This window comes from Gasterosteus aculeatus, chromosome 14 (assembly GCF_964276395.1).
Source record: "Gasterosteus aculeatus chromosome 14, fGasAcu3.hap1.1, whole genome shotgun sequence".
Classification (NCBI taxonomy): Eukaryota; Metazoa; Chordata; class Actinopteri; order Perciformes; family Gasterosteidae; genus Gasterosteus; species Gasterosteus aculeatus.
The window spans coordinates 15,345,875-15,406,822 of NC_135702.1; the positions used below are offsets into that span (position 1 = coordinate 15,345,875).

Consider the following 60,948-nt stretch of genomic DNA (forward strand, 5'->3'; position numbering starts at 1 on the left):
CACTAACCTCTTCTGTGGTCAGGTTCCAGTGGAACCCTGCTGCCGACGCTGCTTTCTAACACCTCAAGAAAGCATTCACCACTTCCCCGGTACTTACCCTCCCGAATCCTAATCAGCAGTTTGTGGTGGAGGTTGACGCCTCAGATGTGGGAGTGGGAGCGATACTTTCCCAAAGATCCGAGAAGGACAACAAGCTGCATTCCTGCGCCTTTCCCTCCCGGAGCCTTTCACCTGCGGAGAGGAACTATGATATTGGAGACCGGGAACTGCTAGCCGTCGAAGTAGCCCTGAAGGAGTGGCGGCACTGGCTGGAGGGTAAGGAACACCCATTCCTGGTTTGAACGGACCATAAAAACCTGGAGTATCTGAGGACAGCTAAGAGACTTATCCCCCGTCAAGCCAGGTGGGCCCTCTTTTTTAATAAATGTAACTTTTCCCAGTCTTATTGCCCAGGCTCTAAGAATGTGAAGCCATACTCTCTTTCCTGGCTGTTTGACCCTGTTTCCCCGCCCAGCCGCCCCTCCCACATTCTGCCCTTGTCTTGTCTAGTTGGCGCCGTCACCTGGGACATTGATATTGTACATATTTGATGGACTGTGAAGAAAAACAATACCGTTCAAATAAGTAGTCATCTGGAAATGACAATATATCTAATCGGGGCCTCATTATTCTCTCCTGACGTGTTTAAACACCCTGCGAAGTAAAACCGCTTCTTCATCAACAGGATCGTCCAGAAAAGGACGTGCCATGTTCTAGAAAACACTTTAGTCTTTAACGTAACAGAGATCTGTGCTGTGTGATTGGCTGGGCTGCTGTCAGAGGGAGGAGACTGAAAGAAAATCCAGGTTTATTGAAGAAAACCTGCTCCCGACCAGATTGTGATGTTCACAGGCTCCCAGGGCTGTGCCAGGGTAAATGCACGTAAACGTCATTTACGCACCTCTGGAATTTTGGAAATAGCGTTTACGGACCTCTAAATAGCGTTTACCCACCTCTAAGTGGCGTTTACGCACCTCAAAGTTCATGCGCCTTGTATTCCTTGAACAATCCAAAATAAACTTGGTGTAATTTTAAAACAGCTAAGACTACGTTTCCTATTGTTGAACATATAAACGCCGTAGTCTGAATCATTTTCATCTGCGCTGTATTATGGTATTGTGACCATCCAATCAGTGCCTTGCGGCTGCAGCAGCGACACCAATCAGGATCCAGGAGGTATGTAAACACATACACGTTGTGGATTAGCCCAGTGGTCCCCAACAAACCGGTTCGCACAACATCGCATTAAGACAGGGACAAACGCTATTAATAACGTGCTTTCAAATACGATGATGCAGGTAACAAGCCAGCCTTCCCGGACCCATCTGAATAGGCCTAATAAAATGAGTAATTATCCTCACGCATATTGCTGCAGATTTGGCTAATTCATTGAAAAATTGTCGACAGATTATGTGCAAGACTGTTAGACATAGCTAAGAGAAATGCTAAGTGAAATGTTTTAGTTTAGCTATAGAATCTTCCATTTTCGCAGTCAAGGTCAAATATATTAGTTTTTTACTTGATGACAGGTGAGGCTCTGCCTCCCCTGACCGCATGTCCTGCTCTCGCATAGAAAACGTGAGCGGGGAGCAAAACTGTTGCTTCACTAAATAGGGCTATATGCTTAATCAATTATTTGAAGTCATGAAAGTTGTAGAGTAGTCTGTAAGCGAAATACACTGTAAACATAGACTAGAAAACAAGTCAGTTCTCAATGTGAAAAAAATATGCTGTATAGGCTATTTATGATGACATAGGTACATGAGTGTTCCTTTAACTTATGTTGTCAGTGTAATTGACAGGCTGCTTAACTGGTGTTCTCAGCCCCACAACTCTTAAATTCAACTTATTTTTTCAGGCAGTGATAGGACAGGCAATGATGCAGAGAGCACGGGGAGAGGAGAAACACCAGGTCGAATAGAGAGAGGAGAAGCACAGAGGAGCCATGAACCCCAGAACACGTGTACTGGGGTTCATGGCTCCTCTGTGCAAGGACAGCCTTACAGAGTCGCAACGCTTTGTGTTGCGTTGCTTCGCATCGCGGTCTGTATGATCACAAAATTCCCATTTTGTTTACCCATCTCTAATTTTACCACTACAGCACTGCAGGTTCCGTTACCATGGTGACTGATCCTGAGCTTTAGTTACCTCACTTTGTGAAACAGACAAGCCAGAGTTTCCCTCATCTCAGGGTCAACAAACTGTTTCCACTAAACCCGCTTCTTGAAACAGACCCCTGGTGGCATCAGTAACTGACCTTCTTCTGTTCCTCACCTATCTCATCAACAACGCTCTGTTATCTGGCTGTTTTCCCAATTCTCTGAAGGAGGCAAGAGTCAACCCCCTCCTGAAGAAACCTACCCTCAACCCTTCTGAAGAAAACAACTACAGACCGGTCTCTCTTCTTCCCTTTTTGCCCAAAACCCTTGAACGTGCTATCTTTAATCAACTCTCCTCTTATCTCCACTGTAACAACCTCCTTGACCCCCACCAGTCAGGTTTCAAGGCAGGCCACTCCACAGAGACTGCTCTCCTTGCTGTCTCAGAGCAACTCCACACTGCTAGAGCCGCCTCTCTCTATGGTTGAATGCACTTATTGTACGTTGCTTTGGATAAAAGCGTCCGCTAAATGACATGTAATGTAATGTAACCAGAGCCCAGGGGATACTGGGAACGGCCACATTTCTAAATACAACCGCTATCCAGAAAGGCGCCACTTTGGAACATTCGCACATAGCATGTAGAAAAGTGTCAAATTTTTTAATACATTTCCAACATTTATTATCTTGAACTATAAAACGTTAATCTAACTGATATCGCTCCTTCATCAATGAGTAAAAGAGCGCCCTTTTTTCCGGGGGAGCGGCAAACTAATCCAGCTGGCTCAAATGATCCTGAACCGGAGCAGGTTCAAGTTTTACGTAATTTTATCCTGAGAATTATCCAGCTATCTCAGTTATCCACTTACGAGGAACGGGGCACTGGTCTCTGCTGTTGTTTTGCACTCGAGTCTCTGTACTGCCTCTCAGGACCTTCACACTCAATCCAAATACTTACGTCCCTAACTCACTACGTACACGATACAGTGCTGCAGTGATTGAATGGCTTATGTGTCATCTTTCTTTTCTCCTCTTAGTATGGTTGACAGGTTGCTCTAAAATGTGTGGTGAATGATTACAAAGTCAAAATAATCTTGCAGTACGGCATTTAATGAAAAATGCCTTAAATTCCAAAGTATGAAATGCTCCCCTTGGAAAAAGGTGTAAATCACCTTACTTGTTTTGTACTAAATAAAGATTTAAGACGGTCTACCTGAAAAAATGTCTTTCACACTATTGTTCTCGGCAGGTATTTAGCCTTTTTTAAAAGTTGTTGATGAAGCACACAAGAAACCACTTCAGCAGGTTGGTTTTTATTTGGTTCATAAGGTCATCGCTGTGCAAGGGACATATCTATTACAGGTTGGGTGAAGATTATGTACCGAACACAAACATTTTTAAAGGTTTTTGAACGTCTTGTCAGGAACAAAGTGACGCTGTTGACAGGAAGCCTCCTTAAGAGCTCTTCTTCTCCTCAAACATGATGTTTGCTGTGGCTCTTTTGGCTGTGGACAAAACACACACACAAATATAATAATATTTTGAGAAGAAAGATGTAATTTTGTCTCGAATAAAAATGGATTTTAGATAAAGATGATTTCCTTTTGGAAGTCTAGGTCAGTAATTCAGAATTTGCTATCTACATGCTAAACCTGGAATTACAGTTTAATGTCATCACCATGTGAAATAAATATGGTTTAAACAACTCTCGCTAGGAGAGCACAGCTAACGTCACAGCTTGGTTACATTGTAATGTGTTAAGGCCCCTGTTCAATGAAAATAAGTGTAGCTATACAGAGCTACGTAACGTAGCTAAATTAGGACGTTCTCATGATCTTATAAAATGTGTTGACCATCTCTAATAAAGAGAAGAGAATAAAAGAGATCCAGTTGTTTAAAGGAGATTTCACAACAAATTAATACTAGAGATGAGCAACAGATTATAATACATCATTAAATCACTCATGACTACATTTATTTTAATTCATGAACAAACTTTCATTTTCTAATCATTTGAATTCTGTATTTAAAAAACAGGAAAACCCCTCTATAAATAAAATAAAAAGAGTACAATTAACATTTAGAGTTTACTCAAGTAGTTTACCAACTTCAGAGCAGTTGAAAGGATTTTTGGAGAGTGGTAATAAAAAAATATATTCTGGACCAGCTGCCATAATCAAACACCAACGAGTTCTGTATCTGCCGATACCGATCATCAGTCAATTAGTACTAGCGGGAAAAAACATGGTGAAGGATTTCTTAAAGTCACATTTGTTTCCTTTTTTCCTCTTGGGCTGAACCAGTCTGTGACTTTTATGACTGGTTGCACCTCCAGAACAAGAACATTTGCAACATACACAACATGAAAAGTGCCAAAATTGAGCCCTCCGCCTGCATTTGCTTTCAACTTCAAATAGTGTCTTCAAATAAAGTATATATGGCTGATATATAATGATTTTTCTCCATTTTCTAAAAGATAAATAAAAAAAGACGTTCTTTTTCTTTGTTGATGTTCTCTTCTTCTCTACAGTAAACACTGAGAGCAAAACACTCGACTAGATCACGACTCTTTGCTGTCCTTGCGCCGAAATGGTGGAACGAGCTCTCTGAAGACACCAGGACCGCAGAGAGCCTTCACATCTTCCACCGCAAACTAAAGACACACCTCTCCAGACTCTACTTCGACTAAAGACTAACAAATTGTAGCACTTAAATTGTACTTGTAACGTCACTCATCTATAGCAAATTGTAAATTGGCTTATTTGAGGAAATTGCACTTTCTTGTTTCTAGTTCTCCTTAGTTTGTACCCTATGGTTGAATGCAGTTATTGTACGTCGCTTTGGATAAAAGTGTCCGCTAAATGACATGTAATGTAATGTAAACAATACCAACAATACTCACCCTCATCTTTGATCTTGTCAGCAGCTTCTGATGCCTTATCCTGGAGTGTCTTCACCGCATCATCAATCCTGGTTTCATTCCTCAGGAAAAAGGGTCGAATGATGCGGGTATAAATCTGGATTGATCCGTTGGAGGACATCGGAGCCATGCACCAAACCAAGAAGGCACACTGAGGAAAAAGGAAAAAGTTCTATCATGAATGTCTGCTCAAGGACCCACTGAGCTACAGCAACGCTCTGGTTATTCCTGCATTGATGAGTTAATGACTAATGTTGCAGCTGGTAATCTACTTTACATACTCAACCATAAATATGACTTAATACAAGATTAGTTTATTAGCTGAATTCAATATTTTATTAAGATTGACAATCTGCAAAGCAGCCCAACTTTTAACTACTATTGCCAAACAAATGTGTTGAAGTTTACAGCACAATATTTCCCCTAATATGTAGACTAGAATCACTGGTGAAGTACATTGAACTCTTTGGGATTCCATGCCTTCATGTGCAGAGGCACTCAACCCAAAGCTGTGGCTGCTATTTTCTGCCCTCTCCATATCAGGTTATTTGGGTCATTCATACTGGTCAGCACAGTACTAGCCACTCTGCAGGGTACCTCATAAGCCGTATCTTGTATCTACGTATACATAGAAACAACAAAGAGAGCATCTGGACAACAGAGAGATGAGAGACGCTTGTGTTGAGTCTCCAGGGACCTGTTCTTTATCCATTTTTTAGCACATGACACATTGTTTCAAAAATCCCTTTGAGTGTTAACAGGATGGGTAAATATACAAACTAGGGCAATCGATAGAAAAAAATCACTAATTAATTGCACAATTTGAAATTCATTGATTGCGATTATTGAACATTTTGGATTCAATGTTGTTGTTAATGAATGTAAGATGTAAATCTTACGAGTAATCACTTTAGAAAGCGTGTATTTAAGACACTGTGGTCGAATTGTTTATGTTATTTTAAAACACAAAACTACACACATTTGATCATCTTGGAGGCAGAATTCCACCATGTGGAACATGTTGAACTAGCACCTCTTCCTGCTGTGTGTGTGTGTGTGTGTCTCTCCATCATTGGACGGCTGTGTTTAGTCACACCGTGGTGGTCCTCTGCAGACTGTGTGCCGCGCAGGGTAACGTTAGGCTAGCTTAGCATAGCTCACCCCCCTTCTGTTTGACATGTGGAGCAATTCCTCTGCAAAGTTCTCTGCTGTATCTTGTGCCTCTGTTTGTTTTACTTCAAATGCAATTTTGTTTACTTCCGGAAGAGTGAAAGTAAACAAAGTTGCGTTAACTGCGTTCAAATATTTAACGCATTAACCATGGCCACATTAATTGCATAAATGAACGTGTTCATGGTGACGGCCATAATACAAACACATGACAAGCTAGAAATAAGTAAGAAATAAAGAGGAATTCATAGCAAGAGGCTGCTGATACTCATACTGAGGGGTGAATTGGGTGGAGTACTGCTTAGTCATACAGTGTGGTACATTCACTCCATCTGGAGTTAGGTCCAGGTCCAAACAGAAACTCATTTAATAAACCTCAAGTCTCTTTACAAGATGAAGAGCCAATTGGTGAAAAGGCCTCGTAGTCTGAAAGTAATCCTCCTGTCAACACATACCAGAGGACATATTATTCAGGTAAAGACTTGTGCCACATTTGCTCACAGATTACCATGGATCATGGTTCTATCTGTACCCTGGTCCTGCCATCGCCCTGCTTACACCTGTTGCTGCTATTACTATCATCAGGCATGAAAACGGGTCAAGGGTGAAAAAGGTGAGAAGGATATTACCCCTCTCGGGTAGGGGTTTTCAACTGGTTTTGTCCCAGCGATTTCTTCGAGTCATTTGTTGACGGGGGGGTAAGATAAATTCACCTCCCGACCGTGTCTTCGGGTCAATGATTCGTTCATCGTAGTTTGAAGTCAAATGTGTAACAGGTTGGCAGGTCTGCTTATTGATAGAACGGTGGACCACTTTACCTTCTGCCTCGTCAGTCCCCTCACCTCAAAATCTACCTCCTCAAAAACGGTAGCGTTAGCTAATCGTTTTCCACCGGAGCTTTAGCTAGCTGGCCAACGTCGCGTTCTCTCCTGCTGTGTTAAATGGCTCAATTCATCAAGCTGTAGCTAACGTTAGCTAAGTCTATGTCAACAAAGCTCCTGGGTAACTTAACTTGGATATAACTCAGAAAATATTAAAACCATCACTCACCCTGTTCGCAATTCACTGAATCTCACGATCCCTTCTGACACGCGCACCTGTTCGCAGTTCACTATATATGAATACCCCCCCCCCAAAAAAAATTCATCGAATCTACACGATTGACGTAGGTCACCTGTTTTGGTTTCAAAACGGCAAATTTCGCCAAAAGGTGAGGGATTTTCATGCCTGTATCATGCTATTATTATTGGTAACATTAGCATTACTGTCATGATAAACTAATGTTACAGGCTTCTTTCCTGAATTTTTTGTTGTGCTTTCTCTCCCCTGCAGGTTTCTGTGGCTGGTGGTTATACCTGATGGTTGAATTTGTTAGTTGGGTTCAGGCATGATGAATGACATGAGGTTAAGAATATCCCGGTAAATAAATCCCAGGCAGTTTAGGGCCAATCAGAGGTCATACTGTCACCAAGTAAAGAATATGCCTGGGACAGGACGCACACTGCAGCTTCTGGCTCACTGGTAAGATATCAAGTCAGCTTATTCTTAGTTTTATGAAGGAATCAACTTTTCAACACAAAACATTGATTTTAAAAATTAAGCAAGCACAACAGAGACGGCTGGATTACCTTTCCGATGTAGTAGAATGGGAACCAGGAGAGGAAGAGATCAGCAAAAAACTCTGCCACACTGAAGAGTCCATAAACCACCCAGTAAGTCAGCCATTTAGTATCGTCATCCTTGGTAGCACTTTCAATGGCCTTAATCCTGGAAGAGAAAAGATATATAAAGTTAACATTACTCCTCTGTTCATTTTCCTGTCTGTTTTTCTCTCGCATTCCAGTCTCTCTCTAAAGTCATCAAAATGACCTGAATGGCAGAGTAGTCGGTTGGTGTCCTGACATCACTCATACGCTCATACGTCGCCTCTAACCCAAAGCGTCACTTTACGCTGGTTCACACCAAAAGCAAAGCGAATCATTTGAGCGGGTAAATTCCATGCATGCATGCAAAGGTTGCAAACGACTCAATTCTTCAACGAGCGGTACGAATGAGCCAAATAAACCAACCACGAAGGTGTTTGTGGTTCCGACGTTTGTGTAATTTCTAAAACAGTGGAAATAGTAACTGTCCACGCACCCTTTACGGTGAGAATAACAACCAGTTAAAGCGTTTTGGTTTGAACGCAGCATTTAGAGAGAGCAAGCCATGGATAAAAATGGCTAAAAGGTCAAACACCAAAACACAATCAGCAACTTTCACAATCATGAAACATAAAAAATTGTACACGTATGGAGCGGGACGTGTTGCTTGGCCTCCCCAAAAATCTCACTGTTTATTCAAAAGGGAAATGATGTTGAACATTTTTACTGTCCACATACAGTACTCAGTGGGGCCCCGGTAATACACCAGCCCAGTTTGACATACATGTATTGAGCGGCATGGACAAGTCTCACAGCGGTTCCTCAAATAGTCACTAGTTTCATGTACTATTTGTTTTTTTTTTTGTGTCCCTCTGCACTACTTTTTTATTTGGGATGCCGTTTTGTTTGGACTTTAAGTCTCATTTAAGCAACAAAACCATCATCAGTTGGGTTTGATAAAAAACCCAACATAATCACATTTATGAACAGTTGACGTGAACAACACTGGTCTTCTTGTTGAAAGTCATGTTTGTTCCACATACCAAAAATCATCTTTATGGATATTTTAAAATACGTCACCCGCTCTAACTGTTGCTCAGTCATGTGGATGGATTTAATCTGTGTATCCACCACCAACGAGGCCCCTTATTGTCTTTCTATTAACATTATTAAGCTGTTCATTTGACCTTGACGTTTGTTTGCAGTAGAAATCTTTCTCAAAAGTATTTCTTCTCAGTATAAAGGTGTGTTTGTTTCAGTCACACACATCCTGCTGTTTTCCTAGAGCAGCTTTAAAAGTCCAACAACCAATGCTGACAAACACCAACATACTGGGAGGAAATGTTGGTCATCAAGGTGCTAATGTAGCTACGTCTCCGCTGCCCTCCACATTTTGGATAATTTATTTATATATATATATATATATATATATATATATATATATATATATATATATATATATAAATAAAATCATTTTTTTATATTGATTTCCCCTTTTCTTTTTTGCTTGCAAATAAAAAAGAAAGTGAGTTGTTGGCACTAGTGGCACTAGTACACAACACAGAGACAAATAATTTAAACGGTTTCCATCGATGATGTTTGAGTGTGCGCGCGTGCGCATGTGTGTGTTGGGCGCGGTTGCTGCTCAGGCGCCTCCTTTGCTCTAAGAATAATACACTCACGATATGTAGGCTGGATAAAGGAACCCGATGAGGTTACACAGGAGGGACGCTCCGTAGCCGACGACCAAGTACACTGCAATGATCCCGACGACAGCTGCAGAGAAAGCACACCGCAGATGTTACGTCACTGCTTCTTACCACAGCCTCTCCCGTCACTGCTCCACTCACCCAGGGCTTCATAGCACAGGCCCTCCCGTCTGTGCCCCACACAGCCCGGGCTTCTTACCACAGCCTCTCCCGTCTCTGCCCCACTCACCCCGGGCTTCTTACCACAGCCTCTCCGGTCACTGCTCCACACAGCCCGGGCTTCGCAGCCTCCCCCGTGTCTGGCTACAGGATGACAGGAGGCAGCGCCCCGCCATGCGCTGTCCTCGTCCCTCCCCTGTCTGTCCCCCCTGCTACTATCGCACTTACCAAGAGCGATGTACGTCCTGCTCACTCCGGTCTTGGTCTCGATTTTTTCGAGAATGTCCGTCATGAGGTTCTTCTGACGAAGGAACTTTTCGAACCTTTCCCTCAGTCCCTGCGCCATGGCTGCACTTCCTGCTTCTAAGACGCTGGTCAAACTGTGACAACGTTGCAACCTGAACACATCTCCGCTCTCAGGGCGTTCAAGTCAGACAGAGCGGAAGTACAATGTAGCCTCCGACCGCAAACATCAAAATAAAAGCACCAGCTCCATTTTATTCTCGACATTTATTTTTTTATTTAACCTTTATTTAACCAGGTAAAAGTCCCATTGAGATCGAGATCTCATTTTCAAGGGCGACCTGGCCAAGAAAGCAGCAGCCATAAAATTAAAATACATTAAAATAGTGTATTTTAACAGCCATAAAATACATATACATGACATGAGTAAAACCAAAATACAAATTAAGTTAAAAACTAAAATACAAAGATAATATGGTCAAAAGCAGAGGCACCGTTCAATAGATTTTTGTTGTCTGTCCATTTGGAGACGTCGGAAAACATTAAAAGATACAAGTTGAGGCAATTTCAGTTCAGCCTGGAGATTGTTCTATGTTGATGGGGCGGCAAAACTGAATGCTTTTTCCCCCAATTCAGTCCGCACTCGTGGAATGTACAAGCAGTAAATGTCGCTGGACCTTAAAGCGTACCGGTTTTCTGCTCCACGGAGGAGTGAACATAGACATTGTAGTCAAACCGATCTTAATATTGTTTTTTTGTCCCACATCTGGCAATTAATAAGCTTAATAGGGTTATTGATCTAGGAATAGATGGGTACAACTGTTAGACTGGTGTCACTTAATGTTAATGGATTGAATACCCCCAAGAAGAGGGATGGGGTTATGACAAAACTGAAGAAGGATAGAGCCCAAATTATATATCTGCAGCAGACTCACCTTAACAAAGTAGAACATGACAAGCTAAAGAGATATGTTTATAGAAATCTGTACAGTAGTTCGTTTAAGGGAGGCCCCAGGAGAGGTGTGACGATTCTCAAACCGAATCTACTACAGTCTAGCCTCCTCTGCTAGCTGGAGCCTGGCCCGCTTCAACCTGACCTATTGGTTCATGTTTCATCCACTTAATTCCTTTCTGGCTTTTCGGTTCACAATCATTTCTATTTTCTGGATCATATCAGCTCATACAACCTGCCTTTCTAGCAGGTACCCACAGGAGACTACCATCAACGGTGTAGGTACATTGGACTTTAGTTTATCAACCGGTGACATTTCATCCTAATGGTTTACAGATTTTTGGACTTCCTACTTGGTGTGTAACAAAGCTTTGTACTCTTACATGTTATTGCAGCAGTTTCACAGCTCCTCCTCTTTCATTTTGACCAAACCGTCAATGAAAGATAACCATATGCAACATTTTAGCACTGTCCTCAGATGTTTTTTAATCATTCTCATGTTGTTCATCTCTGGAAATGTTCACCCAAACACAGGACCAGAGGAACATTAATTCCCTCTGCTCCCTTTTAAGGCAAAGTAGGCTAAATTATAATACATTTTATTTATGTAGTGCTTTACATGGTAGGCTACTCAAAGACACGTTACAGTAAAACCTACACATTTAGCATATAAACACAGATACGCCAACAAAACCAACAGATAAAAAAATCATATTTAAAGCAATTAAAACAGTCTACAACTTTCCTAGTAAGTAGATATCATATAGAGATGGTGTTGTGGTAAAAAGAACGTCTCAGCTGAGGAGCCGCTGGTCTCAGCAACCAACAGGCCCCAGGTCAGTCCTTTTGACCATCCCTAGTGCCCGTCTGTTGTCTCCACCAGCGAACTCGAGAACAATGGTTCCTACAGGTATTTATAACAATGCTAAAAGGTGTGAAAGTTAGTGTCCACACCTCTGGGAGTGGTCTTCTGGTGAGTTCAATGTAACTCGGATTTTGAATGGCCCTTAGTCAATATCAGTTGCAAGTATTACATGCATGCATTCCAGTTGATTACATTACATCAAATACAATCATAACTGCATTGGTATTATTCTATTACAGTTGCAGAATTACAGTGGTTTTCCAATATTGTCATTACTTTATAGATTACATAGTTTCAGAATCATGGCTCTATTCTGGTGTACACTATATGCATTTTTATTAATTTTATGAACCGGGTCGTCAATTTATTTCTAATATCCTACAGAACCAAACAACACAGGCAATCAGGAAAGCTAAAATCTGTTGTTTCAAAGAAGAATTTTCAGCCAGTAGCTCTTTAAAGGAGCTCTGAACCGAATTGCTACAGGCATAATTCCATTTTGCTCTGTCTGGCCAAAGTCATAGAGAAAGTGGTACATAAACCACTAATTGACTAAAATCATATCTTGTCTGACCAGGGCCCTGTTGATAAAATGTCCCATTATCCAGCTCAAATTAACGAGATGATTGACATCTGGCTATCTCAGTTCCTCAAAGGCTGATCCGCGCTAACTAATCAAGCCGGCTCAAATGAACCTGCGCTGGAGCAGGTTGAAGTTTTTCGATGTGTTGCTATGGTGATTTAGCCAAACCTGCTTCGGGGAACCCAAAAGCCTAATCTACGGGCTCTTATCCTGAAAATTATCCGGTAATTCAGTTAGCCGCGTACAAGCAACATGAAGAAAGTAATGGAAATACTTCTTTGAATTTTATTTGCTTGTGTATTTACTTAATGTGATAAAGAATGGTGTTAAATGATAAATTACTATTGTGGAAAGCCTTTGATTCTTTTTGTTTAAGGTTATCAACCTATTCTGACCAGGGCATCTCGACTACAAGGCCATCAGACATCCAGGCAACCTGAAATCTGTATCTTTTCTTTCAACCAAGCTAGTCTGCTAAATGTGTTTATTCTAGTGTTTTAAGTTAATTTGATTGCTTTAGCTCTTGCCGTTTTTACTGCCAGTTCTCTCTGTTTGAAGTTAACTTGATTGCTAGTTTGCTCTAGCTCTTGCCGTTTCTTTTGTGCCAGTTGTTGTTGTTGTTGTAGACTCTGCTATTAAGTTAACTGCTTGTGTGCTCTCCTAACTTTGCTAGGTTTGACCCGATCTAACTCTGTTTTGACTTCCACTAACGAGGGAGTATTTAACTAGAGGTTGAGTGAAGCGTTAGCTTCAGCCTTTGCATAGCCTCGCCGTATGAAGACGAGCTGAAGTAAGGCTAGGGAGTCTTTTGTGGGAGTCAAGACGAGCTGAACAATGACGAGGGAGTCTTTCGTGGGAGTCAAGACGGGCTGAACAATGACGAGGGAGTCTTTCGTGGGAGTCAAGAGGAGCTGAACAAAGGCTTTGGGGCGGCTGAATGTAAGTGTTTATTCAACACGTGTCTTGATTAATGTTTTAATTGACAAAATATGGCCATCTTTATTTTCCTTATGACATTATTTTATAACATCCTCAACATGTTTGTCATGTGAACTAAAGCTTTTCAGGAGCCACAAAATCCTGAAAATCAAAGGCCACAAGATTCACCTCCAGGTACCTGCAAGTTGACTTAAATATTTAAAAAAAAATTCAATTCTGTCTAATTTTACATAAATGTAGGATTTGTTTTGAATGACAAGTTGTGTTACAACAGCTTTTAGCTTTTATTTGGAGTCAGTTGTAGCCTACTTATAGCAGATAGAGGAGTCGTGCAGGTTGCGGGGATCAGGTAAAATAAAACAATGGTTTAAAGTTACATCTGTCTATTTAAGCTGTCCAGGTACCTCCAATAAAATCCAATTCATGGACCCTGCTAAGGCCACAAAATAATGGGAGCTTCCACGAGACGCCTGCATCAAGAGTTGGTGACAGTAAGAGAATTTGTTGTATATCTCACATTGTGACTAAAATGTTAACAAAAACATGTAGAGACGGATAATTCAACTTTTAATGCACTTGGATATATAAATATATATAGAAAAATATAAATAACAGTTATAAGAATCCAAACAGTGGTCAAAATGTTTTGTATTCTGTCAGCAATGCACTCTTGTTAATTCTGATTTATCTCTGTCCTGTTAACATAAGCTGTCCAGTTCCCCCAGAAACAAGGACATTCATTCACCCGAAGGCCACAAGACAGTTCACAAAGTGGCATCTGCAGCAAGACACCTGCAAGAGCTGACTGTAAGAGAGTTGCAATGTGTTAAATAATTCAGTTACATTTTCTGTTTCAACGTGATTTCAAAGGATTTTCTTTTCCTAATGAACATGTCTTTGTTTAAGTCACTGAAGTGATAAACGTAACCTAACTCTACACTGTAAATATGCAAATGACTGGCAGTAGATGCTGAACTTACCGTAACTCAGTATTTATGTTTGGCTAAAAGCGTTTTTTTTCATCCATGGCCTCAGCCTGTGCCATCCTGGAGTTATGAGGCCCTATTTGAAACTACAACCTGTAAGTGCTAGAGCATTTATGTAATTTTGAGTTTATACTGAATGTATTTATTAGTGGTGGTACATCGCTGTTTAAAAAAGAAAACATTTGTTTGGGAGGAAAGGGGACAAAAAGGGGGGGAGGGGACACCTCCCTCATCTTTTTAAAAATGAACACATTTGGTTCAATGGTCAATTTACACACACCTTTGTGTAAAGCATATACAAACGTTGTCATTATCAAATATACACTTGAATGGACATAAAACATTTAGGTGTGAAAACAACCTAAATCCCTAAAACACAGAGTTGAACTCTCCTTTATATGAAATGGCTTCATTCTGTTATAGGAATGAGAACCAAATTATGTAATTCATCACCTAAAAACCCCCAAAGTCATCAACTTTTAATTCTTGTGGATGTCATATTTTACATATTTCTTTTTCAGCATTAATGCGGGACATGCTCACCAAGCAGGAGATGATTCTCGAGCAGCAAACGCACATCCTAAAAATTCTACATGCCAGAAAACTCTCAATTTGAAATGGATGAGGGTCTCCTGCCAGTAAGGGACCAGCATGGCCTCAAATCTTGAAAGCCAACTTCAGGAATCTGACTTTCAATCAAAACTGGCGTATGAGTGAATGAGGGTTTTTTTCTGACAAGAGGCACACATATACATAATCTTTTCTTTCTTTAGATAAACCACCTCAGCCTGATCGGCGGAAGTGGATGTAAAGGATACAGTGTGGCGGCCAATGACAATATCAAACACCGTCGCACGGAGACCAATTGGAGAGGAGTAAATGGGAAAATATTCATGGCTTCCCTACAACTGAAGAAGGCTGTAATCGGTAAATGCTCCTCATAGTTCAAATAGAATTTCACCTCATTCTATTTGTTTGTACCAACAGAAACTTTAATGTGTTTGGAAACTTTTTTTCCCACATCAGCTGCTGTAAGAAAGAACCCACTGACTTCGAGGGCTTCTGAACGTGAGGTGGAAATGTTTATGAAGAGCTGGCTACGGCTGCAGCGGATCGAGAAGGGGGCAGAAGACGGCGAGCCAAAGTCCTTGTAGCTCCATGAACAACGTTGATTAATGCAATAAAATATTACAAATTCAAGAGTGTAAAATATATTATAATAGACTGCAAAATCTGAATCAATGTTGGATTAAACTTTGTAATATAAAAGATTCTCTGTTCCTCAATGGGTTTTTGTTTTTTCTTTAGTCTGCCTTTGTGAAAAGGTAAAACATGATACTGGGTATTTCTATATTTTCTTTATATTTTAAAACACAATATTTTAGCATTTAAAAACTGCAGCTCAGCAAAATTGTATTATTAATTGACAGAAAAAACAAGTATCACGTTTCAGCTTGTAAGAAACATAATGAAAAATGCAAAATTAACCTGTGGAATAAAAGTGGATTGGTGTTTAAGTCTCCATGGCAACAAGACAACCCATCATGCAGTACATAGGCCAGGTCTGGGCCTGGATATCAGGATCTCAGTATTTGTGCCAGAGCTGGGCCAGCTTAGTTTAAGGTTGCGATGTTGCAGTATGTGGGCCAGAACTGGGCCGCAGTATTTTACAGTATGTTTAAAAGCAGCCAGCCCACTTATGTTTCATCTGTCAGTCATGCTGTATATTGGCCAGTTTCGGGCCGAGGATCCGTGCGTATACTGGGCCAGAAGAAACGCAATCATGTGGCCCAACAATGGGACGGATGATTTTTGCTATCTGGGATCTTCCACTGCAAACTAAAGACACACCTCTTCAGATTCAACCTCGACTAAAAGACTAATTGTAGCACTTCAACTGTACTTATAATGCCACTTATAGCAAATTGTAAATTGGCTTTTTTGATGAAATTGAACTTTCTTGTTTCTTGAGTTTTTATCCCTCTGGTTGAATGCACTTATTGTCGCTTTGGATAAAAGCGTCAGCTAAATAACAATTAATGAAAGGTGTGCCTCAAGGCTCCATCTTAGGCCCTATTTTGTTCTCCATTTATATTGATGATGTAGCGAAAGCTGCTGAAAAGTACTCTATTCATCTGATGCTGATAACACTGTCACAACCTGGCTCTTTGGGCCATGACAGGATTGGAGCTGCACTGTTTCAAGAGGTTTAACATCTTCTTTATTTAACATAAGACAACGAAAAATCAACAAACATTACAGATGGGATGTGAACGTCAGTATTATCAGTAGTGTAGGATGTGCATGAGGGTAGAGTGTAAAAGATGGGTGTTGTCAAGGGCATCTAACCAAAAGGAAATGGAGGATTCAACACGGCGGCTGCCCTACCACAACCCGTCCTTGACCCTCTAGCAGAACTACGACCAGCCATTATAAAGCAGTTTACAGTTGTTAATGTTGTGTCAAAGGGTACAGCATTTAAACATGTTCTTGCACAAGTTTCCTGGCTTCATCCCCACCCGGACAGACATTTTTATGGAAAGCCAATAGAAGTTTGGGGCTTGCAGGGAACAGATACGTCATACCCAGCATCATTTCTGCCAGTTGAGCGCATTGCTAGAAGATGTGTGGTTAATACATCCTCTGTGCATTTAAATAAGACCAAAGAAAAGGTCACTGTAGTCCTGCCACTATGCACTGTAGTTGAGCTCTAGGAGACTGTGATCTCTGCAGACCCCTCATTCTGATTCAAATGTTGTTTGCATGGAATGCTCATTTTACCTTGATTAAAACTCATTTTTTAAAGTTATTTTGTGTATCTTTTTTACATAACATTTGCCATTGCTAATGACGTAAACAGTAATCTAGCATATTTTAATTAAATAAATCAATTCAAGCTAAAATGTAAGAGTCTATAATTAGGCTACTGAGCCTGATCTATTTGTACCAGAGATTTTCTTACCTTTTAAAAAAATGTCACCTGGGCTAAAACTCCCTCTGCGACCCTGATTTGCATTTGTATAGCTCACAGCATTTTCATTTACATGTCAAAGCCTCCCGTAGAATTATGAGGAGAGGGGTCATGGGGGGACAACTGCCAAGGGAGGCCCACATCAATTTCTGACAATTTACGGCAGTTTTCGGTGTTGCCCGCAAATTGCCGTGAACAATTTAATGTGAATACGACAGATCCAATCAGATCGCGTTTATGCTCACGTCTAAAGAGCGGGAAGCTCAAAAATAAAAGATGGCGGACCAGACTCCGTAGAATAGGGGGTCCCTGCTCCACCTCGCCATCAGTTTGGGGGACCTTGGCTTGAAAAACGTTGAAGACCTCTGGCTTAAGTAATTAAGTAAAGTAAGTAAAGTCATTTAAGAACCTTTTAGGCTGTCTTGTGGCTGGTGTTTTTTTTTTAACACTATATAGATATTAGGCTGTAAAGCCATTGTATTATTGTTTGATTAAACATTAGGGTTTGTGAATCGCTCTTAGTCTGGACTCTCCCCTGAGACCTGTTGTCCATCGCACAAGGTGCTTGTGCCACAGACAACACAGATCACAGGATCACCGAGCCACTCAAACTCCACGTTAAGGTGGCGATTCGCGGAGGAGATTTTTTTTTTTATGTGGGAAACCCATAGTTGGAGGGAAAACCCACAGTTGAACCCAAAGATTTTTTTTATATTATATTAGAAATATGGAATACGATGCTATTTTATGATATTAGTTCTACGATATTAAGTTAAATAATATTAGAAATATGGAATACGATGCTATTTTATTTTAGTTCTACGGTATTAAGTTAAATTATATTAGAAATATGGAATACGATGCTATTTTATTTTAGTTCTACGGTATTAACTTAAATTATATTAGAAATATGGAAAACGATGCTATTTCATGATATTCGTTATACGATATTATGTTCTATGATATTGGAAAAATAAAGTATAAAGCCATGTCTCCTATATTAGTTTTACTATATTATGTCATATTAGTGTTTCCCCTAGGTTTCCAACTATGGGGGGGGCGGACGTACCGGAGGGGGGCATGGGTGTTGGGGCGCGCCGGGGTATATAATGGTAGGGAAAACACTGTATATGATATTATGTTATATAATATTAGAAATAAAGGTGTAATGCCATGTCTGCTATATTAGTTCTACTATATTATGTCATATCAGTGTTTCCCCTAGGTTTCCAACTTTGGGGGGGCGGACGTACCGGAGGGGGGCGTGGGTGTTGGGACGCGCCGGGGGATATTATGGTATGGAAAACACTTTATATGATATTAAGTTATATAATATTAGAAATATTAAGTATAATACTATGTTTGTTATATTAGTCCTACATATTGCTATATGATATTAGTCCTATATTATTTTGTTATTATCTATGATATTACAAATATGAAGTATGATAATATGTTATATATATTGGCATGGCATCACTGGAATATTGGTATGGCATCATTGAAACTATAGAGGGGGACATGTGTGTCTACCTTGCCTAATGCATAACTTGAAAAATCAAACCGAGATCCCAATTTCCAATGACAGATGAATGAAACTATCGGTCTACCTTCACAAGTTGTCACTGTTGATTCGTCAACCCAGCCGTGGTAGTTCATCCAAACACCGGCCAAATGGCCAGGTTCAGGGTATATGCGCAGATACAGAAATCCCCTCATCTTCATCTGCAGCCTTGCATTAACCAAAGAAGGAAATGGATGAGATGAAAAAGATTCCTTATTCCTCAGAGGCCGTGCTACTGTCCAGTCGATGAAGTTGGAAAAAAACACTTCCTGGAGCACAGGGAATAAAATATACAATGGCAATGATATTTACCAATGCACGAGGAGGCGGTCCATGCCCGGGGGGGTATTTAGCGCTGTGAAGCGCAGGTGGAAGGGGAGCGGGGGTAGATGGATGAGGTGGGATGGAGTGGGAGGTGAAGGAAGGTGTTCTTACAGGTGTCCAGTCTCAGGCACATTGATGTTGACGTCCTGGATGGTCTCCTTTTTCTTCTCTTCTCTCTCCTATTTCTTTGTCTCCTTGTCCTGCGTCTTGCGCCTCATTTTGTCCACCTCCGTCTGCCGGTCTTGCATCCGTCTCCCAAAGATGCCTCTTTTTTTTAAAGTCGAGGCAGATGTTTTCAAGGACTGTCGTCCTCTAATTCTTGGATCCTGGTGATGAAGATCTGATGTTCTTTGGAGATGGTATCCTCCGTTTGTTGGATCTTAGAGATCAGGCACAACTGGGTATACTCTTGACTCTTTTTTAAAGATGCCAGAGAATCCCTCTGGGTCTTCAGCAGTTTGTGTTCTGCTTCCAACTGCTGCCAGGTCTCGTTGTTGGCCGTGAGTTCAGCACTTTTGACAGAAAGTTGTTTTGTGGTCTCGGTGAGCTTCAGAGATAAACCCTCGTTCTCCCTGATAGTCTCATCCAGAGCCTCTATCTTGATCTTTAGCAGTTTGTGTTCTGCTTCCAACTGTTGGTTGTTGGCCTGCTGCTTGTGCAGCTTCTCTTGAAGAGAAATGTTGGTGGAAAGTAACCCTGTTACTTCAGACTCCACGGACTGTTGTTGGTCATCCAGTTCCTTGGTTGTCCTTTTCTACAGATCTTCATATTTCTGCTGCCAGGTCTCGTTGTTGACCGTGAGTTCAGCACTTTTGACAGAAAGTTGTTTTGTGGTCTCGGTGAGCTTCAGAGATAAACCCTCGTTCTCCCTGATAGTCTCATCCAGAGCCTCTGTCTTGATCTTTAGCAGTTTGTGTTCTTCTTCCAACTGTTGGTTGTTGGCCTGCTGCTTGTGCAGCTTCTCTTGAAGAGAAATGTTGGTGGAGAGTAACCCTGTTACTTTGACCATGAGTTCAGCATTTTTGACAACGAGATGTTCGGTCTCTCTGACCTTCAGAGATAAACCGTCGTTCTCCCTGATAAGGTCTAAAAACCTCTTTCTGTTCTTGTCAACCATCTGCTCATAGGCAAGATCTTTGCCTTTTAACATGTTGGTCAATTCGGACTTCACCGTTTCAGTGTGTGCGGTGAGTTCGCTCACTTGCCTTTTCAGGCAGTGCACTTCATTCTGTGCACGAGAAAGTGCAATGTTCACATTGTATCTGGTGGAAGGAGTCCCGAGAAGGGAAGCGCCAGCTCCCTGGTTGTTTCCACGGTACATGTTAAATGACACTTGTAGTCTTGAAAAAGACTTTTGGACAGCCCTGAAAAGGTGTCTTTATATGCCGAACCTGTAAATAAAGGCACTATTTGCCGTACTGTCAGAATTGTGTGTTTGGCACTGAAATCCATCTTTATTACCTTCCCTGGCCCCAGAAGAATGTGTCACATCAAAGAGGATTTCCACAAGACAGTCCACATATTCCGTGTAAATGGGTGATTGTGTTTGATGTTGTGAGATGCATGTAATGGTAAAATATGTTAAAACATTATCTTGTGCTAAACCCGGGTCTCAAGTGTCCGTATTTGACCCTGACGTGCAAAGAGCAGCATGATACAAAATGTTGGTTTGCAGCTGTGTCCTGAGAAGGCCTCGATCTCGATCTCATAGACGCTTTAATACAAGGGACTTCTGTTCATGGCCTTGGTTCATATCTTATTTGCTTCTCGTACCTGGCACTGAGGATGGTCTTCACATGTGCATAAAAACTCAGCGTTTTTACTGCTCGGAGACTTTACACCGAACGCTGAAATACGTGCTTGTGTGTTCGACCTTCTGCTTATAAGCAATAGTTAGAGCCAGATATCTGCGGAGAATTGCTCATGTAATCTTTTTCTCTTCTAAATAAATGTTAACTTTTTAACTTTAATTGATCAACGTGTTGAGATCCTTCTCACCAACCAACTCGGGGGGATCGGAGATCCCGACAATGTACTGGAGAATGTAGCACGTATGAAGAGGGCAGGTTCTGCAGGTGGAACACAGTAAGTAGCTGTCCCACCCTGGATCCCTTCCATCACAGGCTGCCTTCTCCTCAGCCGGGGTGAAGCCTGGTGCTGGTGCCCCCCGCCAGACAAATGAGCCTTCTTAACTACTTAAATCAGTTTAAATCAAATATGTGAGCAGGCATCTTGTTCATCAAGTTATTTCTACACCATTAGCAAACTGATCAACTGGCCAAATGTTTTTATATTTTATCTTGACCTGTTCCAGTCTTGTTTGTTCTGTATGAATCTTAATTGTAGAAAGATATTTAGAATTAGACACAGTTTATAGAGATTTGTGCATATGGTTGTAAAACATTCTCGCATTGTGAATAAGGGTTTGAAATGAGTCTTTAGGGTAAATTTCCACAGGAAGATGAATTCCCTCTGCTCACTTTTAAGGTAAAGTAGGATAAATAATAATACTATATTGTATTTATATAGTGCTTTACATGGTAGGCTACTCAAAGACACTTTACAGTAAAACCAGCACATTTAGCACATAAACACGTAGCAAAATCATTAAAAGCCAATAAAACAGTCTACAACTTTCCTAGCAAGTACATATTTTTAAATCCTTTCGCATTCAGTCGGTCCACGATTGTTTGCCTGGGTTTTTCTCTTTGTTTAATTACAGCTGCAGCTCTTTATTTTCTTCCTTCTTGGCTTCAGGTGCAGTCAGGATGCAAAGCTCAATATATGTTATCAGAATTTGCTAGTTGGCATGTTCATTATGCAGCCTCCAAAAGAGTTAACATAGATCCAACAATGCGGTGAGCATTACAAATCATAGTACTCTTTGCACTGCAGGCCTGAGATGGAAATAATTTTACCATGATCCAAATAATTGCCTATGAGAGCAACATGACAGCAATGAACACATAATCTGTTTAGTGAAACAGTGTACTGTAATCACACTTTTCAACAAAGCAATTGGTTAACCAATATGTTCAGGCTTCATGAGCAAATACAGAATCCCTTTGTGTTCATTTCCAAAGCCGTGTTGTGCCAGACTCTCAATAAAACATTCAGGACAAACCCACAGTCATGAAGATGCTCATTTAATGTTACATGGAATCTGCGTGAGGAGGAGGAAGAGGAAGAGGAAGAGGAGGAGGCTCCATGTCGATAAATACCAACTTTCCACCGACCACTTTTCCCACCCGGTGTCGCTCCGATCTGCCGGCGCATCGCGGAGAAAACCAATCGGGTGTCTGGATGCTAAATGTTTATACTTCTCATCCAACTACAATCACATTCACTGTCCGCATAGCGCCATTTATCTGGATGTTTTTTTTTGTCTTTTTGTTTTTGAACTGCGACAAGCCGGAAGTAACGAGGCTGTTTTTAAAATGTAAGGAGTAGAAAGTACAGATATTTGCGTGAAAATGTAAGGAGTAGAAGTAAAAAGTCGTCTGAAAAATAAATACTCCAGTAAAGTATAGATACCCAAAAGTTCTACTTAAGTACAGTAACGAAGTATTTGTACTTCGTTACTTGACACCTCTGACCCCGACTAGGTACAGCTAAAAAACAACTAAGTGCTATGAGATGAATTTAAAATGACAATCCTCCCTGTCCTTTGGTACATGTACCACGTAGTAACAGTAGATGGCGTAGTTCAGCCATTTTAGCAGGATCTATCCCAAATTATCCTCATTTATAGCGTGTACTTCATCTGAAAGTACAGGCTATAAATGATGTGCAAGAAGCTGACCTGATGACCTTGTGCAAAAAAATCTGATCTTTCTTGGGAATGGTTCTCTACTACCATCATTTTATTGAGGGATGTTCAGCTAAAGCTAAGTTGTTGTTCAACATTGTGGCTGAGCCTGTGACACCACACAAAAGGCCATAAATAAAAACTGTCCCCGACTGACTGGACTGATAAGTGCAGGGAAGCATTTGGAACTTTCAAACACAAGCTTGTACTCAGTGTTGCGTTGGCCCATCCAGATTTTAGTGCACCATTCATCCTCGCTATTGACGCCTCCTTTGATGGCCTAGGAGCTGTACTCTCACAGTTGCATCCTGATGGAAAAGTTTGCGAGACAAACACTGTCACTGTCCCAGCTGAACTATCCAACATATCAACTACAGTTTCTCACTCCTAAATGAGCGGTCTGCGACAAATTTACACATTTGCTGAAAGGGCAATTTTTTTTACAGTTTTAAAGTCTCGACTGATAATAACCCATTAACATACATCATAACTAAGCCTAGGTTAGATGTGTGTGAACTGTGATGTGTTCTTTGTGAACAAATCCTTACAAGGACTTGGGATTAATGAGTCGAAGGAGATGAATGAGATTTGTTCATTTTCTCATGGCTGCGCATCGGGACTGTTGCATAGGCTCAGTCAAGGGCAGTGGGGTCCTCCAAGTAATCTGTGAATGCAAGCTGTCATGAATATTTTTTTTGTTGTTAGATTTAATGTTAGATTAAGGTAAGTAAGGTAAGTCGGCAAGTCATATACGTAACTTCGGGATAAGGATTGGTTCTAAAGGCTGGGTAGTTTGGGCTAGGTCCGTTTTTCGGCTGGAGGACACGTTGCCTTGTGTGGCCCCTCTCACTCGGGGTGCTCTCGTCCTTGGGCGGAGGTCCCTGCCAGGGTGGGCTCTGTGGCGCTCGTGGAAGGTGGAAGGAAGTAGATTGGGTCTGGCGGGGCGTGGTGATTCTGGACGTGCTTCGGGTCCTGTCATGATACATTATTTTAATGAAGGGATGTCTTTTAAATTAGTATCTGCTGGTTTACATGCACTAACCTACATGATAATATGATACGTGTTTTCACCTGAATTATGTCCCTGGTACAAACCATGTTGTTACCGATGCACTGAGTAGGGAGCCCTTTGTCCATTCGTGCATAAGCCTCTGTCTTTTAACTGAACCGTCCATCCATCCATCCATCTTCAACCGCTTATCCGGGGTCGGGTCGCGGGGGCAACAGCTCCAGCAGGGGACCCCAAACTTCCCTTTCCCGGGCCACATCTACCAGCTCTGACTGGGGGATCCCAAGGCGTTCCCAGGCCAGTGCAGAGATATAATCTCTCCACCTAGTCCTGGGTCTTCCCCGGGGCCTCTTCCCAGCTGGCCGTGCCTGAAACACCTCCCTGGGGAGGCGCCCAGGGGGCATCCTCACCAGATGCCCAAACCACCTCAACTGGCTCCTTTCGACGCAAAGGAGCAGCGGCTCTACTCCGAGCTCCTCGCAAATGGCTGAGCTTCTCACCCTATCCCTAAGGGAGACGCCAGCCACTCTCCCGAGGAAACCCATTTCGGCCGCTTGTACCCGTGACCTAGTTCTTTCGGTCATGACCAATCCTTTATGACCATAGGTGAGGATAGGAACGAAGATTGACCGGTAGATCGAGAGCTTTGCCTTCCGGCTCAACTCTCTTTTCGTCACAACGGTGCGGTAAAGCGAGTGCAATACCGCCCCCGCTGCTCCGATTCTCCGGCCAAACTCACACATCTTCCCCTCACTCGTGAACAAGACCCCGAGGTACTTGAACTCCTTCACTTGGGGTAAGGACACATTCCCTACCTGGAGTAGGGAATCCATCGGTTTCCTGCTGAGAACCATGGCCTCAGATTTAGAGGTGCTAATCCTCATCCCGACCGCTTCACACTTGACTGCGAAACGCTCCAGTGAGAGTTGGAGGTCACAGACGGAAGATGCCATCAGGACCACATCATCTGCAAAAAGCAGCTATGTGATCCGCAGCCCCCCGAACTGTAGACCCTCTTCCCCCCGACTACGCCTCGATATCCTGTCCATGAAAACCACAAACAAGATTGGTGACAAGGCGCAGCCCTGGCGAAGGCCAACCCCCACCGGAAACGCCTTCGACTTACTGCCGAGCACCCGAACACAGCTCTCGCTTTGGGCGTACAAGGATTGGATGGCCCCAAGCAAGGACCCCCTCACCCCGTACTCCCGCAGCACCTCCCACAGTATCTCTCGGGGGAACCGGTCATACGCCTTCTCCAAGTCCACAAAACACATGTAGACTGGATGAGCATACTCCCAAGCCCCCTCTATGATCCTGGAAAGAGTGAAGAGCTGGTCCGTTGTTCCACGACCAGGACGAAAACCGCATTGTTCCTCTTCAATCCTTGGTTCGACTCTCGGCCGAACCCTCCTTTCCAGCACCTTAGAGTAGACTTTACCCGGGAGGCTGAGTAGTGTGATACCCCTGTAATTGGCACACACTCTCTGGTCCCCCTTTTTGAAGAGGGGTACCACCACCTCGATCTGCCACTCTTTTGGCACTGTCCCAGACTTCCACGCAATGTTGAAGAGGCGTGTCATCCAAGACAACCCCCCAACACCCATTGCTTTTAGCATATCTGGACGGATCTCATCAATCCCCGGGGCTTTGCCACTGCGGAGTTGTTTGACTACCTCAGTGACCTCCACCAGGCCAATTGACGATGATCCCTCCTCCGCCTCCAGCTCCGCCTCTACCAACGAGGGCGTAGTAGCTGGGTTCAGGAGTTCCTCAAAGTGTTCCTTCCACCGCCCGATAACCTCCTCAGTCGCGGTCAACAGGGTCCCATCCTTACTGTACACAGCTTGGATGGTTCCCCGTTTCCCCCTCCTGAGGTGCCGGATGGTCTTCCAAAAACACTTTGGTGCCGACCGAAAGTCCTTCTCCATAGTTTCCCCGAACTCCGCCCATACTCGCTGCTTTGCCTCCATCACGGCAGAGGCTGCTGCCCTTCGAGCCTGTCGGTACACTGCAACTGCCTCTGGAGTCCCACAGGATATCATAACCCGGAAGGCCTCCTTCTTCAGTCGGACGGCTTCCCTGACCACCAGTGTCCACCACGGGGTTCGAGGGTTACCACCCCTTGATGCACCTAAGACCTTGAGGCCACAACTCACCGCCGCGGCTTCAGCAATGGAGGTTTTGAACATAGACCACTCTGGTTCAATGTCCCCTACCTCCACAGGAATGTGAGAGAAGCTCCGTCGGAGATGTGAGTTGAAAATCTTTTGGACCGGGGCCTCCTCCAGACGTTCCCAGTTCACCCTCACTACACGCTTGGGTTTACCGGGTCTGTCCCGAGTCTTCCCCCATCCTCTGACCCAGCTCACAACCAGATGGTGATCAGTTGACAGCTCTGCCCCCTCTTTACCCGAGTGTTCAGAACATGCGGCCTCAGATCAGACGATACGATTACAAAATTGATCATTGATCTTTGGCCTAGGGTGCTCTGGTACCACGTACACTTATGAACATCCTTATGTTCGAACATGGTGTTTGTTATGGACAATCCATGACTGGCACAGAAGTCCAGTAACAAACACCCGTTCGGGTTCAGATCAGGGAGACCATTCCTCCCAATCACGCCTCTCCAGTTATCTCCATCGTCGCCCACGTGCGCATTGAAGTCTCCCAGTAGGACTATGGAGTCCCCTACTGGAGCCCCATGCAGGACTCCATTCAGGGTCTCCAAAAAGGCCGAATACTCTGAGCTGCTGTTTGGTGCATATGCACAGACAACAGTCAGAGTTTTCCCCCCCCACCACCCGAAGGCGTAGGGAGGCGACCCTTTTGTCCACCGGGGTAAACTCCAATGTAGCAGCACTCAGCCGGGGACTTATGAGTATCCCCACACCCGCCTGGCGCCTCACACCATGGGCCACTCCGGAGTAGAATAGAGTCCACCCCCTATCCAGGAGTGTGGTTCCAGAGCCAAGGCTGTGCGTAGAGGTAAGCCCCACCAGATCCAACTGATAACGCTCCACCTCCCGCACAAGCTCCGGCTCCTTCCCCCCCAGAGAGGTTACGTTCCACGTCCCCAGAGCCAGCATCTGCTGCCCAGGTCTGTTCCGTCTAGACCCCCCACTGTCACTGCCACCCTTGTAGCAGCGCACCCGACCCCATCGGTTTCCTCCACAGGTGGTGAGCCCATGGGGAGTAGAGTGTTGGGCTGCCGCGTCACTCCTTCGGGCTGTGCCCGGCCGGGCTCCGCGGTAAACCCGGCCACCAGACGCTCGCTGTCGGGCCCTTCCATCTGGGCCTGGCTCCAAATGGGGGCCCCGGGCTTCCTCCGGGCCGGATAACTCCTTCCCTCTTCCGTTTTTTCATGGGAGTCTTCAACCATTCTTAGTCTGGCCCCTCGCCTGAGACCACTTTGCCAAGGGTAACCCTACCAGGAGCACGAGGCTCCCGACAATCGTTGAGTCAGACAACACAGCCCTCAGGTTCATAGGGACACACAAACCTCTCCACCACGATAAGGTGACGGTTCCCAGAGAGGGAACTGAACCTGAACCGTATGTATCGTTATTGAACCATGTAAATGGAATGATGGATGGGACAGTACATGATGCATTCCGATGTACTACTAACTGCCAGTTGTTGTTGTTGACTAGTCTGAGGAGGGAGCTGCAGTTACCACACCTCCTCCACAGGGGTCCCTCTCTTCACAGGATGTCTCGGCTGTGTTGGATGTACATGACTCTGGAGGTGTCAGTCAAATGAGAGGCACAGGACCAGCGATTCTCCAGTTCATATCATGTCATTTAGCTGACGCTTTTATCCAAAGCAACTTACATTGTATTGCATTGCATTTTTAACCCACGGTGTTTTAACACTTTTGCCCAGGGAGCAATTAGGGTTTGGGTCTTGCACAGTGACACTTTGACATGGAACATGGAGCAACCAGGATTCCGACCACCAACCACACCCTTTCCACTCCATGCGCCACCATCGCCCCGAGTTCATCGCTCCTGAACATCGCCATCGAGTTCAAGCTCTCCATAAAGGATGGCGTGTTGTATAAGGTAAAAAAAGAGACAAATGAACATGACAATTAACCGGATTGTTGTTCCAGACTCCCTAAAGCTCAAAGTCCTCCGTGGCCTCCAAGACGCATCAGGTCATCAGGAGCAGGCGTGCAGACTTTCTCTCGCCAGGGAGAAGTTCTAACGTCTGTGTTCCACTTCAAAGCATTATCACCTCTGAACCAATGGAACTAGTAGGATTTGGACTGCTGAGCAGACTAACAAAGAGAGCGTGGATGTTTTAGTTTTTACAGTTTTTCCAAACTCTCGCACGCATTCCGTTGCAAAAATCACTCAGCAAAGCTAGTTGCCCGTCGCCTCTGGAATTACTTTTTATACTATTATAAGGAAAGGGTTCTAAAAGAGCATAACAAATCTGACAGTTCAAAAACACTGGGGCCCTCTCAAAATCTCTGAGAGAGACAGACGGACAGAGAGGAGGGAAAGCTTGACTAACATTCAACAAGTAATTTGTTTATGTCGGTGCAGTGCCACCTAGGCTAGGGAAGGCTGGCCACATAGGCTAGCTAGCTAACTTAAGACATGAGAGATTTTCTTTGGCTGTAGCTATTTGACAGCTGTTAGGTCCTGTTTAACCAAAGCTAGCGCAATGCTAGTTACTACAATGCTAGCCAGCGGGGTCGCGTGAGTCTGTGGGTTGTTGCTGCGGTTCCAGCACAGCTGCTGTGTTCTCGCATTGATCGGGGGAGATCTCACTCCTTCTTTTCTCGTCTTGGGTGGAAATGATGAATCAAAAGTGAGAACTTGCCCAAATTTAAAAATGAAAAAGTATTTAATAACTAAACAAAGTGATAAGGAATACAATTACAAAGTGAAATACAATGCGAATAGTAGAAAATTCTCTGACCCGCGTCAGTCCTTGGAAAACTCCTGGGGTGTGTCTTTTTGGGTGCATTTGAATGTCATTGGCTTCTCCTTCAAACGTGTCTTCTTGGTCTGTTCTCTTCACATTGAGGTGTGAATCTGATGCTGTAACCTGAAACCCCCCTGTCCTATCTTTCTCTCACATTCCAATGCATTCAATGTACTTACGATTGACTTTATGCCTCAATGAGTGAATATAACATAGTATGCATAGTTGGTCTTCATCTTATAACTGGTACACTTTAATGAGAACACATCATAAATGATCACAGTTCATCACACCTCATCATAAGGTTTAACACAGTTCACGTGGTCCAACACTCAAGACATTTGCCTCACTCGGCTGACTTGCATTCAGTTGCTTATCTACTAAATGACAGGAGAAAAAATATTTTTGGGAGAAAATTGGGAGAAATCCATAAAGGACAGACATTAGCATCCGTCCCCATGTTTTAACATTACATTGTGACAGAATGTTAATGTGTACAGTGATTTACATGACTATAAATTGAGTTTGATTATATTGCAGTCATTTCATCTAACATGCTAATGTAATAACTAATATCTAACATCCCGCAAACTACGATTCTAGACTAAACATTTCTTTCTACCACTAGGTGTGCACTACTTACATTCACAAATTCACAAGTCAAACAAGTGCGCCTAGCTGTAAAACTATAAATCCAATACAAAAAATAAGGATATTTTCCGAGACCCAACACTCTGCCAAACCAAAGATATCTTTGATATGTCTCTGCGGTAAGAAATAAGACTATTGGCAGTTTCAAAAACGTGTGCCTTCTGCTTTCTTTGAGAAATTTGTCACCAGATTTGTCCCTATGGGGAAATTTGTCACCACATTTGCCCCTATGGGGCAACCCATAGGGACCCATGGGGCCCAATGTGTAAGTCTGTTGGATTCCACATTGTCATCTCCTCAAAAACGTAATCAGTGATATTGAAAAACGTTGAATATATATATAGAAAAAGAAAGATAAAAGAAATATATAGTTTAGGCCTTTGTCAACATTTTAAAGTTTAAATTGTTCCTGTGGCTGTAAAGCTGTAAAGCTGTGGCTGTAAAGATTGAGGAAGAAGAATGACTTGAAAGTTGAAGAAGTTAAAGAGGGTTTGAAAAAAACTCCATTGGAAAACAGTGTTAAAGTTTATGAATATTGATTTATATCAATTCAAGCATGAATGGTAGAAAGCTGGCCTCTCCCGGAAGAGTTACATTTTTTAATAGCTGAATGGTTTCTGAAGCTAAAAATATATATATACAGAAGAAATAGAATGCTTAAATGCATTCCAATAAATTAAAAGCAACTTTAGGATATCTTGTAGGCTGGCAATTACTGTACTTTAACATTTTGGGATAGCGGGGCGGGGCTGTAGGGCAGCATACAGACAAGTTGGCTTCGATAGAGGTGTGCTTGCCGCTGGCATAGCCCCATTCGGTTAAGCAGCATCAGGATGTCTCTGTGGAATGCCTTTGTCAGGATAGCATAAAAAAATGGGTGTGCACAAGAGTTTAGAGGATAGAAAAGCACCAGCAGCACCTATGGAGGAAAAACATCTGTCATTCTATTTTAAACAGAAATGGAATTGGACTGAAGCTTGAGAGTCCTACCTTGGAATCTGTGATAGTCATCAATGGTTGCTGGAAAGCAGCAGACAAGCCATAGAAGCAAATGGGAGCAAGACACAGGAAGTTGGTGAAAATTAAAACAGCCATCCGTTTGGCCATGCTGGTATCGGAACTGCTGGACTGGTGCTGGGGATTGTGCACCATGTAGTAGATGTGGATGTAACATAAACATACCACCATAAAAGCGATAACGTTCACCATTAGCACAGAGACCACGTAGACCCGAGCAGCAGTGGTCTCAGTGTCCATGGGTAAGCAGATGCTAACTTTCTGGTAACTGCTTACACCAACCAATGGAAGCATTGCTAGGAGAGCACACAGCAGCCAGCCGACAAGCATCAACACGGCTGCATGTCGTAACCTAATTTTCCGGTCTGCCCTCATTGCGTAGAAGATGGCATGCCAGCGCTGAAGACTGATTAAAGTTAATGTGTACACAGACAGCTCGCTGGCAAACACTGATATTGTCCCTGCTAGATTGCAGCCACCTTCTGTTTGCCAGGCAATTGCATAGTGGTAATAATGGGACCGTGTGTAGAGGTCGACCGATGCAACAAGCAGTAAGTATATGCCCATACAAAAGTCTGCAAATGCAAGGTGACCCATCAGGAAACGGGTAACCGACATCTTCTGTTGGCTGGTCAGGAGGATGAACAACACCAGGAAATTGGCTAAAATGGCCAACGGACTGACGACCCAGACCAAAACCCTCAGGAAGCCTTGACTCAGCACATCCTCACAGGGGTTCAGAGCATCTGGCAACGGTGTGCACAAGAGTCCATGGCTTTCTGTGTGAACTTCATCACACATTTCAAAGTCAAAACCTTCATTGGGATGCTCTGTAGGTAACTCCACGTAAAACAAACCCTCATTTTGACACTGTTCAGTTGGGCAAATGGGGGTGTTGGTGTGTGTGTGGTTTCTGCTCTTAGCACTTGGGAGACCAAAGCTGTCGTTCAGGTGATGGTAGATTTTGTTGCCCAGATACCTCTGAGAAAAAGCTACAGAGGATTCCCGCAGCTTTCCCAAAGCATTCCCGGTCAGGTTGCAAATAACCGCTTCAGAGTTCCTTCAACAGATACAGCATATTAATCAGAGAATGCACTACTTTTTTGAGGTGCTGTAGAAATATTGCACTACAAAATTGGTAGATAAAATAAAAAATAAAAAACTGGGTGGAAGAAAACAAAACAAAACATTCTGCCCAAACTTGTTAAATAAATGTAAATGTAAATTAACTGTCAAAGGACACCAGCAGCAACTCCCTGGGAAATTACTACTTTTTTAATGTACATTACATTTACACCTATTAATACAATAAACAAGGTACGGGTCTGACAGAATAAGAAGGGAGGAAGCAAGCAGGAATGCAAGTATGATAAGGAAATTTCAAAATCATAGTGACTATATACAGTGTTTGTCTGTTTGTATGTCATTTTATATATATACGCAGCACGTTTAAATTTAATTTAAAATGACGGAAATTGTTCTTCTCTCAGCCTGAAATTGTAAAGATGTCTCCCTCTTAAGATATCAGTAAGGGAGAAAACGGGTGAAAGGGAGGCTTTTTTGTTTTGGTCGGGATCCTGACGTTTGACAGGTGGGCAGACTGGCAAAGCAGTCAACACTCAGAGGCTTTTCTTGGGGGTGGATTAGAAGGACTACACTGGAAGCTGGGACACTGGGCCCAGCTTGTGAGACGACTGCGCTGAGTAGCGTGGGGCAGGGGACGCGGCGTCTTTATTACATTATTATTATTACATGTCATTTAGCTGACACTTTTATCCAAAGCGACTTAGATTGTATTTTTAATCCATGGTTTCAGATTTGTAACACAGTGGGAGTAGTGAGCAGCCATAAGGGCAACCAGGGAGCAGTTAGGGGTTGTGTGTCTTGCGCAGGGACACTTCGACATGGGACATAGAGCATTCAGGGTTTGAACCGCCAACCCTCTATACTTCATGCGCCATCATCGCCATGGGCCAGTCTTTCTCATCACGCTTCCTGCCTGTCGCCGAGCTTTGCTCGCCAACTTTAGGGAGGGGAATTAATTAAGTTGTCGCTGGACTTGTTTAGACTGGGGCGATTCATCATTTTTTGTTTTGTTGCATTGCATTTAATTTAGGAATACAATCCAGCATTGCAATTGACTGTTTGGTTTTGTGTGCTTTTTTTTCCCTGTGCCGTTCATATGTCTGGTTAAAATCTTTAACAGCACCATGGCGTTTTAAGTGATATTACAAACCGGTCCACCCCTTCTAATTTAGTGTTGTGCTTTTTTCACATTAAGGTAAACCAAGGGGTGAATTGTTACAAAATATATCATACTTCGGAGGTGATGCCTATCTTCCTAAATTAAATTGGATAAGAAGAAGATTACTATCTCTATCTCCATTTTAGAAGTATTTTGGGTTATACGGCTTTCAGTTTTACAAGACAACGGAAGCAGCTGAGAAAAAGTCCCCTCGTCCAACTTCAGAGATCGCTTGGTTCATCTAATTGAAGGACTCAGCCTTGACCGCAGCGGACGAAATGAGACATAGCTTGTATGTGTATTCAGAGCTTGTGAGCAACGCATTTTCCAAATACTAGTATGTTATGTTGTCAAACGGCGCTAATGCGCAATGAAACAATAATTATAATTTAATTAATTTTGCTGATGTGAGGGTTTTGGGACACGGGATGTTGCATGTGTACAGACTGTAAAGCCCCCAATTTGTAATTTGACATTTTTGGGCTATACAAAAGGAATTGAATTGAATTAATAAAATAGCTAAAAGAATTAAGCATTAAGCATTTTTTCGATGGTTTCCTGGAGAGGCTGCTGGCACGCTCTAGGTAGATGTTTGTTAATAAAGTGCCCAGCAATGAACATTTTGTGTGAGTATCTAAATACATAGACGACTACTACTGTGGGCCTGATAGCAGTTTGGTATATAAAGCACAAATGCTGGGCAGAAAGAATTACAGTGGAACACTTTCAATTCTCTTACTTACCCTCTCCATCTTTTCAACATTTTGAGACCACAACAATGGCTTGGGAATGTCAATTCAGCACTTTGCAAATGGAGAAAGGCCTTTAAGGGGGGCAGTTCTTTGAGGTCCCAAGTGTTTTTAGCTTGGAGCTTTTCAATGGTCTCCATACCCATTGAAGGAAGAGAGCTAACTTTGGTTTCCGAAAGGTCTCTGAAAAGACAAAACGTTCAGATTATTCATTTGGACACAAGGTGGGGGAGTTCATGTATTCAACCTCAGCATGGACAGCAGTTCCAAATAAATAGATTTTATTTGGTGTTAGAATATTATTTGAAAACACAAATTTGGTTATTTGCTATTTTGTCCAAAAACAACCCCAATTCTTCTAGCAAATCCTCTACATTCACTCACAAGTGGGTTGGACCATGAATCACGCCATGAAATGCAAACTCATCTATTCGTTCCAGATCCACATTCCTGTGAAGATACCTGAAGAATAGAGAAATATTAGGTGCAAAGCGATGTGGCCCCCTTATTTCTTTTTTGTACAATCAGGTACAAACTTCTACATATGTTTTTGCAAATGATCTTCTTTAACACACTAGTAGTTCAAAATGTCAGACAGCTCGGTTGTTAAAACTCAAACACACATTAAAAAATACATTTAAATATTGGTGAGTAATATCCCGTGTGTGGAACTTTAAACCTCAAAATGACATACAGTTCCTCCAGTCTGCTCCCATTGAAGGCATATTGCTGGATCTCTTTCACACCATTGCTATTCAGCATTCTAAAAAATAAGGGGTGAAAAAGCAAATATCCTGTAAAAAATGTTATCTTAATAACTGTACCTAATAACATTATGTAATAAGTTTAAAGGAAAATAGGCACAAAGGCATGTGCTCAGCTGTCTGTATGTGCACGTTCAAAGTTAGACTGACGGAAGTGTGGTGATTATGATTTCTAATTTTGTATATTTTTATCCTGGGTGCTGGCTGGCGCTCCTGTGTTTTCAGGCTGGGCGGGATGGGCGCTCTCTCACTAGCCTCACCTGTGGCCAATCAGCAATCTAGCACGAGTTATAGCCTGCTGTCTCTCAGGCCTCCTTGTCGGATCATTATCTCTCGTCGACGCGACGTGACGCGACGTGACGCGACACAACTCGCCTCGCCAGCACGCTTACGCAGCCTTTGCTCAGTATCCTGCACGGCCGCCCACTCACGACCCTCTCTCCACGAGCCTCACGAGAAATAAATATTTTCTTTTTTGACCTCAAAACATAGTAACTAACCGTTTTTATGTTATGAGAAGTTGACAATATAAATCCATGTTGTTGTTTTTTTCACAATTGACATTGTCAATTTTGTCGACTAATTATTGAGCTCTACCACCCATGCTAGTTGGAGCTACCAGCACTGGGATGCCAGCTCACAGCTACAACGCAACAACTTAACGCAAGCTGTAGCCGAGGTTAATGGCACATCCCACCACCCTCTCCCAGCCAAGCCAACTGCTCGGGACAACCCCTGGCTTCAGGATCCAAACCTTCATGCCTTCCAGTGGCACCATTCGTGGCCGTCATGCTATTTGAAGCTTCAGCACCGTGGCTCAGCCACGCGGTGCAGCCACACAGCGCTTCAATACGTCCCTCCATGCATCTATGCGTCTTACGTCGTTGTCCATGCTTGGAAGAGCTTCCACAACTTTCACAACCATACAATGTAACCTTTCCTTTGTTCAATCCAGTCTTCGTTACATGTTTGCTCATTCTAAGATGGCCATCAATCGTTTACCGTTTCAATCTTTGCTGACGGATGTAAAGCATGAAAAGTCTACGAGAATTCAATGCCAACCTCAAACGGCCCCCAAACAGCAATTGTATAGTCATAGGAATTGTAGCTACGCACAGTTCACATGCACAGACAAGACCCACAGGGTCAAGAGATCAGATCTGTAACGCTGACAGATGACTGAATGTTGAGAAAATTTGCTAAATTACAGAATTGAAATTTTAATTCCTGTGGTTCGTGACATAGTCATTTTTAAACTGTAGATCATACTTACATGGTCAAAGCATTCTTAGATATTCCATTGAAAGAATTAGCAGGTATAGATTGTAAGAAGACATTCTCCACTATCTCCCTGTCAGAAAGGCATAAACATGAAATATTTTATAGAAATTCATACACTTTAGCAAACAATTGATATTGCAGTTAGGCACAGTTAAACAGTACATACAAAATAAAATCATCTTTGGTGGACTGAATATATTGTAGTCCGGGAAAGGAGGTGAGACCTGTGTTGGTGATCCCACTGTATTGAAATAAATCTCAGTCAACAGCCAGTTAATGGTTAATTGGGAACAAAGGTATTCTACAATGTACAATCTACTAAGTGAAAATAATGGAATGCTATGATGTAACATGATTACAAATAGGAAAAGTATATTTGTACTTACAGGTAGTTTAAATTAGGAAGATTTTTAAATGCCTCTTGGTCGATGTATGACAGTGTTTTGATACCAGTTAGTTGTCTGTTGAACACATAAAATACGGATGCACACAAAGACACTTCTTAATTCAAAATATCGATATATGTGTGTGAGTGTAGCCATGAGGCTAAAATCTTATTCGCATTAAGAATACAATTTGCCTTTGAAAACCACATGAAAGCATTACCATTGAAACTCTTAAAAGAAGCTGTATTGGCATCATGCTGCAATCCTTGAAAAATTAAGCCAATGCTGAACTGCATAAAACGGCAGTTCCAGTTTGGGTTGCGTGGGTAACAGTTCCAGCATGGGACTCCAAACTTCCCATTCTTGGTCCACTTCTACCAGCTCTGACTGGGGGGATCTCAAGGTGTTCCCAGGCCAGTGTGAAGATATAGTCAGTCCTGGGTCTTCCCCAGATTGTCCTGCCAGATAACGGTGTCAACACTGTTACCATAGTGGAGGTTTTTGGGGTTGGGGAGCAGGCAGGACACGAGAACCTGTCCTTTGCTCATTGCTCTGACCAAGAAGCCTGATGGACAAAATCCCCGTAAGGCAGCCGGCCCGGAGTCCGTTTCCCCTCACACCCTGAAGCATTGTGCTGACCAGCTGTCTCCGGTGTTCACTGACATCTTCAACACCTCCCTGGAGACATGCCACGTACCAGCCTGCTTCAAGGCCTCCACCATCATCCCTCTTCCCAAGAAGCCCAGGATCACAGGACTCAATGACTACAGGCCCGTCGCCCTGACCTCTGTAGTCATGAAGTCTTTTGAACGGCTAGTCCTGACCCACCTGAAGTCCCTCACCGACCCCCTCCTGGACCCCCTGCAGTTCGTCTACAGAGCCAACAGGTCTGTGGACAATGCTGTCAACATGGCCCTCCACTACATCCTCCAGCATCTGGACTCCCCAGGAACCTACGCCAGGATCCTGTTTGTGTATTTCAGCTCTGCTTTTCATCCCGTCTCTGCTGCAGGACAAACTCTCCCAGCCGCACGTGCCCGACTCCACCTGCAAGTGGATCACAGACTTCCTGTCTGACAGGAAGCAGCATGTGAAGCTGGGGAAACATGTCTCAGCCTCTCGGACCATCAGCACCGGTTCCCCCCAAGGCTGCGTTCTTTCCCCTCTGCTCTTCTCCCTGTACACCAACAGCTGCACCTCCAGTCACCAGTCCGTCAAGCTCCTGAAGTTTGCGGATGACACCACCCTCATTGGACTGATCTCTGGTGGGGATGAGTCCGCCTACAGGTGGGAGTTTGACCATCTGGTGTCGTGGTGCAGCCAGAACAACCTGGAGCTCAACGCTCTAAAGACAGTGGAGATGGTTGTGGATTTCAGGAGGAACAGAGCCCCACCCGCCCCCATCACCCTGTGTGACTTCCCCGTCTGCGTCCCTGCGTCCCTGCAGGACTTGTTCGCTTCCAGGTCTCTGAAGCGAGCTAAAAAGATCATAGCCGACCCCTCTCACCCCGGACAAAACCTGTTTGTGCCCCTTCCATCTGGCAGGAGGCTGAGGTCCATCAAGACTAAGACCTCCCGCCATACGAACAGTTTCTTCCCGTCGGCAGTCGGGCTCATCAACAGAACCCGACTGACTGACTATAACATCCACCGGTCACTCTCCCTCATACTGCACATGTCACTTTAACTGTCATTTTTCATTCGTCACTTTGTCGTCACTTTGATTTAGATTTAGATTTAACTTTTATATTATTTAACAACTTTGTTACTGCCAAACATTATTCTTGGAAAAGTTATTGCATGAATGTACATGAATTTCTCTCTAAATGTTTGAAAAAGTGAGATGTGAATATTGTCGTGCTTTTTCGATGATAATGTAAATGTAGCAAAACTGCGCAGGATTTTAGAACGTGCGACATTTTACAAACGGCGCCCCATAAAAGACAACCTTTAATGTGGAGAATATAAGAAAAAAACTCAGGGAGAGATATGAGGGGTCCATATGGCTTACAGCTTATCAGTTACAGCATATTTAATGCAGATGTCAATTATTTATATTATAAGAGTACTGAGCAGCATATATGATCATCAGATAAAAAAAACAATGTAATGCCAGCATTTCATTTTCCCGTGGACTTTTTTTACAGTGCCAATACCCTTGTGTAGTTTTGGCTTCCTTTTTCCTGTGATCTTTTTGATCGTTTTCAAAGTCAATGCCAAATTTACCCTCACTGTCCTGAGTCCATGTAGAATGGTTTCAGAAAGTTCTTAGAACCATTCACATTTTATACACGATTGTGTCACAGGTTTAATTCTAAATGCGGCTGGCATCTCCCTTAGAGATAGGGTGAGAAGCTCAGCCATTCGTGAGGAGCTCGGAGTAGAGCCGCTGCTCCTTTGTGTCAAAAGTAGCCATTTGAGGTAGTTTTGGCATCTGGTGAGGATGCCCCCCGAGGCCAGCTGGGAAGAGGACCCGGGGAAGACCCAGAACTAGGTGGAGAGATTATATCTCTGCACTGGCCTGGGAACACTTTGAGAGCCCCCGGTCAGAGCTGGTAGATGTGGCCCGGGAAAGGGAAGTTTGGGGTTCCCTGCTGGAGCTGTTGCCCCCGCGACCCGACCCCGGATAAGCAGTTGAAGATGGATGGATGGTATTACTCAGTTTTAATAATGTAATGCTGTAATATTATTCGCTTTGTGAAATCTGACCTTGAGAAGTGAGAACGTAGCAATTGGAAGTCATGCATAATATTTATGACATGTACAACCACAATCCATTCTTTGTAAATTCATCCATATATGTATTCATTGTGGCATTCTTGGGACGCTTCACTTTGACCAGAGTAAAGTTAAAACTACTCAAGGGCTACATACATGTGAGTGACCCTGGACAGGTTGTGGAAAGAATGCCTCTCAAGATGTTGTATAGTATCATCGTCAGAGATGTATCTAAAAAAACAAAAAACAGAAAATACAAACAAAAATACAATCTGATATGTAGCGGTTGACATGATATGCTGTAATTGATTCTGATGCATGAACATATTGTACAAACAATTTTTTTTTTTTTGCGGTCCTTTGTGTGAGCTGGCACTGGTACACTGGTTTGCGTTCAAGGGAACAACTTTTACTAATGATCCAGGCATACTTTTAAAGTCGAAAACAAATTCTGCCTCTTAAAAAAATGATTTAAGGATAATCTGAATTCATTTGGAGTTTATAATGGCATATGAAATTTGGTGTTGGAATCAACTGATGATTAGGCGATACAATTCACAGTCATCTTGCATGAGGCCAATTGAACATTGAATAAAGAGAACTAATGTTGCCCATTGTTACAGTGGAGTAATTATTAGCTCAATTGTATATTATTTGTGAGTACATTATTCGTGAGAAGAGTAGAATTATGATGCCTCATGTTTCTATCTACAGATGGATGTATACATTAAAGACGAACGGTTCATACTTACAAAAGTATGAAGTAGAAACTAACTATATCTTTAATGTAATCCCAAATATTCATGTCTCAACATCTAATGGATATACCTATATAATATCTAATGGAATGGATTTGCACAAAATATATATAAGACATTCATGGTCTCTGTACAATGTTTCTTATCGTCTCAGATCAAACTGGAAACTAGGTTATTCTTTGACTTTTCCTATAGTAAGAAATCTGAGCACATATCAACGTCCTACAGAATAAACTGTAATAAATCCCAAATAGACTAGTGCTGAATTCTAACAGAAGTTCTGAAGGAATTCCAAAAGCACTAGAATGTTACCCTAAGTGGGACCAAAAAGTGGGGAACAGAACAAAGGAAGAGGAAATCACTTTTGTTATTCATTTCATACCCAATCCACTAGAATTAACTTGGTATGAATGAGTGTACCGTGCATGGAGAAACATTAAGACGCAGCTAGTCATTTTAACATAATAAATGACAGAAAGCAAGGCTTAAAACTAAATTTGGGCAAATTGTGTAGATTAACATAGTGTGCAGTGTAGGTTTTTGTCTGTTTTCTCTGCTAGTATCAATATTTATTGAGGTTATAGTTTTATTCTGGTGCATTTAGCTGGCTTGAAAGAAAGGTGTATGGGAAAAAAGAGAATCTTACATGTGAACAATGTTGGCCAAGTTGGCGAATGCATTTGGAGGAAGAGAAGAAAGTTTGGTACCCACAAGCCAACTGAAAGAGATATGAAACCGTACTGTGATTTTTTAGTCTTTAACAAAAAGTCACAAGCTAAAATTAAGAGTTCAAGGATGTGGTTACTTACACCTCCTGTGTGCTGGAATGGAATACAGGCATGGCTTCAGCTCCAACACATGACACACTGTAGATGTCCCAGTCACATTTGCAATGAATTGGACAATATTCCAGGAGAGTAACCTCTAAAGTACTGAAAAAGAGAAAGAATAGATTCAGATCAGGCTTCATTATAAAAGTGGTTATTCAGAAGTGGAGACTCCCAAGTTGTGAGCAAGGTTTAGGAAGAGGGCGACTGGGCTATCTTGGATTTTTGCCAAAATTAGAAGTGTACACTGGTACTTCTGGTCATGACCTTCACAATAAAAAACTTCTTTAATGAATCAGTAACACAAATAATGTCGGCAAAGTAACATCACATAATTTGTCTTGTTATATATCCACCATGGGCTTTTAAGGAATAAAACAATATATAGATATGAAGGTAGATTTGTGTCTTTCTTATGCAACCCAAAAAACTGTTTTGAAAGCATATTTCTTGCATTGCAAATCGTAATCATTTTCTTGTTTTTTTCACTCAAACATTACATTGATTGTGTCACCTAGACTACCTCAGCTAATAGCTTAATTTCTTTCAATACAGCCTGTGCAGAACATTGTAAAGTCCTTTTACCAATGTCCATACATCTAAATTCCCTTTCCAGTATGATGCACGTGAAGTCACGGAGGACATCTCCTGTCCCTGTTGAGATCATCAGTGCAAACTGAAACGGCCTGACATGCACTCATGTTAATGAGCCAGTTAAATAAGTTGTTAGTCTGGTTTTTACCTTGATGGCAGCGGTGCAATTACGCAACTGCGCATTTCCTCCTAGAACTTGTAGCTATGTCCAACCATTCATTTAAAATAATTGTTTGTGATTGGAAGTTTAGATTCCCACCCTAATTCTATAGCATATAACTGTCGTAATGAGCATTATATTTAATTGTTTGCATATAAAATGACTGGAGAGATTTATTTTGGTCTACAGTTTGTATTTCTCTTCAAGATGCACAACTTGATGGGGACAATGCAAGAGAGGCTTTTACTGTAGCCTCAGTAATCCAGTGAATGGCCAGTCAAGCTGACAGACATCGGCTTTTGGAAGATCGGCAAGTATTCAGACTTACTGTGAAATGGTATTATTTGTGTCTAAACATCATGCCTAACCACCGTGTATGTTACCCATGTGTCAGTGCTTGCACAGACACCGTCACATTCCAAGTACCCCACATTAAAGATTATGAATATTGTAAACACTCCTGCAAACTGCCATTAAGTATGGTAGAGGATTTGATTAGAGTGTGATAAATGTGTGATAAATGTGTTATATAGTTGTATACTACATTCTACATAAATAAATATGTAGGATCACCTCCATTCAGTCACGGCAAAGAACGTGAGATAATCTCAGCACTTCTGCTCCACAAAGAAGTACTAACTTGTGAAGTCTGGCAGATTTATGTTGCGGACGTGAACACATTGAATGTATCTCTGCGGAACACCTGATATTTTAACATGTTGGTCACAGTCAACTTGACCAACTTGATTAATTTTTCTCAAGCCTACTCTGCTGATAGGGAAAAGATATCTGTATAGTTGGATCAAAGCTGATGCCTTCAGGTGAGTGCACCTAGATCCCAGCAGTTGCTGGGGCTGCTTTATGAAGACGTGTAGGGAGCGCTATCGAGCCTAAATCATATGAAGTAACTACATCTATAACTGTTAATGTGTTTTCCAATTTTAGTAAAGATTGGAGCATATTTCGGTCGTCGTGGCGCAGGGGGTAAAGCGGGTGCGCCAGGGTGGTTCGAGTCCCGGCTGCCCCGTCTCAAGTCGAAGTGTCCCTGAGCAAGACACCTAACCCCTAATTGCTCCCCGGGCAAAATGTAAAAAGCCATGGGTTTAAAGTGTAATGTAAGTCGCTTTGGATAAAAGCGTCTGCTAAATGACCTGTAATGTAATGTATTTAGTCCCTCAAAAACACCTTCATTTCGAATATGAATAACCAGTTGTCAACAGCGTAACACAAAAACAAAAAGTTTTTAATAACTTAATCACCGTGCGACCGTTTTGTCCATATTTGAAATGGCTGTGACAAAGTCCCAGAGAGGAGTTCGTCAAAGTACAGCGTCTAGAAAGTGCATAAAATAGAGGGAATATTGAGCCCAAAAAATTATAGCGGACTTCCTGTTTGTTTTTAGAGCATGGTCCCAAGAGACTCGCGGTTTTACATATGTCCAAAAATCGTCATACATGTAGGTCAAACAGGGCGCTGGGGCTACTTCGTTGAAAACTGCAAGGGGGCACTATGCAGGCGATTGAGCATTTTTGAGTCAAAACTCCACATCAGCTCTTTAATGTCATCACCTAGGACACTGACAGAGTTTTTGAGTTTGCCAAGGCACCGAAATATCTGCTCGAACTTTCATGAGAAGACAGTGTCGTCACGGCAACAAGGTTTTTCAAAAACTCCCAATATTCACTGTGAACTATCATCAAAGCCTTAATGCTTATATTCAAGGATTTGAGGTTGATCAGATTAAATGGCTAGGAGATACACATTAAAGGGTAAAACTTTTGCATTTAGCTAAGCCAATAGTGAGGTGACGCTATAATTTTTGGAAAATCACTGCATGGGAATACATTAAGGCGTACAATAGCATCATGAATTAGAAATTTTGGCCAGAAATAAAAATGTTCCTTGGAGTTATAACATTTTACGTTTTCAAGAAAATCGACCGAAATCGACCAAAATGGACGTCAGGCCACGCCCTGGTAGTTTCATGAAAACTCTTGATTTGAATAACTTTTGACCATCCAGTTGTCAGGATCCATTTTTCCAAAAATGAAGTGGATCAACTCTCGGAGGAGTCAGTTTGTTTGTAAATCCAAAATACGATGGAAATTGCAAAAAACAAGCAACATTTTAGAGAACGACTGCAGCGCCCCTAAAGTTCAAATATTCTGAAAGAAGCAGGGTATGCTCAGGGACTCAACGTGAACATATCCTAGAGATTTGGTGAGGAAAAGCCAAATACTTTTGAAGTTATAAGTGTTTCACTTTTAGGCACTTTTGTGCCTTTATTTGTTATTGCTTGGAGGTGCGGCATTTTAAACCTCCATATATACGCAGTTTACTGGCGGGCATTCAATTTAATGTTGGATGTTACTATCCTGCTGCAACCATTTTGTTTTCTAATGCGGCCGTCAAACTACTGCTAAAAGGCATTGCTAAATCGGGGCCTCAGAATCTAGACGGCAGAAAGCCTATTACACTTCCTATTTTGCACAGGATGCTGAATGTGCAGAGCTGTGTTTTTTCCCCCTATGTTGATGCATTGCTCGAAGCTGTGTTTTCCTTTGCTTTCTATGGTTTTCTCAGGTGTGGTGAATTTACTACCTCAACTAAATCCTTCAACTCTAAAACAGACATCGCCTTTGGCAATTTGACCTTTCATACTGGTCATTATAACTTGCCTTAAACACTCCAAATGTGGAGGTGCTTGCGCTGTAATTGTGGCTCGGGTAGACTCTGGATTTTGCATGCTTATTTCCATGGTTAAGTTCCTAAGGTTGAGACCGATTACGGGCTCCATTTTTCCACTATTTCTGATCCCAGGCAACGTTCCAATATCCAGAACGTTTAACAATCATTTTGAGGTTATCCTCTCACTCCTCTATTTATCACCTCAGATATACTCTGGGCACTCCTTTAGGATAGGGGCAGCTATTTTGGTTGCTAACCAAGGTGTCTCTGCTACATCCCTTCAAAAAATGGGACGGTGGTCTTCCTCTGCTTTCACATCTTATATCTGCTCCGACGATACTAGAAATCAAAGATCATTGAAGCCTTAAAATCCTGTAAGGAATGCATATAACTGGTGGTGGTGGCGTTGACATGGCATTTTGGTAGGCATGTTTTGACGACCGGGGGGGGGGGGTTCTGGCAGGGGTTGGGCCGGCAACCCCAGAGGCTTCCCGCGTCCTCCAGTCGGCGACCCCAGAGGCTTTCCGCGTCCCCCGTTCCCGCTGAGCGCAGCAACCTCCCGTTCCCGCTGAGCCGCAGCGACCTCCCGACCCGGTTCCACGACTCGTTCCCCCGACTCGACCAGTCCTGGTTCCATGACTTGTTCCCCTGACGCGGCCAGTCCCGGTTCCATGACTTGTTCCCCTGACGCGGCCAGTCCCCGGTCCACGACTCATTCCCCCGACGCTTCCTGCGTCCTCCAGGCGACGACCGAGGAGGAGGTTGGAGAAGATCGAAAATAGTTTTTTGGGGTTAGAAAATTAAGATCAAGCAGGTCATCAGGTCGTCTATATTTACGCCATCTCCTTTCCGATGCTCGCATGGTCAAGTCAAGTCAAGTCATTTTATTTTGTATAGCCCATAATCGCAAATTACAAATTTGCCTCAGAGGGCTTTACAGTCTGTACACATACAACATCCTCTGCCCCGAAACCCACCATCGGCACAGGAAAAACTCCCCAAAAAATGAAAAAACCCTTACAAGAGGGAAAAAAGGGAAGAAACCTTAGGGAGAATGTCAGAGGAGGGATCCCACTCCCGGGATGGACAGACTACAATGGATGCCATGTGTACAGAATGAACAATGTATAATACCTATGACAGAAATGATTCAAGTAATTGTGAGTAGTAAGCCAGGCGCACAGCAGGACCACTGCAGGGGCAACCACCATCAGATAGAACCACCATCCACAGAAGCCTGTGGGGAGGGAGAGCACAGAGATTTTAGGAGAGGGTAATGTCGGTTTATGAGTACAGTAATATGATTAATATCTAAAATAATGATGATGATGATGATGATGATGGCAGCAGCAGGCGTCAGCATGGCCACGGTAGGTGTCATGACCAGGGTCCCGAAGGAACCACGATCTACGGAGATCCGATAGGGGAGAAAGCACAAAAAAAACTCCCGGAAAGAAGCTGAATTAGTCATGTACATTAATAAAACTTGAATTATGGTAGAACGATGCACGATCCAAGCATGGTGGCTCTCATGGCACACACCGGTTGAGACTTGCAAGTCTGTCGTGTCGTAAGAGGGCAGAGAGAGTCTAGAGAGGAGGAAAGTGTTGAGAGGAGAGTCTTAGCAGCAGCATTTGGATGCAAGAGTGAGAAGGAGTCAGTTGAAGGGAGAGCTGATAGCGAGGAGGCCAGGGAGGAGGGAGAGACGGAGCGAATATTGGGGTACAGAGTCAGTTGATGGGGCAGGGTCGTTAGTTATAGAGAGTGGGAGAGAGTAAAGCCTGGTTTATGCTTCTGTGTTTTCAGAGCGACGCAGACGCAAGACCCCCTTGCGTGTCCCTTGCATGCCTTTTCACACCTCCTTGCGTCCTTGCGTGTGTCGAGCCATTTTTCTAACGCAAGCCTCCCGCAGCGCACAAGGCTGCGATTGAGCATTTCATAGCCCGATACCGCCATTATTAAAACAAAGAATGTTTACGAGAGAACGGATCAGATTGAAGAACTTTTATCGGGAAGAAATGCGTAAATATGACCGCTTATACAAGCCGTCATTGGCGGGTTGTATAAGCGGGTTGGATTCACGGAGGGAGATCGCCGCAAACGTTGGTTTGTGAACCGAGGTGAACAAAGTTGTGGAGGAAAATACGGGACAAATGTGTCCGCGATGAAAAGCAGCAGTGGCGATGCACAGGGAAATAAAGTCTATGATAAATAAATAAACAAATAAATAAATAGACGTGACTCTCTAGGTCGTCTTCAACAAAACACGTTACTCCGCCTGTTGTTCGGGCGGTGAATTGCTCTGCAACACACGCAGAACCATGAATTGAAACGAGTGCGTCGACGCAGACGCAGAAGCATGCGCCGGCCTTCAGAGATGAAGAAGTGGTCAGACACATAAAGTGGAGTTACAGAGAAGTTAGTGGTAGAGCAGTTTCTGGTGAAGATGTAGTCGAGGTGATTGCCGGCTTTGTGAGTAGGAGGAGAGGGACTGAGTGACAGAGCGAAGGAAGAAAGTGGTTGGGAGTAGTTGTTAAACAATTTGAATATTCGAATGTAAAAAAAGAAAGAAATCAGCGGCACGACTGTCTGCAATGCAGGTGGGCGCGCCTGACTGTACTGACTGTATATTGCATGAATAAAATAGACAGGCTACAACAACTTCATGCACTGGTTTTCAATGCCTTTACGGCTATTAACCCCCCTTGTTCATCTCACATGAGAAGGATATTGTAAGAGCCGCATTTGCCTTAATAAGATGTGTTGTGTGTATTGTCTTATAAAAAATGTGTCATAGCTCCTTTAAGTTTAATTGCTGATGACGTCATAGCCTATATTCTCCAGTCGAGGTTTATCAGTCTGTAGAGCAATACAGTTTTTTGATCGTTGTGCCAAGTCGAGCACTAAATATTTCTTGTAACTAAGTTTATCTTTTTAAAACGAAGTTGCTGTCTATGAAGAATCATTACGTGTCAAGCTCACGGCCCAAACGCAGACTGTGACAGTAGTGGTAATAACATCAACGAGGACGGAATTAAGATTGCTGCTATAGATATTGCTGTTCCTTCGGTCCAAGCTGCTCGGTCCGCCGCTGCCACCTGACTTGGCATATTGCCAGGTCTGCCCTCTTGAAGGCCTCCGGTCAGTATCAGGCCGTCGCCGTTCCCCTGCACCCTACTATTCTGTGGGGGACAAGGTCGGGCTGGCAACCTGTGATCTTCCACTGCGGGTCCAGGAAGCTGAACTGGCCCAGTATGGCCCATTCATGGTGGGATCATCAACCTTGTAGTAGTCCGGCTAAAGCCCATGTCCCTCAAGGTACATCCCGCCATTCATGTCTCCTGCATCAAGCCTGTCCTCCTCAGTTGCCTGCTACCCCCTTTTCCTCGGCCTCCTCCTCCTCGGATGATCGATGGACGTCCTGCCTACACGGTGCGCCACATCATGGACTCCCGCCTGGCGAGGGAAAGGATTCCAGTACCTCGTGGACTGGGAGGACTATGGCCCTGAAGAGAGGTGCTGGATCCCGCGGCGTCAGATCCTGGACGCTGGCCTGCTGAGGGGGTTCTACCGACTATTCTGGTGCGCCGGGTGGTGGGTACTGTCACGAGCCCAGCTCCTTGTGCATGGTTTCCCTGTTTGTCTGTGTCTGTTTGTGTTTCTGAATGTAACCTGTTCTGGTTTCTGGCCAATGAGTGATCATTCACCGCCTAGCCCGGCACTCCTTCACACACAATTACCTTCTCTGTGCTGCTCATATTCTAAGGCTTTCTAATACTAGCGCTTACTTCTTTTGCCGTTTTGCATTACAGAGGTTCAGAAGCTTGGCCCCTCATGCAGACACCCATCTAAGGCCAGTTCCTCCATATTCTTTACTGATGTTCAACTCATAAACCCCTCTCGTCTTAATGGATAGCTTGGAGAGCTTCCACAACTTGCACAACCAATACAAAGTAACCTTACGTTGTTCGATCCAAATTACAACCTTTTGGTTCTGACAAATGTTCTGTAAAAGTTTTAGGTCGAAAACCAATGTACCCCCTAAGCCAGAGGTCACTAACTAGCGGACCGCGGTCTGGATCCAGACCCAGATACCGTCCCAGAGCCACAGCTACAAAAAGACTGTTGGGATTTAAACTTGACAGCGCATTTTCGACTTTTCGCGTCGGTCAGCTTTACGGTAGTGCCTTAAAGCACAGACCAATTGCATTTGAGTGTCACGATCCCAGCTCCTTAAGCATTGGTTTCCCTGTTTGTCTGTGTCTGTTTTGTGTTTCTGAACGTAACCTGTTCTGGTTGGTAGGCGACGAGTACGAGGCGGGAGGTCCAGGATCACCGGTCCCACCTGTTCCAAATCTGCAATCAACACATCTGGTCCTGATCATCGTCTACAACGCTACTTAAGCCGAGACCTAACATCCAGTCCCTGCCAGATATTATATTCTACGTCCACCCTGGATTTCCCGTTTCTTCTGCCTGGCAACCGGAACCTTCTACCACGTCACTTCATCACCGGAATACCCACTTTTGTCACGACCCAGGCAGGATGATGATATTGTCACCAGACGAGAGAGGTAGTGGCAAATTATAATAATACATAATAATAAAAGACAATCAGAAGTAAGCCAAAGATAGCGAAATTTGAGAAAAAGACGAGTGAGAGGGAGAAAGTGAAAGAAAAGGAATGCAGGGATGCAGCGATGATAGGCTTGTGAGGACCAGGGGCCTCATTTATAAAACCTTGCGTAGGATTTGCGCCAGAAGTGGCGTACGGATAAAACATAGGACGTGCGTACGCACAGAAATATTCATGCTCTCTTTCAATTTTCTCATTCTCTAAGATTCCATTTCTGCAGCATTAATTACTTCCTTATCTTCAGCCATCATATCAATAAAGTAGAGCGTAAATCGGGTGCAAGTGTTTAAAAAGTATCTCCACTTTTCCCATCAGACGTGTGCACCACAACTTCTAAAACACGCAGAACCTTTAGATATAGATAGATACTATCGATCCCTCAAGAGAGAAATTTTGGTGTCCCAGCAGCATGTACAGGGAAGAAAATAGAATGAAAAGATACACATTATATACAATATAATAAGATAGAAATATTAAATTAAATTAAATTAAATAACTAAAACTGAAACAAAAGAATAACCTTCCAAAAGAGACAATAATAATAATTTGTAAAAGGAGAAGAGGAAGAGCAGCAACATCACAGCAGTACAGGGTTGTTATTGTCATTATTTCATTCGGTCACCAACATTATTGAACAGCAATTGAGCTGCAGACACACTGAGTCCATTTCCTTGACGCGAATAACAGGAGATCTTTATATTCTTTTCAATTGGTGTTGATTTCCGCAACAAAACCAAACATACCAAAAACACATTCCGTCACACGGTAAAAAAACTGTGCTCTAGTGCCTAATCAGCCCATCTGAGGTGCACCTGCTGCAAACATGACGTCAATATAAGAAAGAAAATAAAGGGGGCGTCATGCCAACATATATATCTTCAATATAAGAACATCCAATTTAAACAATATACACACTTCAGGCTCATACAAGGCCCATGATTTGGATGGGGTGTTCTGAATCCGAATCTGGTGGCAGCTTTTCCGGATTGTGAGATAGAGTGTGGGTATGTTGGTGATAGGCTGTGGGATTGTCAAAGCTGCAATTGCGTTGAAAGGGTTTCGAAAGGACTCCCGGGTGACTGTATCTGTGACTGGTCTGATCGGTTGTGCGAGGGCTCTTTCTTTGATAGTCCCTTGAGGAGTGAGGGTAATTGGGGATGATTCCAGGCTAAGAGTTTGCAGAAGACGTTTATGCCACTACGGTAGGTTTTGATAGTCTGCGTTTTGATTGCCATCTCAGAACGAAGCATGTCGTGGACACCAGGTCGGATAACAGTAAGGTGACTTGCGTATCGGTTGTGGAGGCTCTTCCATGCTGTCCAGTAGGAGGCGAGGGTGGATGCTGATAGGCTGTCGAGTATGGAGTTTTGCAAGCTGGCGATCAGTGGTAGATGGGCAGGGTTTACAGGTTAAATGTCTGTGCCCAATATGGAGGAACTGGCGTCGGATGGGTGTCTGCATGAGCTTCTGAACTTCATCTCCCATTGTAGAAGCCCCCAAAACCAATGGGGTTTATGCAGTAATGGGGGAACGGTGTTTGTGTGGATGGACAACCACCGGACAAAATGTATTGAATTGAATATATTGGCGTGATGTCTCTGACCACTTCCTCTGACGGTAAGCGTGTTGCGTTACTTCCTGTTGCCAGCATGTTTGATGTCAAACTTTTCACAGCTCTAGCTATACTGAGTTGATTTGTAGCGTAATATTTTTCATCACAAGCAGCGAATTATCTGTTATATATGTGGGGCGTTGTTAAATGCCTCACCGTCTAGCAATTGTTCGTTCAATCGAATAGTTGGTTAGATGTTGTTTAGCGTCAATGTTACTATTAGCATTAGCTAACGTTACATTAGCTTAGCAGCTAATGATGTCTTCCCTCCCTACCTCTCCTGCTCTTTCTTGCTCGTTGTGTCACATGTTTAGCTATTCCTCTGCCTCCCTTACGGATGTAGTATATTTGATAATTTGGAGGCGAGGCTTAGTGAGTTAAAAGCACGGCTCCGCACCATGGAAGCTGTCGTTAGCCACTATAGTTACCCAGCCCACCCCCGTAGCCGGTGCGGGCCACATAGATGTAGCGTTCGCTCCTGCTAGCCGTCCCCCGGCAACCCCCGAGCGGCCGGGAGGCTGGGTGACTGTCCGGAGTAAGTATAAGTCTAAGTCGAAGCACACGGTTAACCACCAACCACTTCACGTTTCAAACCGCTTCTCCCCACTCAGCGACACACCCGCTGAGAAGCCAACTCTGGTGATAGGTAGCTCCATTCTGAGGAACGTGAAGTTGGCGAAACCAGGGACCATAGTTACACCCGGGTCAGAGCGGGCGACATTGAGTCTTATCTTAAACTGCTGGCTAAGGATAAATAAAAATACAGTAAGATTGTAATTCACGTCGGCGGTAATGACTCCCGATTACGTTGCTCAGAGGTCACTAAAGTTAATTTGGAATCTGTGTGTACACACGCTAAAACAATGTCGGACAATCCATGACCCAGAGTTCAGACCAGGGAGCAGAGTCGCAGTCTTACACACTTCTCTGCGCTTCCATCAGAGCAGTCACTCACCATAATTAACTCTATAGATGTCAGGCCCATGTTTAAAGAGAGGACTCATGAGCAGAATGAACAGAAAAAGGCAGTCTTTATTTGGCTCAAAAAAATCACAAAACTCAAAAAACTCCATGAGGAGGAAAACATAAAACTACAAAAAACTCAAAATCACTCCATTAGTAGGAAAACACAAAAGATATAAACATGTTGGAGTCCATAAACAGAAACTGAAATTCTTATAGAACGGGAACGGGGAAAAGCAAGACCGAACCAGGAACACCGAGTTAAAGGCGACAGGCTCAGGTTGCAGAATGGTCGGTACACTCCTGCACCAGGGAAAGGGAAACACAGACTATAAAACACGTGAGGGTATTGGGAAACAGGTGGACACAATCGGGGATCAGGGAGATGATTCGACTGGTGACACACGAGGGGCAAGTGACCTGAAACGAGAGAGGGGTTAATCTTTCAAAATAAAACAGGAAATGACTAGACAAGGCACGAAGACGAGAAAACCCCAACTTGATCTCACCAGGGTGTGACAATAGAGACCTTGTCTGCCCCACGGACACAGTTATCTAAGTTAAAGGTAAACCGAGAAGTTAAAGTAAATAACTTAATTAAAGTAACTAATAATGGAATAGTGCAACAAAATAGAATTAAAGGGGGACTTTTGAATATTAGATCTCTGTCATCTAAAACTGTTTTAGTAAATGAACTAATCAGATCACCATGTTGATATATTTTGTCTTACTGAAACGTAGTTGTTGAATGGGGAATATTTCACCGTAAATGAAGCGACTCCTCTGAGTCATGTTAATACTCATATTCCCCGAGGCACTGGCCGAGGGGGGGAGTGGCAGCTATTTATGACTCCTGCCTTTTAATAAACTTTAAACCTAAGGTGGATTATAACTCATTTGAAAGCCTGGTTTTCAGTCTTTCGCAAACCAACCTGAAAAATAATCCAGCCGGTTGTCTTTGTAATAGTGTTCAGGGCCCCAGGTCCTTATTCAGAATTTCTTTCTGAATTTTCGCAGTTCTCAACGAGTTTGGTCCTTAAAACGGACAAGGTAATTATTGTGGGTGATTTTAACATTCATGTGGATGTCGACAACGACCGCCTTGGTACTGCATTTCTTTCATTGTTAGATTCAATTGGTTTCTGTCAGAGTGTAAATAAACCAACTCTGTTTTAACCACACTCTCGACTTGGTTCTTGTGTTTGGGATTGAACATTTAACAATTTTTCCACAGAACCCTCTCCTGTCGGATCATTGTCTGATAACCATTGAATTTCTACTACCGGAATCTCCTCCTCCTGCCAAGGGTTTCTACAGTCGACACTTATCGGATCCCGCTGTAACCTTATTTAAAGAAGCCATTCCTTCTGCTCCAAGTTCAGTGCCCGGTCTCAAGATATCAGAAGACTCCTGTGAGAACTTCAGTTCATCCCAGATCGATCATTTTGTCGATGCTGCTACTTGAGAGTGGCGCTGGACACTATTGCTCCTGGAAAGTACAAGTAGTAGTAGGAAGTCTGCTCCTTAGTATAACCCTTAAACATGGAACACAAACTGTGTGGAAACTTGAACAATTATGGCATTCCACCAAATCCGAAGGATCTAGGTTAGTTTGGCAAGACAGCCTTAAAACATATAAGAAAGCTCTCTGTAACGCAAGAGGATCTTATTACTCATCATTAAAAGAGAAAAATAAAAACTCTAGGTTTCTCTTCAGCACTTTAGCCAGACTGACAGAGTCACAGCTCTGTCAAGCCGTGTATTCCTTTGGACCTCAGTTAGTAACGACTCAAGGAGAAAATTGATTGTCTCCTGCCTTCAACCAGTGCTGACCTGTCCTCAGATGTAGGAACCTTTGATGCAGCAGTGGGCCCTGATGCCTGTTTGGATACCTTCTCTTCCATCAACCTTGATCAACTGACTTCTTTAATTTTGAAGTCTAAATCTTGTACTTGTCTCTTAAATCCTACTTATCGGATTGATCCCAGTTTGTGCTTGTAAACGGTGAATCCTCGAAGACCACCAATGTTGGTCACGGAGTCCCACAATGTTCTGTACTTGGACCGATTTTATTTACCCTCTATATGCTTCCTTTGGGCGATCTTATCAGGAAACACCGCATTAACTTCCATTGTTATGCAGACGATACTCAACTGTATCTGTCGATCAAACCAGAAGAGACGGACCAACTAGTTAGACTTGAAGTTATCGTCATAGGCCCAGAGCGCCTTTGAAGCCAGTTGTCACGTGATACAGTTTTTATAGATGAAATTGCTCTGGTACCCAGCAGCACCGTCAAGAATCTTGGAGTTCTCTTCGACCAGGATATGACCTACAACTCTCATATAAAGAATACTTCAAGAACAGCCTTTTTTAATCTACCTAATATATCAAAAATCAGGAACTTCCTGTCTCAAAGTGATGCAGAAAAATTAGTTAATGCGTTTGTTACTTCTAGACTGGATTACTGTAATTCTTTGTTATCAGGCTGCCCTTGTAAATCGCTTAAGCCTCTCCAGTTGATTCAGAATGCCGCATATTCATTAACTAGAACTAAGAAAAGGGATTATACTCCTGTAGTAGCTTCTCTGCACTGGCTCAATGTTAAATCGAGAATAGTATTTACAGTTCCTTCTCCTATGTGTGTTCGCACAATTTTTTCAAAATATTTGAACTTTAGGGGGTGCTGCTCTCATTCGCTGAATATTTGCTTGTTCTTTCAATTACCATAGAATTTTGGATTTACAAACTAACAAACTCCTCAGAGTTTTAACCCGCCACCTATTGGCAAAGGAAAATGCAAAAGTTAATACTTATCTGTGGAGTAGAAGTGTGATTAGCTGCCGTTCTCCCCCTTGACTGAATGGAGGCGATTCTACATATTGCAGGTCTTTGCACAGCAAGGCCAGTAGCCTACTAGTGTGGTCTTCTATTTATGAAGCCACAGACCCGTTCAAATCCCACACCCATCACTGATTTTTTTTTTTTTTTGTCCCTTTTTTTGGTCATTTTGACCTTTTGACAGCGGTCAGCCGCGTGTCCGGCTGACTGTCCGTCCGTCGGGCATCCCCCGACATGCAAGGGGAGGCTCAGGCCCGTTCATCGCTGCTTGCAGCTTTGTTCATTCTTGTTCATTGTTCATTCTGTACATATGACATCCATTGTAGTCTGTCCTGACATTCTCCTAAAAGGCTGGTGCATGCTTCTGCGTCTGTTTTTGTTGAAGACGACCTAGAGAGTCACGTCTTTGTGTGTGGAAGTCATTGGTTTGTTTATTTATTTATCATAGACTTGCCCCGTGCATATTGCCCCGTGCATCGCCACTGTTTTGTCCCGTATTTTCCTCCACACATTTGTGCACCTTTCGACCAGCAAACCGTCGTTTGTGGAGATCTCCCTCCGTGAATCGGGAGGCCATCCGCGCGTCCTTATAGTCCGCCAATGACGGGTTGTAGAAGTGGTCATATTTATGCATTTCTTCCGCCAAAGGCTCTTCAATCTGATCCGTTTTCTCGTAAACATTCTTCGTTTTAATAATGACGGCATCGTGCTATGAAATCGGAAATGTGAGACTCCGTAAAGGATGTAGTTAGCAGACCAATTGCAGCCTTGTGCGCTGCGGGAGGCTTGCGTCGCTTTCGACGCCAGCCTAGAAAAATGGGTCGACGCATGCAAGGAGGTGTGAAAAGGCACGCAAGGGACACCAAGGGGGTCGCTCTGAAAACGCAGAAGCATAAACTAGGCTTAAGGTTTCTTCCCTTTTTTCCCCATGGAAGGTTTTTTTTTGGGGGGAGGTTTTTCCTGTGACATCCAAAAGAATCTGCTGCAAAGGCTTATCATTTGCTTCTACTCAAAACCAACCCTGTCATGCCATCCGGACTGTTCAAGAAAGATGACATGTACTCTCGAATGAGATGGAGACAGGTACAATACCTGGCTGACCTTTTTTGGAAAAGATGGGTCAGGGAATACAGTACCTTCCAATCATGCAACAACGACACAAGTGGAATGAAATTGAAAGGAATTTTCTACCTGGAGACCTTGTGGTTCTTGTGCATGATTTGGCCCCTAGAAACTCTTGGGTTCTAGGACGGATTCTAAAAACCATGCCAGGAAGCAAAGTGTGACCAGTGTCCTGGTCCAAACAGAAACAAGTGTTGTACAGAGACCCATAACAAAGCTCTGTCTGTTCCTGGAATCTGGAGAGTAGCTGGAGCAGGACAGTAGTTTGGAAATGGTCATGAACTTATGTACTTTTTGTGCACTGAAAAATAAGAATACACAGCTATTTGTGTTAGAATATTGGCTCTAATTAATTGCTGTACTTAAAGCAATTGGGGACTGGAGTGTTGGAGCCATATTTTCCGTTTTGTTGCAAATTGTGTATTTGTTTTGGTTGTAGTGTAGCTTATTGCTGAAGCCCACAAAATAGGCCACAATGTGAACACTGTTTTCGTTTCAACCCGCTCCACAGTCGCGCATCTACACAATCTTTAGCTCATAAAAAATAACAAGTTGTGCTTAGCTACCAAAAAAAAGTTCTTCGCTCACTTTCCAGTCAATTTTTGGTGGGTCTATGTTTTATGCCGAACTAGTTTCTTCAGAGCGTAATAGGATCTTGGTCGCGAGTGCTGGCACTTTTCGACATGTGATCGTTCTACACCAATGAGGTAGCTGCTTTTTGTCAACAGAATGGCAAGATGGCGGCCACCATGCCTTCATCCAGCAGTACGGAAGACGAAGAAAATACACCGGAATGCCTTAAAAAATCAAAAAACAAACATGGTTTTATGCATATTACTTCAGTCAAGCACCAGGAGGTACATTATTTCACCACTACACGATGGAATACATACAGGACAAGCCTACAAACGTGGCTCGGGTTGGAGGGTGAGTCTCGAGACATGGCTGAGAACTTCAAACACTGTGTTTGAGTTTGTTGAGTTTGAAAATATTCCCGAGTCTGTGAGCTGGTTTTTACAGAGACCCTGTCAACCCGTACACTCGTGGACATGCTACCTTACCCATCAGGTGCGGAAACCACACAGTCTAAGTTGAGCCAGACAGACAGCGAGACTGAAAAAGGGACAACAGAGCACCAAACAACACAAGAGGACGCAAGATGACTATATACAGCAGCGTTGTTCTTAAAAAGACATCTTAGTGACACTTCTGGCATGTTATGTCCATGGCCTCCAACCTCTGAAAATTTGAATGTCACTGAAGCACAAACTGTTGTTCCCCTTGCGCTATACAATCTAGTAAACTGGATTATAGGTGCCTCTGAGGAGCCAACACTGGATCATTTTGTAGACATTGCTGATGACTTGCACTTGAAAGTGTTGTCTGTTTGTCAAGACATTGTGTACCTTGCTTCCAAGGGCCGTAAGCAGACACCTTCAACTATGTTAAAGCGTCTTTGAGACATTTAGAAAAGCGCTATATAAAACCAATTATTATTATTATTACCTAGGAAGTCCTTGACTTTGGGTTTGACTGTTCGACATTTAACAGGATCATCACGCATTGTGTCACTGCTTAACAAAATGGGACATTGTGCATCATGGGGCACAGTTTTGAGTCTAGACACTAGCCTTGCCCAACTGACACTAGAAGAAGGTGGAGACAAAATACCAAAGGGATTCTCAAAGAGGGCACCCACAACACTTGTATGGGATAACATTGACTTTGGGGAGGAGACTCTTATCAGGTCGTGGAACTACTCACCATACCAATGGAATCATGCTCCAGAGTTTGACCATCGAGCCTATGTCCACAGCAATCAGACAGCCACTAAGGAAGGGAGTTTCCTCATTCAAAGCCCCCCCCCCCCAAAATGCCTATAGAACCGTACCATCAGTCCAAAAGGCAAGGGCCACAGAACTTGGCCAAGTGCAGGCAGCAACATGCAGAATGGACACCCACTTTGCTGCACAAGCTGAATTGGCATATGTCTTTGTGAAGTCCACAGATACGGATAGATGTGCAGCTGGACAGCTGGACAGGTTTCCATACACTGCTTCAAGGTGAAAATACTCTGCAGAAGTCAGCATTGTATTATCTTCCAGTAATTGAGGCCTTACCAACAGAGATGTCAACAGTGAACACTATCCTGAAGCGAAGTGTCCAGATGGCTGATCAGCTAGAACTGGATCATATAGTTTTAGTGTTTGACCAGGCTATATATGCCAAGGCACAGCAAATACGCTGGAAGAATGATGACTTTACACAACGTTTACTGATTAGATTAGGCGAATTCCACACATGCATGTCCTACCTGAGTATTTTAGGCAAAAGGTTTGGAGATGCAGGACTGCAAGACATCCTCATTGAATCAGAAGTTGTTGCCCCAGGATCCATCAATGGGGTAATAAATGGTCATCACCACAATCGCAGCATGAGGGCTCATAAACTTGAGATGAGAATGAGAGTCTGCAGCGCATCAGGTTCATCAGCTTCTTAGACTCCTTGCCACCACAAGAGAGAGCTGTGTGCATGGATGTCATCACTGACATGAAATGTGTCTTTCCAGACGGATTGATGGATGTTTTGAGTGCAGATGAAAGGTTTGATGGTATGAGTTCCAAATATGCTAACTTTGTGCAGAGGAAAAGTACAGAGAATGCAACATTTGCTTTCTGAAGCTCATACATTGACATGATGCAGCTACTCCTCCTGTTTGTGAGAGCAACGCGAGAGTCAAACTGGCAACTTCACCTGTCAATAGTCCGATTAATGATGCCATGTTTTTTTGCCTACGATCGAGTAAACTATGCTCGATATTTACCTGTGTACTGGCTGGAAATGGTGAATTTGCCCATCACACATCCCTCTTGCAACAGTGAGATGAATGTGAAAGGCCAGTGGACTGTCCAGCGACAAAGTGTTGATAGATTTGCCTCCATTGCTTGCGACCAGGCTATTGAGCAAACCCTTAAACAGAGATGCCAAGACAAAAGGTGGTTGACAGGGATCACACAAAATCGGTCTGCTGTGTATCGCTGGATATTGTCACAGCATGAAAGAGCCACTACAGCAAGACAGTGTGAATCGATGGCAGGGATATCACCTGAGCTGAGGACTCGAAAAGACCTTGACAACACACGCATCGATGCTGATGAAAATGCTGTGAGCAGAATCATTTCCACCATTGATTCCATGCTCAACCCTTTTGATGTGTACCAAGACGTCATTGTGTGTCTTAGCTCTAGAAGACTATCAACAGCAGAAATCATGAATGATTTGCTTGTTGCCTTAGAAAAGGGTGAAAATGCTGTAAAAGAATTTATGGACCAGAGACTGTTATCAAATTCAGTTGACATATTTGCCCCCATAATATTACAAAAACTCAAGACCTTCAATGATCAGGTTAAGTCCAAAAAAAATCTGCAGCAGGCAAGGAAGTGATTTTGCGTGCTGACAAAAATTTGTTTTCCAGGCTCCTCATCCTTGGTCAGAGCAGAAAAATTTAAATGAGGGAAATTCTGTCATATTCCTTGGGAACTGTGTCCTATCCATTAGCAAGTGCTGATGGTTTACTTGCCAAAACAAATAAATCAGCTCTCATGGACCTATTAGAGAAAAAAGGTGGAGACTGCTTGGTTGACCAAGTTCCAGTGGATGGTGCCATTCTTTTTGATGGCATGGCAGTCATGCAGGCCATGCGATCCAGACCAGATACATTTGGAGAGCTTGCAGAGACCATACTGCAGAACATACTCCAACTCGCTTTGCAGCACAAGTGTACACGCATTGACTTTGTCACTGACCAGTATCCACTCATCAGTATCAAAAACATAGAACGGTCACGTAGAGCTGATGCAGGGTCACAACGCATGCAAATCTTTGGCCCAAATGAGAAGGATGGAAAAAGTTTCTCTCAGAAGCAACAAATAAGGAAGCACTTGCCGAATTCCTGTATGTTTCATGGAAAAATGCAGACCTTACAGCAGTGGGCAAAAACCTCTGCTTGTACATAGCACATACAAATCAATGTCACTGTGTGACTGTTAAGGAGGGTGTACAGTCTGTTCGTGTTGTTGAAGACGGAATTCACACATTCTCTGGGTGTGACTCCACAATTGCCTTTTATGGCAAAGGAAAAAGAAACACATTTTCTGTTGCATGTGAGAAAGGTGAGTACCTAAAGGCTTTTAAAAGTTTAGGTACTAACTTTAACTTGGAGCAGTCAACATTTGCACTTCTTTGCCAGTATGTATGCCACTTATATGATCAGCCAGCTGCCGATAACGTAAATGAAGCTAGGTACAAGGCTTTCTGTATGGCATCATCAGCCTTGCCAGAATTATGCATTCCTCCTACAACTGATGCCCTCCATCAGCACTGCAAAAGGGCAAACTACCATGCTGCAATAATGAGGTCCTGTCTCAAACAAAACATAAGTGCTCCATCACCTGCTGGATATGGTTGGAAAATAGAGGATGGGACCTTGCACATCACCTGGATGACCAGAAATCTGGCCCCTGACAGTGTTTTGCATGTTATACACTGCGGCTGCAAAGGTGCCTGTGAGACAGGCAGATGTTCCTGTTTTTCTGCAGGATTGTGTTGCACAGACTTATGTCGTTGCTGTAGTTGTGCCAACACAAAAGAAACTGAGGAACTGGAAGATAACTGTCCTGACACTGACAGTGAGGACTGAGTGTCCTTATTCTGTTATTTAGTTTTGTACAGTTTTATATATCATATTTCATATTTTTGATAAAGATTGTTTTATGGTTCATCAGTGTTGTTTTGAATGAACGAACAAATGGTCATTGGTATAAGTACAATTACTGCCTTTTAGTGATACAAGGAAGGTTTATTTGTCACATACATAGAAATACTTACGTAAAGCAGTGAAAGTGTAGTGAAATTTCGTTTGGTGTTAAGCTTTTTCTGTGCGAGTGTGAAGAAAGAAAGATCAAGAAATATTTGTCATAAATAGCAAAAGGAAGTATAAAGTGCAGTGTGTGTACAGTCCATGTGCAATTGTGAAAAAAAGTGTAATTGCTGTATATATAGTCATTGTGTGTGTTCAGGATACGGAATGCTTGAGGAAAGAAGCTCCTCCTCAGTCTCTCTGTTCTGGTCTTGTAGCAGCAGAGACGTTTGCCTGACCTCAGTGTTTTGAAAAGTCCATGGTCAGGATGTTAGGAGTCCTTTACAATATATTGGGCCCTGGTACGTAGTCTTCTCTTGTAGGTCTCCTGCAGAATAGGGAGAGGTGCTCTGATGATGTGGCACTGCAGTCACAGGCTGTACAGTTCCCATACCAAGTGATGATGCTGTCAGGACACACAGCCGATGGGTGCTGATGCTCTGAACTTCCTCAGCTGACGTAGGAAGTACAGTCTTTGCCTTGATTTCTTCAGTGTGTGCTGGGTGTTCACAGTCCATGTTAGATCGTCAGTAAGGTGTATTCCCAGGTATGTCAAACTTGATCTAAATGACTAATAAGCATAACATTATCGTATCATTGTTCTTATTGGACGCGGCTATGTATACAGCACTATTTAGAATCCATTTAGCCCACTTTTGAGGATGTTCGGGTGTTTTCCTCTTTATCGGTAACGTTGAATCTAACCGCGGGAGCTGCCATCTTGCCATTCTGTTGACAAAAAGCAGCTACCTCATTGGTGTAGAACGATCACGTGTCGAAAAGTGCCAGCACTCGCGACCAAGATCCTATTACGCTCTGAAGAAACTAGTTCGGCATAAAACATAGACGCACCAAAAATTGACTGGAAAGTGAGCGACAAACTTTTTTTTGGTAGCTAAGAACAACTCGTTCTTTTTTACAAACTAAATATTGTGTAGATGCACGCCTGTGGAGCGTGATTCATTTTCTAAAGGACTTTTCGTGCTTCACATTGCGGCCTAAAAACACCAGCATCATCCAATCGGGGGAGGGAGGGTCTCTCATAAATACAGTGGGGATTCCCTTGATTTCAATTTGACGTCAAGACAGAGTTT

The 60,948-nt window shown here is 43.1% G+C and overlaps 2 protein-coding genes across 2 annotated transcripts; both read right to left on the minus strand.

Annotated features, from left to right (window-relative positions):
* Positions 1-3,435: 3,435 nt before the first annotated feature.
* On the minus strand, positions 3,436-10,234 carry reep5 (receptor accessory protein 5). The gene is made up of 5 exons (XM_040198085.2): positions 9,968-10,234; positions 9,554-9,647; positions 7,857-7,995; positions 5,041-5,209; positions 3,436-3,643 (listed from the first exon to the last, which is right to left on the minus strand). The coding sequence occupies exons 1-5, from the start codon at positions 10,083-10,085 to the stop codon at positions 3,594-3,596; spliced, it is 570 nt and encodes a 189-aa protein (XP_040054019.1). The 5' UTR covers positions 10,086-10,234; the 3' UTR covers positions 3,436-3,593.
* Positions 10,235-28,819: 18,585 nt separating this feature from the next.
* LOC120831952 (thyrotropin receptor-like) lies at positions 28,820-40,496 on the minus strand. Its single transcript, XM_040197907.2, has 11 exons — positions 40,303-40,496; positions 40,140-40,211; positions 38,892-38,966; positions 36,018-36,092; positions 35,798-35,872; positions 35,624-35,701; positions 34,281-34,349; positions 33,971-34,048; positions 33,581-33,769; positions 30,566-31,652; positions 28,820-30,494 (listed from the first exon to the last, which is right to left on the minus strand). Exons 1-11 carry the CDS (start codon positions 40,461-40,463, stop codon positions 30,288-30,290), a joined length of 2,166 nt encoding a protein of 721 aa, XP_040053841.2. The 5' UTR covers positions 40,464-40,496; the 3' UTR covers positions 28,820-30,287.
* Between the last annotated feature and the right edge of the window lie 20,452 nt (positions 40,497-60,948).

Bases quoted from the DNA above. Each gene is read 5' to 3' on its own strand.
- reep5 (XM_040198085.2), bottom strand. From the start codon at position 10,085: ATGGCGCAGGGACTGAGGGAAAGGTTCGAAAAGTTCCTTCGTCAGAAG. The intron at 7,996-9,553 runs GTGAGTGTATTA...TTTCTCTTCCAG, and splicing joins CTTTATCCAGCCTACATATC to GATTAAGGCCATTGAAAGTG. The intron at 5,210-7,856 runs GTAATCCAGCCG...CTTTTTCCTCAG, and splicing joins CATTCTACTACATCGGAAAG to TGTGCCTTCTTGGTTTGGTG.
- LOC120831952 (XM_040197907.2), bottom strand. From the start codon at position 40,463: ATGAAGCCTGATCTGAATCTATTCTTTCTCTTTTTCAGTACTTTAGAG. The intron at 36,093-38,891 runs GTATGTAGCCCT...TGTGTTCAACAG, and splicing joins CTGTCCAGGGTCACTCACAT to ACAACTAACTGGTATCAAAA. The intron at 34,049-34,280 runs GTATGTCATTTT...TCTATTCTTCAG, and splicing joins GGGAGCAGACTGGAGGAACT to GTATCTTCACAGGAATGTGG.